Source organism: Xyrauchen texanus, chromosome 36 (assembly GCF_025860055.1).
Source record: "Xyrauchen texanus isolate HMW12.3.18 chromosome 36, RBS_HiC_50CHRs, whole genome shotgun sequence".
In the NCBI taxonomy this organism is placed as follows: Eukaryota; Metazoa; Chordata; class Actinopteri; order Cypriniformes; family Catostomidae; genus Xyrauchen; species Xyrauchen texanus.
In genome coordinates, this window is record NC_068311.1 from 30,012,675 (window position 1) to 30,084,763 (window position 72,089).

At 38.3% G+C, this 72,089-nt stretch overlaps 2 protein-coding genes across 3 annotated transcripts; both read right to left on the reverse strand.

The window, feature by feature from the left end:
* Window positions 1–4,665: 4,665 nt before the first annotated feature.
* Window positions 4,666–14,180, reverse strand: LOC127629953 (signal peptidase complex subunit 2-like). Its single transcript, XM_052107287.1, has 6 exons — window positions 14,042–14,180; window positions 13,609–13,768; window positions 12,690–12,773; window positions 12,420–12,572; window positions 11,751–11,893; window positions 4,666–6,056 (listed from the first exon to the last, which is right to left on the reverse strand). Exons 2-6 carry the CDS (start codon window positions 13,645–13,647, stop codon window positions 5,870–5,872), a joined length of 606 nt encoding a protein of 201 aa, XP_051963247.1. The 5' UTR covers window positions 13,648–13,768; window positions 14,042–14,180; the 3' UTR covers window positions 4,666–5,869.
* A 2,295-nt stretch (window positions 14,181–16,475) lies between these two features.
* Window positions 16,476–33,455, reverse strand: LOC127630280 (E3 ubiquitin-protein ligase RNF169-like). Of its 2 annotated transcripts, XM_052107780.1 has the most exons (7): window positions 33,082–33,455; window positions 32,238–32,311; window positions 29,889–29,909; window positions 28,152–28,223; window positions 27,895–28,001; window positions 26,406–26,508; window positions 16,476–24,752 (listed from the first exon to the last, which is right to left on the reverse strand). In XM_052107780.1, the coding sequence occupies exons 1-7, from the start codon at window positions 33,446–33,448 to the stop codon at window positions 23,568–23,570; spliced, it is 1,929 nt and encodes a 642-aa protein (XP_051963740.1). In that variant the 5' UTR covers window positions 33,449–33,455; the 3' UTR covers window positions 16,476–23,567. The 2 variants fall into 2 exon arrangements, with proteins under 2 accessions (XP_051963740.1, XP_051963738.1); XM_052107778.1 differs by lacking the exons at window positions 28,152–28,223; window positions 29,889–29,909.
* Between the last annotated feature and the right edge of the window lie 38,634 nt (window positions 33,456–72,089).

Genomic DNA, 72,089 nt, shown 5'->3' on the forward strand with positions numbered 1-72,089 from the left:
TTGAAGCTGCAGCTACAGACCTGGATGAGCTAACAGATACTGTTACATCATACATCAGTTTCTGTGAGGGCATGTGCATACCTACTACGACATTTTTATCATTCAACAATGATAAACTATGGTTCACAGGAAAACTAAGACAGATTCGTCATGCCAAAGAGGATGCTTACAGGGGTGTGGAAAAAGTCTTGTATAATCAGGCCAGGAACACACTGAATAAGGAAATCAGAGTGGCTAAAAGAAGTTACTCTGAGAAGCTGAAAAACAAGTTTTCAGCTAATGAACCTGCATTAGTGTGGAGTGGCCTGAAACAACTTACTAATTACAGGACTCCTACCCCCAACCCTGTGGTGGACCAACAACTGGCTGACGACCTGAATATGTTCTACTGCAGATTCGATAGGCCCAATTTCACACCCTGCACACTCTGACCTTCACTTCACACAAACATTAACACCTCCTGCAACCCCCCCACCCCCACACACACACACACACAGCGTGCCTTCGTTCCTGTGCTAACCAAGTGGCCCCCATCTTCACACAGATCTTCAATAGATCACTGGAGCGGTGTGAAATCCCATGCTGCTTCAAACGCTCAATTATTATCCCTGTCCCTAAGAAACCAAAAATCCAAGAACTTAATGACTACGGATCTGTCGCCCTGACATCTGTGGTCATGAAGTCATTTGAGAGACTGGTGTTGGCCCACCTGAAGGACATCCCTAGACCCTTTCTGGATCCCCTTCAATTTGCTTATCGAGCAAACAGGTCTGTGGATGATGCAGTCAACATGGGATTGCATCACGTCCTGCAACATCTGGACAGACCGGGGACATACGCAAGGATACTTTTTGTGGACTTCAGCTTGGCTTTCAACACCATCATCCCAGCTATTCTCCGGACTAAGTTAACCCAACTCCCTGTTCCCATGTCTACCTGTCAGTGGATCACCGGCTTTCTGACAGACCGGCAGCAGCTTGTGAGGCAGGGAAAATTCACTTCCACCACCTGTACCATCAGCACTGGTTAAGTCTATACATATTATCCAACATATCCACTTCTGCAATTACATACATTGCACTGTACATAATATACTGTATTTTTGTTCTTTATATAACAGATTTCCACTACGTATGTGGGCATGTATGAAGGTGAGTGTATGTATGTATAATTATTTATTTTATTATTCTTTTTGTTTTTAATGACCTATGTCTTGCTGCTGTATTGTTTGTGTTGTTGTACACTAGAAGCTCCTGTCACCAAGACAAATTCCTTTTATGTGTAAGCATACTTGGCAATAAAGCTGATTCTGATTTAAAAACAACAGAAGCTGACCCAAAATGCTTTACAGATCAAACAAACAAAATGACAGTGATTTAAAAACAGACTGATTTAACCTTTGTGTTATGTTCATTTTGTGCAAACACATTTTGTGTTCCCAATCAAAAATTACCAGCCCACTAAGATTGTTTATAAATCTCTCATATTGCATATAATATCATATTGCATTATATTTTTTGTAATCAACATCTTTTTAGTGATTATGACAGGTTTAGTACTGTATTTTAGAAAAAGTTTTTTTAAACAAAGGATGTAGAATTGCATGCTTAAAACTACTTGTAACAACTCTACTATAATCTAGCTGTTAATTATAGCTCACACTGGAACTGATAGTCATGAAAACTTCTTTAAGAAGGCGTGCAGAAAGAATATCCAGTTTGGAACTGGAACACTGTTCTGATGTAACTGGTTTAAAGTGTGTTAGGGAGCTGGATGGGGAAGGAATAAGTGGTTGATCAAATTGTGAAAGTACAGTCGCACCTTTAATCTGCTCAATTTTGTGAATAAAAAAAAAAGTTAAAAAACGTTTCACAGTTCTCTTGGGTGGGGTCCAGAAAAGCATTTTTATTTGGGTTTAAAACAGATTCAATTGTTTTGAACAAAAACAATTTGTGTTATCCGAGATGATGCAAGTAGGGAAAAGTAGGGAAAGGACACATAGACACAGACTCAAACATTATTGAATAATGTTCAGAAATGCCAATATCTCCATTCATCCATCCATCTTCAACCGCTTATCCGAAGTCAGCTCGCGGGGGCAGCAGCTCCAGCAGGTGCCCCAAACTTTCCTATCCCGAGCCACATTAACCAGCTCTGACTGAGGGACCCCGAGGTGTTCCCAGGCCAGTGTGGAGATGTAATCTCTCCACCTAATCCTGGGTCTTCCCCGAGGCCTCCTCCCAGCTGGACGTGCCTGAAACACCTCCCTAGGGAGGCGGCCAGGGGGCATCCTTACCAGATGCCCAAACCACCTCAACTGACTCCTTTCAACGCAAAGGAGCAGCGGCTCTACTCCGAGCTCCTCACGGATGACTGAGCTCCTCACCCTAACTCTAAGGGAGAAGCCCGCCACCCTTCTGAGGAAGCCCATTTCGGCCACTCGTACTCGCGACCTAGTTCTTTCGGTCATGTCCCAGCCTTCATGACCATAGGAACAAAAATTGACCGGAAGATCGAGAGCTTTGCCTTTCGGCTCAGCTCTCTTTTCGTGACAACGGTGCGATAGAGCGAGTGCAATACCGCCACCGCTGCCCCGATTCTCCGGCCAACCTCCTGCTCCACTGTTCCCTCACTCGTGAACAAGACCCCGAGGTACTTGAACTCCTTCACTTGGGGCAATACCTCCTTCCCTACCTGGAGTAATACCAATATCTAAGACCTCTTAATTGGATACAGAAAACCATAAGACAACACAAGATCTAATGTATGACCCATATTGTGAGTAGGACCAGTGACATGCCGTACAAAATGTAAAGGGAGATAAATTCATTTCCAAGGTTTTGATGGACAGCATACATGAATATTGAAATCCCCAAGAATCAGGAGTCAGTCACCACGAGACACCAGACCAGAGAGAAAGTCTGAAAATGTTTAAATCTGGGAGGTCTGTACACAAGTGCACATAAAACAGGACCCAATATGTCAATCTTTAATATTTGGACCTCAAAACTGGAATACATGTCCATAGGAAGTGTTCTGCATTTAAGTGTTTTTAAAAACAGTGGGAATGCCACCTCCGTGGGGAAATTAAAGTCACAGCCGGACAGTAATAAAAGACTTTCGATATTGAACTTGCATTTATGAGGCCCATCTTAATAGTGGCGACATATGTGTTTTGTGGTGAAATAAAAGATGTATGTTTCACCTAGCTGAGATGATCAAAATTGACACACCGCTTCACATCATTTGCACCTATTTGGATTCATATTGGAATGTAGGCATTATGATTATGTGTGCGGTCAAAAACACATTTATCTGATCACCATAACTCTGTTAAGCCAATATTCTGGTTTCCACATATTGGACTCTGATGGTCCAATCAATGCAAGTGAATAGTGGCCAGAACTTTGAAACTCAAAAAGAAAATAAAGTTAGCATAAAAGTAATCCATATGACTCTGTGGTTAAATCCATATCTTCAAAAGCAATATGATAGGTGTGGGTGAGAAACAGATCAATATTTAATTCCCTTTAACCTATAATGTCCACATTCACATTCTTTTGTTCTTGGCCATTCACATTAAAGTATATTGACACCTACTAGGCAGGGAGAAGAATTTATAGTAAAAATTGTTAAAAGCAAATTGAAATCCAAATGGTAAACCTAATGAAGACTGCCCATCAGAAAAACAAACTTGGCCTTTTTTTTTTACTATAAATTCTCCTCCCTGCCCAGTAGATGGCGAGGATGCCCGAAGAATGTGAATAGCCAAAAACAAAAGAAAATGTGAAAGTGGAGATTGATAGCAAAAAAATACTTAAATCTTGATCGGTTTCTCACCCACACCTATCATATCGCTTCTGAAGACATGGATTTAACCACTGGAGTCTTATGGATAACCTTTATGCTGCTTTGTGATTTTTGAGCTTCAAAGTTCTGGCAGCAATTCACTTGACAGAACTGACATATTCTTCTAAAAATGTTAATTTGTGTTTAGCAGAAGAATGTTACATATCTAGGATGGCATGAGGGTGAGCAAGTGAGAATTTGTTTTTTTAATTTAGCTAACTATTCCTTTAAGATGGTTTTGTAAATGCCGTTTTTGAGAAACATCATTTGCAGAATCGCATTCATTTAGGTGAATACAGTAAATGATTGATGTTCTTTGTTTATTAAAAACAGTCATAAAACGAAATTTTCTTTAATGAATGAGCTCGAAAACATTTGATCGTTGTGGAATGTGATCGTTATGATAATGTGTGCACCAATAAACATGTTAATCTGATTGCCATAATCCCATTAAACCTATATTCTGGGATCAAGAAATTTGAAGACAGCAAGTATATGCCTGTGAATCAGATTTTGGGTCAAGTACACTTTCTTCGTAATATCGACTGTAAAAGAATATTACTTTCTCTGTGCATGCCAAAACAAAATTAAAACAGTGTGAAGCAAACGAAGAATCAAGCAATTGAAGAAACATTTTTAGGATGAGAATTTTTTCTGAATGTGCACTGTAATATATAGACATTTAAAAAAAAAAAAAAAAAAAAAAACAGAATTCTGAATAATACATGCATATTCTAGCTGACTTATTATTTCTAAAATCAGAATTTTGTATTAATTGAGTTGAAATTGGGTCAGCCAGTTCACAGTTATAATTGGAATGTGACCAAGTTCTGATTAAAAAAAAGATCAGACATGTGAACACAAATGTAAAAATGCCATGTCATTTTATTTTATAACTTTTTTTAATTATTGTTTGTTTGAGAAGAACAGGCACATACATTATGGATAACTAAGGTTGAAAATCATTAGCCTAAACAAAAACGGCAAAGACTACTTTGTGGAATTCAGTAGGCCTATTTCACATTATGGAGTATGGATCTGCATCCAAATGTTTTTAACCTTTTCAAAATAAATAAAAAATGAAACCAAAAACCTGCATGGAATTATTTGATGACAAAAACGAAAAAGAAAATCCAGATCCACGACTGTGAAAAAACAGGTCAAAACTAATCCACATTCTACCTCCAAACATAGGAACAAAATGATTCTCCCTGTTCAAAATTAAATGGCAAAACACAAAAGTATCAAAAGCAGCCAAGAGGGCAACAAAACAGACGCATACAGTCCCTTTTTTGGTGTCTTTTAAAGCCATAACAACATAAAAAGCACAAATTGATAAGATCAAAAAGTCACATTTAATAAGGCTCTTGGGACAAATGTGTGTGTATATATTATACTCCAAAACTAATTTTAATTTATGAAAATATGTATGTAAATATTCACTCAACATTTAAAAGCCTACTGGGAACTGTTTGTGATCACAAAACAACAGTATTACAGTTTAAATGAGTGCTTACATGTACTTAAAATATACTGACACTGAGGAACACTGATTCTAAGCATATCAGGCAAAATGTCTGGCTTCTCTCGTTTCAAAGGAATAGTTCACCCCAAAATTAAACTTGTCATCATTGACCCACCTTCATGTTGTTCCAAAACTGCATCGCTCTGCCGTGGATAACAAAAGCCAGCATGAGGGTGAGTAAATTATAGAGAAACATATATTTTCATTTCTGGGTGAACTTTCTATAAGAATGTCAAACTGAGACATTTGTATAAATTGAACTTTCATTTAAAAGAAAGAACACAAAGATGATCCATGAAACAAAAACAAACCAGATTATACACAAAGCAATAAAAAAAAAAAAAACACTATGCTGACGGTATGTAATGTTACAGTTGATAGTTAAACTCTGATAGCACACAAGCCTGAATAACATCTGTGTTTTGTCCCACTAGAGCCAATGTTACCATGAGTGCTGGACCGCAGAGGGCTGGTGCCATCAGTTTAGACTAAACGCTACTTTGTCTTCTTCTCTGTGGCCAATGTGTCATGAAGCTTTGAGGCACTTTTTTCAAATTGGTCCATCACCAACGTTCCATTCTCATCAAAGAATGTCCCAACAGACTTTGTAAACTCAGTCTCCCTCGTCTGCTTGGTTTTCCCATCTGTGAAGGACATTCTTAATGTATACTGGTCATCAAACCTAATAGAAACAAGACATTTAGTTATAATAGGTGTAATACCCTTCAAACTGATTTTTTGTTGTTGTTTCTTAAAGAAAATCGTATGGAATCAATTCCATGCCACATATATTTGCAAAAATATAAAGTTTTGCAAAAGAAAAAAAAAGTATTGGGCAAAAAAACATTTTTTTAAACAAAAATTAAGTATCACAAAAGTAAAAAAGTATCAAGAGAAAAACAAGAAAGTTTTACAAACAAAAATAAAGAATTGCAAAATATAAATAAAATAGCAAAAACAAGATAATTAAATTGCAAAAATCAATTACTGTTGTAAAAGAAACTAAAGAACTTTTATCCTTTTTATCTCTGCAACAGATTTTTAGGCAGCAATGATTTTGCCACACATCTTTTTCTTTGCAATGTCTAATTATTTTGTAACACTCCTTTTATTCTGCATTTCAGTCACGTGTGAGCTCATGATACCATTTTGCCTTTGCACTTCACTTTTCTGTGCGTTTCACTTTATGGCACTGTTTTGACGTGGGGGTGGAGTCAGGGGATTGGGGCGTGTACAACGGGCTCAGTGATGCCTCCCTGGAAGTTACGTCATTAGCTTAAGACACAGATCAAACATCATGGCCGAGCAGAGGCATGCGGGTGGATCTCAGGTATGTGAAGTTGATTGTTTCCTTTTATTTAATTAGCATTAAATGTGTTTTTAACAGCGTTTGCTTCAGATAAAGTAGTTAGAGATCAGTTAAAGCGGTGGATTTATTAGCCATACTCGCTAACGTGTCTGAAATAGCCAGCATCTGCAGTTTTTTTTCTTTCTCAATTGATTGATTCTTATGTTTACTTTATAGATTATAATTGTCTATACCATAGTATGTTGTCTTCTAAAAAAAAATGTAAACTCCATATTTAAAAATATATAAATAAATAGATGTTACATTATCACTGTTAACCTCTTCCCAATCCTGTAAAATTAGCCTAAAACGCCTAATCAAGGCATACCCAAAGTAAATTTAAAGCTGTTCTTGAACCGTTTGGAGTACATGCATGGTTTTGGTCACATTTGAAAGGGGACACTCTGAAGTTTTTTCTCCAGCAGTCAGAATTACTGTAAGTGCTACTGATTTTGAGTAATAGAAGTTTGAACACAATGAAATAGAATTTTCTTTTTCCTACCTGAAATTTTTTTTGCATACAGATGCCTGCAGATGACTATAACTTGTAGCTATTAGCTTGAGAACACAATGGGATCACAGCATGAATCCTTACCTAGTCCAGGTTCAAATGTTATAACAATATCATAAAAAAATGAATATTTTACACATGTTTTTCTAAGGGTACACCCAGGCGTTTTATAAAAGTGCCTTTTGGATACTCCAAAAGGTCACTTTGGAAACCTAGGACAAAAAGGCTGCAACTTTTGAACGCTTCAACATACAGTCATAATTGTGGGCTCTAATGAAAGATGACACTTAGAGCTATCATATTCCATATCCAGATCCACTATTAGTTTTGTTGACACAGAGTAACTGATGCATAAACACATTAGAGTGCCTTTTCCTTCTTGAAACTAAATGTTGTGCATATAAAAGAGTCAAAACTAGTGCTATGGTGGACAATTTGTTTATATAAAAATACACAACAAACTATTTACATTAATTTTTACATAAAGTATTTACAAACCATTATAAAATTGTACATGTTTCTAGCAACATGCCAGTCATTGTAGCAGTCACATTTGTGTACAAAGCACATAGGCACAACACAGGAGAGTACTTCACTGGTGTCTTTGCATGACACTGCCTGCACTTCAGACCCACCAGCGGTGCAAGATTTGGTGATGTGCAACAGCCTGTGATGTGCTCTTCGTGGAGCAGGAGATACGGGTCTGGCTGTGGATTGAGACCCCAACTCTGCCATGCTCCTCAGCAAGGGTCTCTCTGAAAGCCCTCCTCTCTTGATGAGGTGCTGTCCTGCTGCTCCACTTTATGTGGCCGCTTGCTGAGTGGGGATAATAAATAAATGTAATTTACAAAGCTAGACACAACTTCTCCATCTTTTCTGTATTCTATATATATATATATATATATATATATATATATATATATATATATATATATTTATTAGTTTTTCTTTTCGAGTGTGTAAAAATTTATTATTGTATGTATATTTACTGTAAATACTGTATACTTTGCCAATGTACTATGGAACAAAGAGATGGGCCTACACCTCCCCATGAATTCAGCACTGTAACAAATAGATGGCCCTACACCTCCCCCACCTCCCCAGCATTGTAACAAATAGACTCTCAAACACAACATATATTCTTATTTTCAACTTATACTTATTGATTTATTTACTATATATATATATATATATATATATATATATATATATATATATATATATATATATATATATATTTTACAGTAAATATACAAAACATCTATATAGCATGTCAATAGATCTGAAACAAACAATGAACTAAAAACACGCACAAACGGTTCAAACACTCACTGAGGAAACACAGGACAAAGGGTAATTACAAAATGTGTATTCATTATTCAAACTAAAGCTTATTTATGCGAATATACAGTAATATATGTTATAAACACAAGAAAACACTTACTTGTCCAGAGCCGTGTCTCATCTCTCCATCTGCCTCTGAATCATCTGTATTGTTTTCAGAAATTTCATCTCCAAACTCAGAATTTTGACAATGAATGCCTTCTTATATCACATCCTGGGGTGAACCATATTTAAATCGCCAAATGTGTAAACAGTTCCAAAGCAGCTCTGCATGCATTTACGCATCGGAGGCCATTAGCAGGGGTAAACTCGAGGAAACTTTAGCGACAGGAATAACAGAGCCGTCATCTAATAGTTCCACTAAAGCCGCATATCACTGTTTTCAGAATTTCATTGGCTATACGATGCGTCAGTCATTTCCACTCTTCAATGTAATTGGTTTGATCAGTAAACAAAGGAAAGTGGGTATGCCCTTACACTCGACACAGATGGTGGTTGGGTATTGAAGGCTGTGGACAGGACATGGAAGCTCCTATTGGGTCAAATGAGGTGTCAATCGAAAGGCCAGAGTGCGTGCTTCCATTTTGATACCGGATATAGGAAATGTTTACATCTGAACTGAAGTTATTACCGTAATATGTGAAAGATTAGGCACAGCTGCCAGGTGCTTTGAAATGATGCAACAAGAGTCTGTGGATATTTATTGATGTAATAATGTGATTTGGACTAAACATTTTACTTGATTTGATCATTTGGACATTTGACAATGAAACAACACCGCTTTTTGTCGGGAAGTTATGGCTCAGTGTACAACTATGAGGCATCATAGGTGAGTTGCCTAAATTTTGTTATTGGTTGTTTATATGTTGGTGGTCTGACAAAGATATAGATTGTACCTGCTTTTGTGATTGTATCTTAAAATGGTTTATATCAATAGAAAATCAAGAAATGTAGCTTTCCAAAGATATGTGGCATGTGTACCAATGTAACACACAGCTGTTTTGTTTATCGCATACTTTTATTTTGTACATTTAAGGGCCCGTCCGCGGGCCTAGATTTCCATGGTGTTAAAGGAGACAAATAGATTACAAATAAAAAGCTAAACGCACAGAAAAGTGAAGCGCAAAGGCAAAACTTTATCATGAGCTCACACGTGATTGAAATTCAGATTAAAAGGAGTGTTGCAAAATAATTAGTAGTCATTGCAAAGAAAAAGATGTGGCAAAATCATTGCTGCCTAAAAATCTGTTGCAGAGATAAAAAAGGATAAAAGTTCTTTAGTTTCTTTTACAACAATCATAGATTTTTGCAATTAATTATATCTATATTTATTTATATTTTGCAATTCTTTATTTTTGTTTGCAAAACTTTCTTTTTTTCTCTCGATACTTTATTTTACTTTTGTGATACTTTATATTTTTGCAAATATATGTGGTGTGGAATTGATTCCATAAAATCGCCATTGGTTATGTCTGGGAGCAAAAGTGTATTAGCTAGATCTGGGAGGTAATTGATGACAATTTAGATGGCAGGCTTTGTGTCCAACATTTCAATTTCAAACCTCTGAACTAAAGGCTAAGGCATACTTCCTTTTCCATGCACTGTTACATCTCATGCCCAGTCGGGTATTCTAGCCTTCTAAAGTATACTTTTTTTTTTACCATGAGCCCATAGGGACACTTGACCAAAGCGCACTGCTTTGTGATAATGTGGCATACAGGAACACAAGGCTTCAAAAACTGGGCTGAGCACAGACTGTTGTGATTAGGGCTGCATTATTTGGACAAAAAGGTCATAGAGCGTTAAAATGTTGCTATTTAAACTGCAATATCATAAACAAAAAAACTAGTAATTTATTCCTTTTGACCAGAATTTGGTTATGTTTTGAGCCAAATAAAAGACTGTCTACACTTTAAAGGCTTTTCAAAAAAGAACTAAACTTGGACCTTTTCACTTCAGCCACAAAATAAATAAAAAAATAAACAATTTAAACAGTGAAACAGAAAAAATATGTCTTCCTCATATTCACATTGTACCGGTCCATTATGTATGGGTTTGTCCAATTTGTGATCTGGTGTCAGCCTACTTATCATATTTTGGAACCCAGAATATTATTGTCATTTTTATTTATTATTAATAGATTTAATATAAAATAGTAATATATCTGTACAAAATCTTGACTTGCATGAGACATTGCTATGCGGTCCAGTTAAATTATGGAACTCTAGTCTAAACCATTGAGCTTTTATTTTGGCAGACAACTGCAGGAAAGCCTTGTTGCACAGTTCAAATCCACAATAGATGTATATCCTAATCGTAAATGTGAAATCAAAGTTAATCTGGGGTGTTTTAAAGAGAGAGTTCACCCAAAAATGAAACTTCTCTCATTATTTACTCAACCTCATGTCATACCAGAAATGTAGGAATTTTTCTTCTGCAAACACAAACTAAGATTTTTAGAAGAATATCGGAGTTCTGTACATTCTTACATTTCAATGGTGACCAGACCTTTGATGTTCCAAAAATCAAATAAAGGCACCATTAAAAGTAACCCATAAGACTCCAGTGGAAAAATCCAAATAAAAAAAAAATATTGAGCTGTTTGTCACCCACACTTATCTAGCTTCTGAAGGTAAAGAATCTGATTTTTTATAAGCTTCAAAAGGTCTGGTCACCATTCACTTTCATTGTGAGGACCAACAGAGCAGATATTTTACCAAAAAAAATCTTAGTTTGAGTTCAGCAGAAGAAAGTCACATCTGTGATGGCATAAATGTGAGTAAATTATGGGAATTTTTATATTTGGGTGAACTATCCCTTTAAATACAACATGATCTGCAAACGTTAGCAAACAGAACTGCACACATCCGTTAATCTGCACAAGACAAGAGTTCAAAAACGCTCTGAAAACACTAATAATACACCAACACAATACAGACAGGACAGAGCAGCATGCATAAACTTTGCAGCAAGCAGTGTGCATACATCATTTATAAATTTAATTAAATCTCAGCCCTTTCAAAAATTAAATATAAAATTCTCAGCCCATTGATGATATAGGCCTTGATATTTATGTAATTGCTCTAAAATGGCTTGTTAATTTGTTTTTAATCAGAGGAACCATGATTTCATGCAAACAGCCACTGTAAAAAGGAAAAGGTGAGAAAACTCACCTTTTTAGACTAGAGGAGAGCTGCCAAATGTGATCTGGGTCCATACCAGCTTGGTCTTTCTGCATGGCCATCAGGAACATGTTCCTCTCTTTGTAAGAGGTGTACATGGTCAAAACACCCATCATTATGAAATATGTGATGATCTGTTAAGGTAAAGAAATATGGGGAAAATTCTCTCAAAGGATGAAGCTACAGAATCTGCCTAAAGCCGCAGTCACACTAGAATTTGTGTATAAAATTACTTCATTCCCTGCAATTAAGGATATAATGTCATGCTCTAGGACTTCAGTTTTTAATTAATACATCTTACTAAACCACGAATAACTAATAATATTATTTGCAAAATCTAAAAATATATTGCCATATTAATTTTTTTAATGAGCCAAGAGGCAAATCTATCTTCTATTGGTCACTCGTCTACTCATCATTAAAATCTGCAGACCAAACTTGAAATTTGGTACAGGGCGAAACACACAATTTCTTAGCATGGACTTCTGTTTACGGTCTCCCCTGTTTGGATGCGTATGAATGGAAGTGAATGGGGTGCAGAGTTAGGGTGTACCCTAAATGGATTACAAAGCAAGACACAATTTACATTTTGTTTACAAAACCACCAGAGCAAATAATCCCTTTTGAAGTTGGTTTGCTGAAAAAAGGATATGAAATGACACAGCATGCCAGGACTGGCTTTGATTCTGGGAATGGGTGTAGGTAATCCCAAATTAAAGCTAGAATGGCAAAAATGCAGGAGATTGTGCAAATGAACAGACGTCCATCAACTAGGCTGAAGTTCTCAACGTAGCCGTATTTTTCAATCAAAACCTATGGTGGAAAAAGAAAGCTGATGAATTAAAAAATACATGCATTCACCAGTTATGCATAAAAAAATTAAAAAAGCACAAGTGAATAATTAAAATATAAGGAGGCAAAAGGACATACCTTCTTAGCTGCATCATCTAGAGAGTTCTTCACTGCTGCACCATCCCATTTGTCAATCTTCACAGGCTTTTCATCAATCCTCCACTAAAATAATTAAAGTAAATGAGTTTACTTACATACAGAAAACATCTAAATTGTGACTCTTACATGTCTGGACACCATAACATAAAGACATATTACTTAATTTTTAAATTGATTTAATGACAGTGTAGACTGGGAGATTTAATAGATTTAATGAAATGTTCATGAAAATGTCAAAATATAAAAATGTGTGTGTGTGATAACACTTGGATACGTTTTCGTGATATAAAACTATAAACTATCATATGATATTAAGCTAAACTGACAAATATGCAGGAAGGATGGAACTATCACGTGTTTAGATGCAAGATCTTGGACGGTTTCCGTTAATTGCACCATGTATGTTTAGTTGCACTATGTATGTTTAGTTAAATACATGTTTCAATTTATAGGTCTATTTAGCTATGAATGACATAAATGGAAAAGTATGAAAATCCTATATAATTACTCAAGTTCACTTTAAACCATATGCTGCCATTCGTATCACGCTGAAGAATGTAATTATGTTCATGACATATATTGATGAATCCTTTGCAATGTTGTATTATAATAATTTATGTATAACCCATTTTAAAAAGCGTAGTTTCAATATACATGCTCGTATACTAATATATAAATGCGAAATGTATAATGTGCATCCATTTATTCAAGTTTCCGTTTTGGGGCTGACATGACTCGTTTAGCACTGTAGCCGCATCAGCCTCCACGTCTGACCACTTTGTGCGTGAGAAGAAAACGTAAAATAATCAGACATTGGCGACATAAAACCGCATCTTCACGTAGTTTCGAAATAAAAAACGCATCTTCAAAAATACAAGATACAATGAAGATTTCTTACTTTTTCCAGTAGACCACTCTTCCCGTTCCTCGCCGCCATCTTTTCTTTCTGCTCGTTTGCTGTGAGCTGGGTGACTGTGATTGGCTAGAATCACATTAAAGGCGTCCAACTTAATTGGTCTGAATGAAATGTGTACGTCAAATGGGGCGGTCTTCAGTTGCTGTGATCGAACAGAAAGCAGCAAAATAGTCAAATAGGTGTCCCAAACACACGAAACACTATGCACTCAGATATGTAGTGTACACATTTTCTAATTGTTGTATCGTCCCAAATGGAACACGTAGGCGTTTAACAGTTGACGGAAGTGACGTTTCAAACCTAAGCGTTGTGTTGCTGCTAGCGTTAGCGCGATATTCACCCTCAGTTCAACACTGATATCTCAATAATATACATATTCACACAGCATGGTATGATGGTAAAGCGTTTAACTCACTTTTCTAAGGTGCTGTCTTCACAGAAGTTTCACGAGTTGTCATATTCTCCATTATTTACAATTGTTTTGCCACCGCTGCCAGTAACTCCGCCCTTTCCGTTATATACGGGAAGCCACGTGCGCTGAGTAACCGAAGTGTCCAACATTCCACACTTCGTTTTGACGTTTGAAAAAGTGCATCATCCGGGTACGCGTAGTACACTTTTTTTGTTGCATTTTCAGTGTACTCGCACTAGTTATTAAAAAAAAAAACTTAAAATAGTGAGAAGTGTGTGTTTTGGAAGCACCTGTATTTCCTTTGAGCAACAAATAAAAAAAAAATATATTGAGAAATGCATTGCCGTTTTACATATCATAACTGTAACATTATATATTATATTTCACTCAGTAGACACGTGCTTATTAAATCGATTAATACATTAATTTATTTAATGTATATCTATTTATTCATTCATTTATAGTTTTTAATTTCTTATTTAATTCACTCATTCAATTTCAGTTGTTTTTAATTGTCAGAAGAATGACATAAACTAAAATTATATGAATATAAATGATGTGTAAATGTACATTAAGATAAAAACACACCAGGTATAATATCATTTTCGAGTATCTACACAGTGAAAATAACTTATCAAGAAAAGCACAGGCTCACACTATTAACAATTTATAATATTTAGAAGATTTGTTTGGAAACACATCGTTTGGACTGATTTTGATTTAAAAAACGATAGCTATAGGTTTTTAATTAGTGAATTTGAAAAAAAACTTTGAAAAGCTGCTTTTCCCTTTACATTGGAACATTGCTTGTTTTTTCACCCCAATGAATTAGATTAATTCTGCATGTATACCGTCAGACCTTTACAGTCACATGAAAGAAATATCTTGCCATGCCCTTTATCAGTCATGGCCTCCTAATAATCCCATCCATGAATTGGCTATATCCCTCTCCTCTCCACCAATAGCAGGTGAGTGTACTGGCACACTGTGGCTGCCGTTGTATCATCCAGGTGGATGCTGCACACTGGTGGTGGTGGCAGAGAGTTCCCATTTCACTGTATATATAAAGTGCTATATAAATGTAACATTCATTCATGTAGGGCCTACTACTTGAAAGAACAAAGCATCTGGATGGCCCAGATGAACAATAATAAGAAAGGTACATCAGAGTCTCTTGTTTGGAAACTTCATTGAACAATGTGCCAAACACTAGTTTTATGTGCAACAGTGAAGACTTTGAGATGTTTGCATTTTAGACAGACTTTCAAAGAAAAAGTCACTAAAAATGATTTTGTTGTGAAATAAATATAGCAGAAAATATTATGTACTTTCTACATTGAATAAGTTAAAGCATGTAAATTCTACATATGTACTTGAATTCAAAACATGTAAAAAATGAATGCTCTAGCTTAAGAGTAAATATTGTTCATGATTGTTTATCTTTGCAATGCTTCATCATGTATCCATTTTAAGTAGAAAACCTTGACATATTTGCTAATTTGAGTAAATTTCACAGGTATATAAAATGTTCATTTTACTGAACTTTTCGAAGCTGGTGTTTCCAACATGCTTGAATAATTAATGAGCTTGCATTTCAGTTTTTATTGTTGATTTTGCTATTATGTTTGGTAACTTCACGTTTTGTGCAGTCTGAAGTTAATTCTCTAATCAAAATGACCTGTTCATGATAAAAAAAAAAAACTTTTTGATTGTTTCCATCGTTGTATTTTGTGCACCATGTTGAAGCCAGTATCTGGTTTCTTTTGCTTGTAAGACATTTGATGTTGTCCAATTGACTACATAGCACACATTAAGCTTGATTCTATCAAATGTTCATTTAAAATGTACTATATGTACATTCGATTTGTAAACAAGTTACTGTATTACCTGAAGTGTTTGTTAAATTTACTCACTCACATTATATGACAAAGTTAAGTATATTTTACTTAATGTCCATGAGAAGTGTCCTTCGGACCAGTTACATCTTTGGGAAGTACTACAGAGAGCATGGGATGAAACATCATCTGATAAACTGATTGCTAGAATGGCTAGGTTTCATTGCTGCAAGGAGGTTTCCTGGATGAATAAAGTTAAAATACAGTATTTAACCTATTTAAATAGAAATTGTCATTTTTTTTACATTGTAAATGACTTTAGAATAATTCTTGATCAATCAAGGCATATTTGGTGAATGAAATTATAATTTTCTTAATAATATTTCTTTCAAAAACAATAATTTCAGTGATTCCAAAATTTTGAACAGTGCAATTTATAAATTAGTGGTTGCAGCTTCACTTCTTGCTATGAACAAGTTGATACAGTTGGTATAAACCCCATCAATCTCCCAGCATGTTGTCCATCAAAACTTTAATAGTAAAGTCAGTCATTAGTTGGACTACCAGACAAGTTATTAAAAAATGCAAAGTGTTTTTGGTATTGAGTTTTTATTTAGTTTTATTCATTGGATAAAGTTTTTTTTTAATCTTAATTTTCTTCAGTGAATTCCTTCAAGTTAAACATGACAAAAAAAATGCAAAGAAGGATTGGCAAATGTATGAAATGTCAAGTTATACATATGAAAAATAGGGCTGATAATGAATAGCCTTGAATAGACTTTGTCATAGAGAGCAAGGCATACTGAAACAACAAACATATTTCCATCCTGAGCATCTAATGAGATGTGTCAAAGACAAAGTAAATGCTTTAAATGCTCTTAAATCAAAAAAGGCAAAAATCTAAACCTTAAAAGTAAAGGCAACATTATTTAATTCATTTTAAGTCAGTTGTAGATCACAATGTATGCAGAATTTGTATTTTCTAAATAATGCAACATTCTCTTTCAAACCCAGCGAATACATTTCAACAATGGAAGACAATCCAGGTGCTTTGAAAGCCAGTCAAAAATGACAATCTTAATAACCTCTTTGTATCAGTATCAAGGCAAATAATTTTTCTAAAATAGTACAGTGACAAATACACATTTATTTGATCTTTTCTTGTCTACACAAAAATTGTATAGAAATGAAATTAACCTGTAAATAATAATTATAAATATATGGCCCCATTTTGCAGAAATCAGCCATGTTGGCACATTACAAAGAATTAATTGTCTGAAATAAAATTAGATCAATGTGAAAAGCTAGATTAAATGTATGTGCATAAACATAGTCTGGGTGAATGTCACTTTTTCAGCAAAAGTAGTATGATTAAAGCTTTCTTCATAGAAACAAGTCACAAGATCTCTTCAGTAAACCAAGCTTAAAGTTCTCAATTCAAAAAGTAGCCCTTCCGAGTAGTGTCTCATAGTAGGTGAACATCAAGCTAAAATTGATTCAAAAAGAATATAAAAGAAAAAAAAAAATCTCAGAAAATTAACAATTTTGTTTTGATTGTTGCTGAATCAAGCTCGATTTTTCATTCTGATGTTGCATGCAAAGCTGTTACAGAAGTGTCTAAATGCATTTATTTGCATATATGCTCTCAACCTCATGGAGGACAAAACCGGCAAAAATAATAAATATGCAAATAAATCTGAATATTAATGCATGAACAAATATATAATTAAATGTGTGAGGAGATATACAAATAAATAAATGCACCAATCAATGAAAAAAATAATACAATATAACAAATAAATGGTTGGGTAAATGTAAATTGTTAAAGGAAATGCAAAATTAAAAGTTGATTTTTCTTTAATCATTAATGAGTTCCGTATTTTATTTTTTTGTCCTTTGCGCAACATGCTAATGAGAGGATGTTCAGGCATCAGTTAAATTATTGATACCAACTGCAACAGATTTTGGCAGGAGTTTGCAGTTTCACCATGGTGAAAAGAAGGTTGATAGCACAGTTGCTCTGCAAAGCAGTGAATAGTCTGGAGAATCATAAAAGACCCTTTGCTAAACTTTATTGATTGTGAAAATTGTGTTATGTCCTTATTAATGTCATAAAGCGAAGCACTTTTACAATGATCAGCCAATCATGACATCAATTCTGCCTACTGATGTTTGATTGACATTCTCTCATTAACATGTTTTACGATGGAAAATATCAAATGGAACTACATACAGAAATAATTTAATGATGAAAGAAATATAGAATTAAAAATCAACTTTCAATTTTACATTTCCTTTGACATTATTGCATTTCCCAAATCATTTTATAGTGTTTTATTTTACATTAATGTGTGCATATATTCATTATTTATACATATCCTCTTGCACATTTAATTATTTCGTCACCTTCCTAAAATAATGTCCCAAGTCTTTTTTTTTTCAGGTTTTTCAGAAAATTTACCAGAGGTGGCCAGCATCATGAGGAGATGATTTAGGCAAAAAAAATGTTTTGTCAAAAAATAACATGGGACATTATTTTAGGAAGGTGACGATTTATATATTTATTTATGCACAAATATATTTACATGTATTTGTGTATTTTTTTTATTTATACATTTTTTTCTGGTTTCATCCTCCATACAACCTATCTTGAATCACAATTCAGTAATATTTAGAAACAGTTATAACATCTAAATTATTTAGATAAGTGATCCTGATTGTAGGAAAAAAAAGGGTTCAAATAAAGTTTCAATTAAAAATAACACATAAAACTGATTGCATTTATAAATCACAACTAACATTGACTTTTACGCAGTCTTTTAGTGTTTGAACTGAACAAACTATTTTACAGTTATTTACTTAATATCCCAAAATGTATTTGCAAATAGTTAAACTCAAAACATACTCGATGCAAGTACATGAAAGTAAACACTAGCTCACAAGCTGCATTTGTCGTGCCTTTGGACTCTGAAATGTGTAAGAATACAATCTGTAACAACGCAAGTAAGCACTGCAATCTCAGAACTGATGTAATGGCCATTATAATGTGCATTAGTGCAAGCTGTTTTCCTCTGTGGTCAATTTTCTCTGTCATGCATGGCAACATTTGAATGGCTCAGCAACTAAAAGATCCCTCAGCATGTTAAGTGGGGATAGAAGTATTTTAACATCGGAAAATGTATAGACATCAACTTGTAGATATACAATGGGAGTGTTTGGAAGGTATTGGCCAAGCATTCACATCTGCATTTGTGTACTTACAAAGTACTTGTGTACTTTGTGTATATTTCTGGTCTTAGGCTACAATTTCATAGTTTTCTACCCAAATTAATTATTTATAATAAAATAAATGTAACTGTTTTAGATTTGACAGAAATTCACTACATATTGAAAGTTGGGGTAAAAGGGTTTGCTACATTTTTGTACACAACAAATTTTGTTCTGGCACATTTTCTATGATATTCTTTGAAAAATGCAAGCAGAATTCTTGTGGAGTAATTGTGAGGAGCACCAAGAGACTGCAAGGAGTACTACAGACTGAGATAAATCCCAAAGAGCCTTTGAATGTTCATTATTCTGTATATTTTATGTTCCCTGACCAACATAGACCTAGTTTCCCCTATTATTTGATATTGGACATAGATGACAATTAAACAAAGCTGGATAGAAATAAAAAAAACTGCAGGTTCAAATCCAAATCACTAAAAAGAGATGGATGCTGAGAGCCCAATCCTGTATGACTTTCAGTGTTGGGTGTAATCTGATTACAAAGTAAATTAGTTACTGTAATCCAATTACTTTTGAGAAAGGTTGTGTAATGCATTACATTCAAAATTATAGTAATTAACTCAAGTCAGTAACTGTAATCTAATAACTTTTAGATACCGTACTTGCCTTCCGCATTTATGAAATAGTATTATTTATGTACAATTTAAAACATAAAAAACATAATATGCCATTGTAAGGGAGAAACATGTAGTTCTACTGAGTAGGAATGGGCGATATAACCAAATTTCTAGATCACGATAGCGGTATATATCGCGATATAGTTTATTTTTCTTTTCTGGAAAAATCAACAAAAATGGGTTTATGTATTCAATATGCCTTTTTTCTACATATGCGAAAGAAGCAAACAATTTGATATTCCAGACGTTTTTGGTAGATAACAATATATATGACAATATAGCCTACACATGTTGATGGAAAGTGATTCAAAAATGTCTGAAAAAAATTATAAAAGTTCCTTTTTCAATAAAAACTATGTCCAAAGTATCTTAATTGTAGACCTGTCATGTCCATTGACATGAAAAACTTTATCAATCAATAAATAATTATTAAAAATAATAATTTATCTTTTTTCAACTAAGCAAAAATGAGGCTTCTCTCTAATTATACACTATATTTATTTGTTTTTAATTTTGCCTTCCATTACATAAGTTTTTTGGCAAATATATCCCACAAGATATATATACATTTTCACAGTTGACAAAGTTGTTTTAATAATTCCTGAAGTAATTATTTCCTTCTCTCTTCACATTTGTTTTGAATGTTTGCGGTAGTAAAGATACCACTAGGAACGCTTGCCAATGTCAGCAATATTAAGTAACGGCTTTGATTAAATGCCATGACCAATAAAATATGAGCTTTGGATCACGTCGCCTCTTGTGAGCAAAGGCATTAAACCTGGCTGCCATTTCTTACTGTTGCGGACACCAGCAAGCGTTCCTACTGTCATCTTTAATACAGCAAACATGAAGAGAGAAGCAAATAATTACTTAAGGAATTATTAAATAACTTTGTCAACGATGTAAATCTTGTAGGATATATAGTTGCCAAAAAAGTTATCTAATGGGAGGCAAAAATCAAAACAAATACATATAGTGTATGTGTTTTAAGGTTTAAGGCCTTTGCACACCAGAGGCAATGTGATAATGTGAAACGAATCGCCAACAAATGCCCCTTTCACATAAAAAATAGGTGGCGCTTATCAACAAGCAATTTTAACCATGTAAAGCACCATACAGCTGGTCTGCCCTTCACCCATCCTGAATGAGGAGAACAACCTCTTGGCAAGTTTGCAAAACAACCATGTATACACTGTCTGATTGGTGATTCGGAAAGAATCAAGTGTTAAAAATGAATATTAATGTTTAAAACATGTTATCATCTTGAACAATACTCATTATATGACACCGCCACACATACTGTATATATTTGTGCTATGTACATTTGTTTAAAATTACTGCATAATATAATCACATAATGACTGTTCAAACAAATGTTGTCAATTGGAACAATACTGACTATAACCCACTGCCATGTGTATCTATGCTTGTTATGCATTTGCTCAGAACTCTGCATGATACATTTTAAACGTCACGACATCTAAACACAAAACCTATCTACAGTCTAATCCATTATAAGATACTTTAATACCACTAATGGCAGCACAGCTGTTAATGACTTAAAGATAGCGCAACAATAACGATTACATAATTGTGGATACCACCATGTTTTTGGTATACAAAGGCACATAGAGAGTGCACTGCAAATTACAGCAATAGTATTAATAGTTTTTATTAAGATCTGTAAAGCATTTTTTATTTTAAAATGTGATATAAAGGCAAAGATGCTGCAATATCTATTACATTACAGATGTAAGTGAACTTGCCTAAGATTAAAGCAAAGGCAAAAAATTGTGGCAGCACACAGTAAAAAATAAATAAAATGCTTTGTTGGCAAGTGAATGTTCACTTCAGGTGTGAATGGCTTCATAGCAATCCATTGTTTCTATTAACAATGTTAATAGTGGCGAGAAATTGCGGTGAAATCTGTTTGCCCACTGTTTTCCTATGCAAACATGTCTTTGACATTTGCACCATGTCTCGTACATTTTAAACACCATGTCAAGTTTCAGCAAAAAGGCAATGCTTTTTTCCCTTCTGCTCTAGAGTACTGAGGGGCTGCTTTGCCTTGTTAAAACTGTATGTTTGCCGTTTCAATACGGTTACGTATGTTGCCTATACGTTTACATAAAATACAGTCAATTGCAACTGTACTTGCTAGCACCCTTTATAGGAGGTCAGAAATTAGATAGTAAGTGATTTCTGGTTCGGGCTTAATATCTGGCAGTATCGTTCGGGCCGTGTAGGGTTGGTCCTCACAGTCTCGGGCACGGGTCGGGTTTCATTTTAAGGCATGTGCAGACCTCTAGTGTGCAAAGGCGTTTTTAGGAGGGTCAGTTTCAAACCACGGAGAACGCAGCATTTAATTAACAAGCTCTTCCTACTTTTTCTCAGAATGAAAAGTAATTAGAACCTGAGGTTGTCTCGCTCTCTCTTTCTCCCGGCATGCACACTGGGTGCTCAGGTAAGAAAGAGCGCTCTAATCAAATAACATGAGAAAACCACAACTTTTAAGGCAAAAAATGTATTCCTCATCCCGCGTTTGGCTTATTCAAGAGTCTTCCCTTGATCTGGGTGTTTATCTTTCTCCATGGTCGTTCGACTCTCTTACTATCAGTCTCAGGCTACGTCCAAATTAATCCGGATACATTTGAAAAACAACGTTTCCATTTTCAAAACGCTCTCCGTCCACACTGCCGTTTACCATTGTTTTCCAAAAGTTGCTCATCCACTCCAAATTATATGAAAACTCTTAAATCAGCTTACTGCACTTGCAAAAATAATGAAAAATATCGGCGTTCCATGTGTGGTCTAAAACGCAATTGTCCTAATGTTCCCTCACCACACAGCAATAATTAATTAACTTCCCAATGCCTTTAAAGGAATGCAATATGAAGGTTGTTCAAAGTAAAATTGATCTTTAACAATGCTATCAAAGTGAATAGCAGGCACATCGCCGCTACAACATGGGCCACCATCTTGATTGTTTTGGGTTGAATGGATCACATGACTGCGTCACATGAAAAACAAATACGCCATAGTTTTCAGATATTTCTGTTTTTCCTGTCCACAATACAATGCGAAGATGGTGTTTAAAATGTATCTACTTGGGAAACAATTTCGAAAAGCTCTGTCTCAGTGTGGATGGAAGGCCAAAACAGAGAACAATATGCGCTTTCAAATGAAAACGTATTAGTGTGGACATAGTCTCACGTGCAGACAGGTGGAGCATCGGGCACACAGATATTTACAAACCGTGATATTGACGGTATAGAAAAATCTCTACTGGTTGATAAATTATACCGTTGCTACGATATATATCGCCCAGACCTAGCGCTGAGTGCATGAATTGCATGCAACAATGAACAAGGAAGAAATATATTATTTTGAATTTGTTGAGCAAAAAAATTAAAAATTGTGAAGTGTTTCAGAAAGTAAAAGTAATTATTAATGTGATTACCTTTCAATGACGTAATCAGAAAGGTAATGATTATCATTTCTATAGAAGTAGTTATTTATAGTGGATTACTTTTTTCTTTTATAATTTACCCAACACTGAATTGTGCCCTTGAACAAAGGCATTTATCCACATTTTACTCAAGGTGGACTGTTTCAACAATGCAATGCAAGTTGCTTTGGATAAAAAGCTGCAAGATTACAAGTAAAATAAGTAAATACTTATCTTGCATTACTTATCCAGAAGTTAGAAAGCCTCTTTTGTGACTAATCAAAGAAAACTTTAGTGACTGTGACTAATAGCTACAATAAAACACTACTATAAACGTTATTTTAATAACTACAGTTGAAGCGCTCATTTCGTTTGGGGATTCTACCTGATCTGCGAGTATTTTGTCCTACTGTCCCATCTTTCAAAGCCCAGGACCGGAGAACATATTTGTTACAAATTGTCTTGTGCCTGTCCACTTTTTGACGTTCACTGTCAAATTGTCTTTGTAGCTTAAGTGCCAGTTCTCGGTCCTCCTTTTCCTGATTAATTTGTTGGACCAACAAATCATCAAACCTGTTGCAGGCATTGCAACCATCTATCCTGGATATTTTTGACTGTACAGTATCTTCCAAGTGTTTCGTTTTGTGGCTTCTCTTTTTGCCCCTTCTTGAGGTAGGTCTGTTAAGTGCACAGCTCTGGGTAGTGGGCTCATTTATAAGGTTCACAGGATCTATAGTACCCGGATTACAATGTCCAATGTGTTTGTCAAACATCTGTTCACTCACTCCTGATGGTCCGAATTCACAAAGTGTTTTACATCTGCTGTGCCCCTCTGAGGTTGAAGTATCGGCAATAGTTTGTGTTATCGATCTTGTGAGAGCACTAGCTGGTGGTGTACCTTCCTCTTTGTTACGCAGATCAAATATAAGCCGTCGCTTTTTCCAGAGTACAGGCTTTTCTTTCTGTCTTTTAGACTCTTCTGTGCTTGCACGGCACATGCATTGATGATCTTGCAAGTCGTCCTTGACTACAACACATTTGCAGGTTTGACTGTCCCTCTCTTCCACGGGACTCAGTTTAAGGCTGAGATCTTCTGCGATAGGACTTGTGATGGTACCTTTAGAGGTCACTTTGGTGCACTGACGATCCACCTCAATCTGCTTCCACTTCTGCAAGATGGTGGGGCTGGCCTCGTAGCTCGTGGACTTGTGCAGACTGCGTGTCAAGTTCCTAGGAGTTGACTTTACAATCGTGGGTTCCAAAAGTCCCCCATCAGGCAGCCTTTTGGGTGGAGTGCATGGCGAGCAGACGATAGGCTTAAAATGGTTAAGTTCTTCTGATATGCTATCATTGCTTTCGGGGCTAATGGACCTCTCTGGTTTTGTTTGAAGCCCGAGTGAAGTACAAGAGGTGTGGACACCCCGCCAGTGGTGCCTCTTATCTAGGCTGAGTACCGGTGCTGAGAAAGACCTACTGTTCTCAGAGGAGAGAAGAATTCCAGCGTTGAAACTATGAGTGATGTTAGCCTAGAGAAGAGAAGATATTCAAGTTTCTATTTCCATCTATATGTGTGCTGTTGCCAAGTGGATAAAGTTTTAGGGCACTGACACACTTGAGAAAACATTATAGACTGATTTATACTTCTGCGTCAACCTACGATGTAGCCTCTACTAGGGATGCACCGATCCGATACCTGGATTGGTATTGGCTATGATACTGAAGCTTTTAGACGGATCAGGTATCGGTAAAAAACACAATTAAAGTAAAGTAGTTCATATGACTCGTGCATTTTATTCAAAGCCAGCTACTCACAAACAACATCTCCGATGTAGATGCTCAATACTTCGGTTCACTTATAATATGCATTTAGAATAGCACTGGAGGTGCATATTACCAGAATTTGAATAAGAAGCTAATTAAACTATTGTGAACTTGCCTAAAAACAGACACATACTGGACTTCCTGGAGAGTTCAGAATGTCAAAATAAAAGCATGAGGGTTTAAAAGTTAAAGGTGCACGATTGAGATATATTACTGTTATAATATATTATTATTTATTTACAAATTATAATAATATTTAAGTTGAATGGGTTCAATTAAAGTGAATGAAAAATTAGCTGATATCTTACAACTAAATAAAAAAAAATAGATCTGAATCCTTTAAAGTCCAGATACAAGTTGTAAAAATGTTGCAAAAAAAATGCTTCTTTTCTACTGATGACTTATACTAGAATTAGTGTTAATTTTGCTGCTACATTATCCAGTATACTAGTTAATAATGAAGTGTTGCTTAATAAGCTATACATTTATATTGAAATAATGTGTGGTGGTGGTGTAGTGGTCTAAGCACATAACTGGTAATCAGAAGGACGCTGGTTCGAGCCCCACAGCCACCACCGTTGTGTCCTTGAGCAAGGCACTTAACTCCAGGTTGCTCCAGGGGGATTGTCCCTGTAATAAGGGCTCTGTAAGTCGCTTTGGATAAAAGCGTCTGTCAAATGCATAAATGTAAATGTGTAGTTAGAGGTTTGTTTCTATACATATTACCGGCCGATACAGATTTTTCTGATATCGGAAACGGAAGAGAAAAAGTGGTAACGGTGCATCCCTAGCCTCTACACAGTGGTAATGGTAGTTTGCATTCTTAGTACTGCACAGGTTTGTCTGCATTGTTCTAGAGCTAATATATTAAGAAAAGATGCCTTTATTTCTAAAATAATTTTCCATTTGATAAATAAACAAATACATTTGATTCCACAAATTACATTGCTTTTATTTAATTCCTGCAGCATGAAAAACAAGTTCAAAGTATTTGAACAAGTTGGGATTTATGTATGTATCTCCACGCTGAGAGAAAATAAATCAGGCATATACAGTATGCTTGCTCAAGTCAATAATAAATAACTATTTTGTAAATAATTACAAATACTTGTCTTGGATGCTCTGTGCTGAAAAACATAAAATTAACTACTTGACCAACACAAAATGGGTGTCGTTTTAAAAGCATTGTAGCTAAATTTTACAATGCATATAGGCAATATGAACAAATGTTAACAATAGCTTTTTTAACCCCAAGTTGCTCTAAGGGGATTGTTCCTGTAATAACTGCACAAAGTCAGTTTGGATACATTTTTGTGATGAATGACAGAATCACCCAGAAACTAACTCAAATGCCATACCTTTTCAGAAACACTGTGATGCGCGTGACCTCTATTTTTTCCTCTGCCATCCTCAGAGTCAGTACAACTCCTGCTCCTCTGAACTGCACTGCTATGAAGGCAACTGTAATGCAGCACAACAATGGATGTTTATTTTGCCAGAAAACTATTTGAGGGAAGCATCAAAATTTAAGTTACACTAGGAAAGCATTCCTCCAAATTGCTGAGACATTCTAATACAATAAATAGTGGGGATGCTCAGATATCAACCGACAGCTGAATGTCAACAAAACACATCATAAGTATTTTTATTGTATACAGTCTTATTATTTTGTGTATACTGTATATTATTAATTGTGTTGTGTAACAAGATGTGTAAACTGTTTTGTGTATAAATCAGATGTGTATTGTAATTGTCATACTGCTATGTTGTTTGGAACTGCTCCCAAGACTTTCACCCACTGTTGCAATTGTGTATATGGTTGAGTTACAATAAAGTCAGCAGATATTGATCGACCAATTAATGAGCAAATTAAAACCATCTGCAAATCGCTTTAAGCATGAAATCATCATCACACTTTGTAAAACCTCTGTGAATACAAATCCACAAAACAGAAATAATAATAGCCACAGAATGTAAAAGGTTTTGCACTCAAAAATAATGTAATATTAAATTTGTATTCTTTCTCAAGATGGGACACTGGTGAGAGCGGCACTTACCTATATATGATGAGGTAAAACCCTTCGAACGCTTTGAACATTAAGACATTGGTATGGTATTCATTAAGGATGCACGATTTATCAAGTTAAGTTTGAAATTGCAATAAGGCCTTGCACAATTACAAAAGTTTGAAAGGCTGTGTTTATAAATATACTGCAATCAGCTCTTCAATTAGTGCTTCAGACAGCATTGTGTAAGCGAGCAGCACCATCTAGCAGTCTAGACAGCATTTTTCATCATTCATTACACCGTTATAGAATTTATAAAGGAGTTTTGTTCCTTTGGTAACTTTTTATTTGTAATGTGGTTGACATTTCTGTGGAACTGCCCAACATAGTACGTTTACATAATATGAATCTGTGATGCTCTATTATATACACTACAAACATGTAAAATGAGTTATTTTGTTTGAACTGCAAAAACAGAAGTGCAAAAAAGTTTTAGAAGAATTAAAAAAATTTTTTACAGCAAGCTATGATATTTAGCTATTTTAAAAATGGTTTAAATCTTTTTATCTTCTATTTATCTTTCATTGTGGCTCTCTTTAAAATTGTGGCCTGTCATGAGTTCAACAGATCCAATCCATGATCAATGGAAATTACTAATTGTACATCTTTACAAGTTTTTAAAACACAATTCCTGAGCAAAACAGTGATCTGATGACGGTAGACAGATATATCAGTCAGGTTAATCGGCCACCCTGCTCTCTAGATATCGGTAAACACTTATAATAAGTGGTTCAAATCAGATAATAGAATTATCAAACTAATAAAAAAAAAAGTGTAATACCCTCTATTGAAAGCAGGGGAGCACTTTGTTTTTCGTACAAATGCTGAAACATGTCTGGTCCTCTTTCCAACAGGCTCTTCATTCTCAGCATCTGAGAATCCACAGAACTGAAAAAACAGCAACAGGAAAGGAACAATCACCTGTAACTCACCACTTACCAATATTTAAATACTGTAATATAAAAATGATACGAATTAACTATATGTTTTAACCCAAGTATGTAACAAAACAAAACAAAAAAACAGTTTAAAACATACAGGATATTGGTAAAGCTTTAGAATTCCACACTCTTCTGTTGAGAGAATGTTTTTTCTTTCTCTCCTCTGTTTCTTTATAACAAATGTGTGACAAAATTTAAAACCAAGTTTATAAAAAATAGGGCTGTCGATTTAACCTGTTAATTTAGTGCAATAAATAAAAAAAATACATAATTTGTAAATTTCATGGAATTCCTAAATTCCGATTTCAAAAGTATATATTTTTTTACCATCAGAGCTATTCTTGATGTACATGCAAATTTGTGTTATGAGTCGTGTCAGCAGGGGGCAGTCAGTGCATCTCAACAAACCTCACAAGTAGCGCAATTGTAATTTGTATTGTAAGCAACCAATATTATACCATAATACTTACAGCATCTTGTAATGTGTCTACTACCATTTCACTATCATTCAATCATCAAACAAAGTGCCATTAGGGGCCATGAATAATAAAGTGCTAAATACATAAGTGCAGAATTTTTTTAGTATAAAGAAGAGAGGGTATAAAGAAGAGTAAAAAAGTTGAGTTAAGATGACCTATACTGTTTGCATCCTTTTCATCACAGGAAGAGGAGAGGGGGAGAGAGACAAAGAGCGGCAGCCCCTGTAGAGCCGAGGAGTAGAGGACAGGAGAGGAAGAGAGAGACAGACAGGAAAGCTACATTAATGGGTGTGTGTACGTGTTTGTGTGTTAATTATGGAAGAATTTGATTCATATAACTGGATTGGTAAAGGTGAGGCACTATGTGCTTGCATATGCCAGCTAGTTGCTCGCTATAGGTGTTACCAGCAAATAGTATCCAAAAATTCAAAAGCTTGATTGTGTGGGTGGGGGGCCCTACAAGACATTGTGCCCAGGGGCCTCTGAATTCTTAATCCGGGCCTGGCTAGTGTGACTCACTAATCCTAGTCTCTTCTATAGTTAACCTAAAAATTTTGCAGGGATTGCTCTGTAAATTAAATTGAGAATATAACTAATGCATATATGCTATTTTAAATACTGTAGTATATGCCAGAGACATGACGTGTTAGTCTGTGAAAATACCGTGTCAGGCAGGCTATACAAATATTGATCTTGACATTGTTAGTTTCTTGTCTTTTTTTTTTACATGTCTTACACTGTACATTTAGATTAAAATATTTTATGTTGTAGGCTACAAGAAAATAGCCTTTATTAATTAATTATTATTGTAGTGTCTCAGAAAATCTTGTTCATTGTCACATAGCTCTTGTATACACTGAAGCGGCAGTTTAAGATAAACCCAGACCAGCGAACGTCAAATAACTTTTGTCTGGTTAATACTTTTAAAGAAAAATTTCCTTGGCCATAAATCCATAATGTCAAATCAAATGAAAGACACAAGGTGAATAATAACACACATTTAAAACATAGAAGAACAACAAATAAAGAACAAGAAAACGGGAACAACACTCAGACCGAAACTCGGCATTAACATTTCACTTATAATTAGCAGCACAATTAACTTCAGCACAGGCTACAAAATAAATTATGTTACTGAAATATTGTAAAGTGGTCATTTATGAACTACACAAATGAACGTTTAAAAAATAAGATGCAAAATCGAATAGCTCCGCAACGGAGGGCGAAAAATGCGTAAAGAAGTCTAATATCTTTCACCATAGACCATGTTTAAATTTCGATGTTTCTGGCCAGAAATACCAACATATTCACTTTATCTGGTTTTAATAAGCTGCGGATTGGAGTAACTACACTACCCGCTGTGCTGAAGACCCGCTCTGATGGAGTATTGGTAGCACATATGCACAGATATTTCCGTGCTAATCTTGCCATGAACGGAAACCTTTGTCGCTCGCTTTCCACCAAGTCAGCGGGTCCTCTTCCCCATCAATGGCCATTTCCTGCAGGTACATGGTCATTTCTGCCTCGACCTTTTGCTCATCAGTGAGTAAAATAACTGAAATTATAGTTTTTAAGTGGAAAATAGTATTTATGTAAAGAGATATATTAAAATAAAAAGTGCACAACTCTTCTTAAGTGAAAGCTAAAAAAAATGCTTCACGTGTCGTGCAACCTACTGATAAAGCGCCGACGAGTCATTAGTTGGGTTAGTAAAATAACGAAATGATAATTTTTCATATCATTTTTGAAAATTATATGAAATTATATAATCCACACCCCCCACCCCGACGATATCATCGTCCATTGCGATGTTTTACTGTCAACATCGTCAATTGGCAATTTAGGGGACATCGCCCAACCCTAACGTGTGTGTGTGTGTGTGTGTGTGTGTGTGTGATATATATATATATATATATATATATACCCCACCTTGTAGCTAAATTAATTTATTTAAATGTATTTATAAATGATAGTATCTGATACTAATGGTGTAATTGTTTGTGGGGGTGATTTAAATATTTGTATAAATCCTAAATTAGATTCTACAATACATACGAGGCAGATGTAAAGAAGATAAATTATTTGATACAAGATATTGGAATTATAGATGTTTTTTTAGGGACTTATACAAGGTTATACTTTTTATTCTTATCTGCATGCAGTCTGATCTAGAATTGATTTTTTTTTTTATAGACATAGAATAAAGGATTGTGAAATAGGCACTATAGATATTTCAAATTATGCTCCTATATTAATGCTTATAAATATAAATTTATATTTATAAGCATTTATAAATATACATTTAGGTGAACAACAAAAAAACTCAATGGAAATGTAATTCTAGTTTGACTTGATTCACTATTGTTTTTGTCCAGCAACACAATGCTCAATGCCACAGTCAGGACAATCAATGTGTGGATAGAGGACCACCGGATCAAGACCCTCTCATGGCCAGCCCAATCTCCAGACCTGAACCCCATTGAAAACCTCTGGCAAGAGGAAGATGGATGGCTACAAGCCATCATACAAAGCCGAGCTGCTTGAATTTTTGCACCAGGAGTGGCATAAATTCACTCAACAGCAATGTGAAAAACTGGTAGAGAGCATGCCAAGACACATGAAAGCTGTGATTGAAAATCAGGGTTATTCCACCAAATATTCACCGGTGAGTGGTGGTGGCGTAGTGGGCTAAAGAACATAACTAGTAATCAGAAGGTCGCTGGTTATATCCCCACGGCCACCACCATTGTGTCATTGAGCAAGACACTTAATTCCAGGTTGCTCTGGGGGATTGTCCCTGTAATAAGTACACTGTAAGTCGCGTTGGACAAAAGTGTCTGCCAAATGCATAAATGTAAATTTCTGAACTCTCCTAAGTTAAAAAATTAGTACTGTGTTGTTTAAATATTTAAATGAAACTGTTTTCTTTGAAATATTTGAGGTCTGGAAACACTGCATCTTTTTTGTTATTTTAACCAGTTGTCATTTTCTGCAAATAAATGCTCTAAATGTCCATATTTTTATTTGGAATATTGGAGAAATGTTGTCAGTAGTTTATAGAATAAAACAAAAAATTTCATTTTACTATACATATAAATAGTAAATCCAGAGAAACGGACAATTTTGCATTGTATATATATATATATATATGTATGTATATATATATATATATATATATATATATGTATGTATATATATATATATATATATATATATATATATATATATTACATTATATAGCCAGATGATTATACATCATTTGTATTATACAGTTGAAGTCAGAAGTTTACATAGACCTTAGCTAAATATATTTAAATATGTATATGGAAATATATTTTTTCTATATAGTATTTTCAAACATTTATTTGGCTTTAACACACTGACAATATAAACATCAATTATTTAATCTGACAAATACTATCTCTCTTATACAGAATAAACTAGTCTTTATAAACAGTGCCTGACAATACTGTATATAAGCAGCTGTTATATTTTATGAAGGGGGTCCCTTGAAATCATATTTGGGGGTCCTTGGTATCAAAAGTTTTGAAACCCCTTGTTCTAAAGAACTTTAAAGAATGCCATGGTTCAAAATGTTCTTACACCGGTACATTTCCTATTTAAAACATAGTACTGCAAAGTTACTATTTGTAAATGCAGGGAAATTTTTATATCAAAAGAAGTGTAATGCAAATGTAACTTACCTTCATTTTTTGTTTATCATACTCTTGGCGCATTTCTCCAGACTTGTGAATGGGTACGGGTGCACGAAAAATTTCTAATAAATAAAAAATAAAAAAATCAGCAATTAAAAAAAAAAAAAAAAAAAAGTGTAAATAGTGACTCTTGACCACAATAACCACGTTTGATGCCCTCTAAAATCAATGTTCGTCCACTAGCCCCTCCCACTGCACACAAATGCCTGGACAAGTTCAAATCTGTTTATCCGCAACTGATCATCAAGAAGTTCAAAAACAGCATGAAAACTACTACTGCCCATTTAAGACAAATAAAAGCAATATGTTTATTGCAAAAACAAGAGTTTAGTCTCGCTACTAGACTGAACGAACACACTAAGAAAAACTCATTCGGATTTACGTTATCAAGTCGAATAATGTTCTGGGGAAAACAGTCCGCTAAAATCAGCAAGGAGTCGTTAACACTTTACGTACAAAAACGTCAAAACTGAGCGCAATGGAATAGAAGACAGGGGGATCAAACGTACTTCGAAAAGTTTAACTGTTTTTCAACTTGACACTCCGTCTTCAAAACGCAACGCTCGTGGCTCGAGATAACTTAAAAAAAGGGCTCAGACGGAACGCAAGAACGCATCATATGTGAACGCCCCTTTATAAACAAGTCTGTTTTTCTAGATTCACATTACAAATTTAAATGTACTTGCTACATACAAGGTTACCAAGTTATCCTTAAAAAGTGTCCATTGATATCAGTAAAGCTGGAAAACGGTCTATATGTCATGCTACGATTTCACTGAGCGTTAAAAAAATATTTCAAACTAAAGATTATATAATGTCAACATATACTGACCACCGTCCCCGGTCTCTCCATCTCTCTGCTCCATCCTCCGCTTACATCTCTCCGGGTGACTGAGACGAACCAGCTCCCAGAGTTCGGTGTTGACCAAGCTCTTCTCCCGGGACTGTTTACGGGCCCAGCTGGACACTCGCAGCCGGCACAGCGGACAGCATAAACTGATTAACTTCACCGTACGCTGGAAGCAATGCAGGCACACCGAGTGTCCACATGGCATCGTTACCGGCTCCAACAGTATCTCAGAGCACACGGGACACCGAGCTTCCTCCAGAGTCAGAGGAGTGGCGGGAGCGCCAGGCCTGGTTTTGCCTCTCTGCCCCAGTCCAGTGGATTTGGCAGAGCCCACCGCCGCCATCTTCATTGGTATGTGTCTGCGTCTAATGTTTGAAAACAGGCCCTGCCCAGTCATTGCGTGGAGTTCTAGAAGGTAATCTTCCGGCTTCCAACATCTCGCGAGAGTCTTATTCGCGTTTACTAAGGTTATTGTTAGGGTTAGATTTATGGTAGGGTTAAGAGTATGTTTAGGGCTAGGGGTATGTGTAAGGTTTTTGTTGGACGCTAAATAAACAAAATAAACGCAGTATAAACGACGCATTCGACTCGCATTCGACTTTTCGCAATCGGAGGGTTACCTTCTAGACATGACCGAACTCCGGAAAAACAACCCAACGTAACAGTGCAATGTTTTAAACTGAATATATAAATTATTCGTGTTATTTGTGTAACAACGAACAGGAAACAGTAGTCTAATTTTATTGCACTCAAGTAAATTTCCCCCAAAAAGTATTAAAGGACACTTATTTCACACAAAAATATTTTTGAATGTAATTGCATTATATAGCACAGTATTATTGCATATATATGCAATATATATATATATATATATATATATATATATATATATATATATATATATATATATATATATATATATCTCATTACAGTTTTGAGAATGAGATTTGTTGCAATATTGTATGAAAACTGGTGCTTAAAAGAATGTTCCTGGTTCAATACAAGTTAAGCTCAATCAACAGCATTTTTGGCATACTATTAATTATCCAAAATATGTATTTCGACTCGACCCTCCTTTCTTTTATATATATATATATATATATATATATATATATATATATATATATATATATATATAAAGCACAAATCTGGTGGGGCTGGGTAAACCCGATCGCTTCACGCCAGTTGTTCGCGTGAAGCGATCGTCTGTGTTCCGCAACTGCTTTACACCGTGTCCTAACTACACGCGACGCGATAAAATTCCAGCGACAGCAAGTGTGTCTGTCCACACTAGACGCGACGCGACTGTGAGACGCCACACGTCAATCAAAAATCACAGCCATTCAGAGTCTCTCTGTGAAAGCGCACTGCTGGCCCGCACTCGCATTGGAAATGGTGTGCACAGCTCGGACTACTGTCATTGTCATTACGACTCCCCACCCTGCCTGTATTTCAGTAGATTGTCTGGAATGACACCCCTGGATACAGGGACACAAATCGTCATGCCTATTCACTCTACTTTACATTGAAAATAAAGCGGAATTTGTTTTACACAGGTTGATGCTTCATTAGTAGCCTACTATAGCTAAATGCTTCCTTCATTCGCTGTAGATGAAAGTCTAAACTTAACTTACCATGTGTATTCAATGCTTCAGCTATACTTCTCCAGATGGAATCCTTTTTCCTGATGTCTTTGTGGAATTTGTGGGATTTATCGTAGAGAATTGAATGCCTTTGAACTTCGACAATCAGTTCCTCGTCGTCCATGTTTGATGATTAAATATTCATGACACGCAGAACTTCCATCCAATGAGATCTCTGTGTGGGCGGATCTGTCAGCCGCGACGTCGCAGAAATAGGAATCGTTTCTAAATTAGAAACTTCGCGTGTCGCCGTCGCGTCTGGTTAGGACAAAAACTCTGATTAACATGGAAAAGATACCTTTTATCGCGTGTCGCGGCGTTGTGTCGCAGCGTTGCGTCACGTGTAGTTAGGACACGGTGTTAGGGTCCTTGAATAACGTAATGTGCGAGTAAGTGCAGCCGGTGGACTTTCTGGTGCCCCCCTAAGGAGTTGGTGTCCTACAGACTGCGTAGTATGCGTGTAGGGAGCGGCGGTACTGGCCAAGGCCAATCCGCAAACATTACTGTTTCAAAAGTATAGCAATATGCGTGTTAACATTATAGTGTGATAATATCGTGAACTAACCTTTTTTGTGTGTGTGTGTGTGTGTGTGTGTGTGTGTGTATTTATAGCAATTTAAAAAAACTGTTGCTTTAACAATGCATGTCAACAAACACTAAAACTTACGATGATGGTAAAACTGATGTTTTAAACAACTTTACAGCTCAATAAATAAACACGTTTTAACAGAAGAATTAATGTAAGTGCTTTTATTAAATTATAACCTTCACATTTCTGTATTTAAACGCTCCAAAATTGGCCCCATTCACTTTCATTGTAAGTGTCACTGTAACCTAATATTTGTGCTTTTTTTTTTTTTTTTAAAGAAAGGGAGGGACGAGTTGAAATATTTTTTTGTGGTAATCAACATTATGCCACAAATGCTGGCAATTTAGATTTTCTCGTATTGAACCCAGAATAACCCCTGTAATGCCACAGTGCAAAAAAACATGTAATGGTTTAAATTTAGGGAAAGTGTATGTGGTCAATGCTGTAACTGGTCAACATTCCTTTTCTTAATCTGCTTTTTGCTGTTCATTTAAATGGTCATGCCTGTAGCACATTTTTATATTATTTAAAAAAATAAATAAATAAATAAATAAAAACTTTAACCAGTCTAAGGTGGTTGGCTGCTTTTAGCTGGTTTAAGATGGTCTCAAAGCCTGGTCAAGCTGATGCTCAGCTAGTTTAGCTTTTGAAGGCCAACCTTACCAACCAATTGAAGGCGTCCCAGACCAGTAGATGGCAGTAATGTACCGCGCTTACCGCCTTTATTCTGAAGAGTAAGATCATCAGCGCTGTTAACATGGCAGCGTCCATGACAAATAATAACAGTATTATTTTAAAAAATTATATTTTTCTGAATGTCAGTTACCCGAAGCCAGCGTTAATTTAAATGTTTAAGCTGTTGTGTACTGTAAGGCTATGCATTTTGCGACAAATTCATTTTTAAAAGGATGTGCAAATGTAGTCAATTAATATGAGATTGAATACCTGGTTGAAAAATGCTGTTTAAAACGGATTCAGACTCTAATATGACACACACACACACCCCCTTATGTTATACTGAATCATGTTATGGACAAATTAAGTATATAGAGCTAACCATGACCATGTTTTCCATATAGTCCAACAGGGAGACAGTCTCTGGTAGTAACTGCTGCTTCAAACCCATCTGCAAATTCAGTGGCTTTTGGTAAGACTGCTGTCAAGGGGATATGTTTAGGCAGAATTTCATACTGCAATGCCTTGAAGATAAAGCAACATCTGAATTCGGTCAGTAATAGCCCAAACACTTTATTACTGCGTGAACATGAACTTGTGTACACTATTGTTATCAGACAGGCCCCATACCCTCCTGAGTTGGAACAAAGGCTGAAAGCCCTGGGTGCTGACTTCTTCCATACAAACCGAGGAGGTCTAATAACTTTCCATTGAGTACTCTGTACTCAACCTGGGCTGCTTTAAGAAGAGTGTGAGATGGTACATGTGTGAACTTGAAAGGACTGTGATAAAGATGTGCAGTAAATTTGGGATCAAAGCCTCCACCTCTCCAGATACAGGCATTTGGGTTGGCAATAACAAAATGTATGCAATTGGTAAGTAACTTTTAAGGTTTAGTTTTCTTTATATACATACACTTTGCAGTCAACGGTTTGCTCATTCTTTATTATAGAGCACAAGAGTGTCCACTATTGATGGGTCTTTCATGAAGGATTTGTTCATTTTGAACTAATCTTTAATATGACTTTTTATTTTGGCCGAGCAGGCTAAAAATCTGTGTTCGTGTTTTGTTCATTCTGTCTGTTCTCAGTAGGCGCAACGTGAAGTTGCATTAAGTTATAAATTGCGGTCTGACATATTTCAGAATGCAAGGACGCATTAAATTGAGTTTGCATTGCAAGATATGTCTGCGTTCACGTACTAGTGTAGATTGTGTTCCAGCCTTAACTCCCACAACGTGTTGTATTCTCAACTTTGACACAAAGGGTGCGTGCTATAGCAAAAATAGTGTGAGCTGTCCACTTCTACCGTGAGTTTTCTCTTTCAAATCAACTCTTTCAAAATATTGCTGAGCAGGTAAGTTAAAGTCAATACATTTATAGCAACTTACCTGAGTAATAGCATATCCAGTTTTATGGCACAGATATTTCAAGGTCCCCTTGAGTACTGAGATTTGTTACCACCAAAGCAAGTACACACATTAAGCATGTTCAACTGGACCGCACGTTGGAAATGTGGTGGCCAAGAGCTCGCATCTGCTTTCACGTACTTGTGTATTTTTCTGCCTTAAAGGGACAGTTCACCCAACATTTAAAATTTTCTCATCATTTACTCGCCATCCCAGATGTGTATGACTTTCTTTCTTCTGCTAATCACAAACAAATTTTTTTTGGAGAAAAACTCAGCTCTATAGGTCCATACAATGCAAGTGAATGGAAACTGTTGAAAACTCTCAAGAAGACCAGGAGACTCGGGTAAAGCTTCAGCAGGATTCTTAATTGTAGAAGTTAGGAGAAGGTGCTGTCTCCCACTATAGTCATCAAGTCATACATTGTATTTTATTGTCAAGGTGACAGTCCTTATCCATATTGGCCTTACACACAGGGGTGAAACAGAGGTGATAAAATGTACCCCGAAATGTTAGCTCAAATAGACCTAGTCAAGATAAGTGTCACCAAATGGCTTGAGGCCATGTGAATTCCAGCATCCCTAATCTAGATGAGTAGTATCACCAAAGGGCTTGAGGCCCACCTGGTCCCGAGAACTATTAATTAAACATTCACGTACAGTTTGAATCTTATCAAGAATAAACTAAGAAACGGGAAACATTTATCTGTGCTCATCCTCTGTGCTAGATTGTATATAACTGTAGTTTTTTTATGTGATTGTGGCAGCGGGGGCGTGGTCAAGCGCCCGTCCGGAAGAGGAAAGCGGTAAGGGCGCTTACACCTGAGCTAAATTATGCAACACCTGTCTCTAGTTCCAGTGAGCACGAGGAGAGCGGCATAAAAGCAGAGACAGAGCCTCCAGTGGGGAGCCCCGAAAAGCCATCCCAATGTGCTTATGTTGTGTTGTGTGTAAATGTATGAGAAAGACGGCAATTAAAGCCTTACCTTTTGTTTCAACCTCGTTTCCTGTCCTCCTTCCCGTGAGGGTTGTTACACTGGTGCCGAAACCCGGGAATTAAAAGTGCCAAGCATGGAGAAAGGTCGCCCCATAGAGCCCTCCCAGCTGGCAGAGGTCCTCCGGTCCCTCGCGACGCTCCACCAAAGCCACCAGCAGTCCCTGCTTGAGCTCCGGCAGGACCAAGATCGCCGGTTTTTTGAAATCATGCAGGCTCAGGCAGAGGACCGGCACGCCATCCGGAGCCTCCTCAGCCAGGAGACCGCGTCGGCCACAACCGCGACCCCGGACACCCGTGCCACGCTGCCCCCACCCACGTTACAGAAGATGGGGGTAGCAGATGATCCAGAGGCCTTCCTCAATTTGTTCGAGCGCACGGCAGAAATCTGGGGCTGGCCGCTCGAACAGTAGGCAGCCCGCCTAATTCCTCTCCTGTCCGGGGAAGCTCAACTTGCGGCACATTGGGATGGCTTTTCGGGGCTCCACACTGGAGGCTCTGTCTCTGCTTTTATGCCGCTCTCCTCATGCTCACTGGAACTAGAGACAGGTGTTAAGCATAATTTAGCTCAGGTGTAAGCGCCCTTACCGCTTTCCTCTCCCGGACGGGCGCTTGACCACGCCCCCGCTGCCACAGTGATGTAATATGAAAGATCATTGATCACCTGATCTTATAGTCTCAGTATTTAGACTCAATATAGAACAAAATGTCTCAGTATTTGGTATATCCTCCTTTTGCTTTAATGACAACATGCACCCAAGCTGGCATGAAATCCACAAGTTTGTATAAAACCTGATGATCCATGTTATCCCAGTCAAACTAGTTTCCTGACAGCTCGTAATAATTTTGTACGAGATGGCAATATCCTAAGATATCATACGAATTGCCTTGTAGAAAAAGTTAAGACTTTGATCAATCAATCAAAGAAACTGAATTTCAAATTGATACATTTTAGCTAGCCTCCTATCCATCACTTAAAGATAGAAACATCTGTGAATGTACGTGGATACTCATATCTTATTTATTTATGGAAGACTGATGTATGTCAATAACCTGTAATGCTGTTGCGTTCCAAACCCAGATGCTGTGGTACACAATAGTTCATTTTTATTAAAATCATGGTTATGCACAACTGATATTTTAACTGATATTTTTTCATTTGTGAATTGAAGGAAAAGTAGCCAACAAGTGGCTAGCAAACATGGCAACTCCACCAATGCTGTTTTAAAAGCATTGGTGGCACCTCATTAAGTTTGATGATATAATAAATAGTAAAACTTTGAAGATGCTAAAATGTAAGATTGTTTTTATTTGTTTCCATCTTGTGATTGCCATTTTATTCCCTTGCTTCCATGTGATGTATTTCATAGTTTTGCCATCTTTACTATCATTCTAAAATGTGTGAAATAGTAAAATGAGTTGGTGTGTCCAAACGTAATACTACTGGCAGTGTACCATGGTGCTGAATGATTACCATATGCATATACCATGGAATTTACAGTATTCCAAAGGCGATGTATAGCTATTGTAAATGTAAAAACAACAACAAAACCCATATTACCATGACATCATAGCCAAAGAACAATAATAATACCATAGTAGTTTAGTGTGTGTGTGTGTGTGTGTGTGTGTTACATTCTCTGCATGTTATCTTTTGAGATTTATGACTCATATGTTGATGAACTCCAAATGAGGTCACCAGGAGGCATTCTCATTAAAACACATGAGCACCTTGCCTGAAGAAAATATTTTTTTTCAGTCTCTCCAATTTCATATCCTCGTTTCCATTTTTCTCTCAAATCTGCTCTATCTGAAAACAGTACCAGATTGTATAAGTGTAAATATATGTTTTGGAACAGTTTTCCCTAAAAAAAAAAAAAACATTTTCGTAAACATGATTTATTTTCTGTTAGGCTTGTGGTAATGACAGGCCTTTGGAGGACCAGCTGTGATTTATAGGTGTGTTTATTTCCTCTGATCATTGCAGTGGTGCTGAGTGAAAAGGCAGCATAAGGACAGCCACTGATTTCATGTCCTAGGGAGGATATGTGTCCTTGGGGCCAAAATCTTGTGAACATATTTGTCACTGATAAAATTTAACATTTAGAAGACAAGAAACTCTTCTATGATTTTATTGCTGATGTGAAGTTAAAAATATTTTTAATGATGTTATCATTTCCTGGTAAAAGAATGTTGTTGTGTTTATTGTTGTGTTCTTCATATATTCTTCATAACGACATACAATTCATAGTCTGTCAAGCCCCAAAAGGAAAAATCAAACAGCTTAAGAGTAGCCCATGATACTTGTGAGCTAGATTTCGAGTATTGTAAAGCGATAGAATAACTTTGTGTGATGAACGACTGAAATTTAAAACATCTTACTAGTCATTCGTGCAAGATGACTTAAAGGGATGACTTTTATTCCCATAGAGGCCAATCAACAAACATGATTTAAAATCGATACAATGCAGGCATCACATTTTAATTAGCTTCTAGTCCAACACTTAAGGAAAGTTCATGTCTGTATGTCAGTCACCTGAAATATCCTTCCCTCATCTTGTTTCAAACCCAGATGTTTTCTTCTGTGGTACAGAAAAGTTATTTTCCTATTAAAAATGCTTTAAAGGGTAACTAAACCCCTGCTCAGAGTCTGACTCCACCCACTAGCAATATTTGAAAAATGCTCGAAAAGTGGGCAGACCCTAGAGGGGACGAAACGAGGGCAGGGCTGTGCGGGGGGGGGGCCCGTAGTGACAGACCTGAGACCCGTAGTGACAGATTAACGTGACGCAAGTAGCTTTGCCACGGAGCGGTCTTTTGAAGTCGAGGACCTTTCTCCCCCACCTTCACCTGAAGTGGAGGAGGGTGAATTGTCTGTGGACACAGGGCCGGAGCCATATCAATTCGAGCCGCTGGCTCAAACTGCGGTTTTAACTCCTTGTTGAGCATCCGAGTGCGCATTCACCTTCACTCGCGTGCAGGAAAAACAAACGAAACGCTGTTCAGTGATGTTTATCCTTTTAGCAGGATTTTTATTTAGCAAGCTTCACTTGAACATAGCATCAGTTAGCTGTTCTCTCAACTTAGAAGAATGTGACGTAAAGCGTAACGTCATCATGTACAAAACCGTATACCTCCAAATAAAACTATACAGGTAGTCAATACCGTAATACAATGTATAAGGGTGCAATACGTTTAACACTCCCGAATCGCGAACGCGCGTTTGTCTACCCCAGAGGATTAACTTTAGCCTAACCATAAATTCTGATTAAAATATAGATGATCACTCACCTCAAGACGCCGCTGAGTTGGTGAAGTCCATGCAGGAGGAGCATCGTTTGGCACTGCATCGCTTTTCAGCGCGAGCTGTTTGGAGAAGCCCATTTCCACCTCCATTGCGTTGGAGAAGCAATCCCGCGTAAAATGCAGTTTGCACACTCCTCCAGCTCTAGGCGGGAACTCGCGGTCTTCCAGAACATGGACGTGCAACCCCTGGCGTCTAATTTCCAAGTCTATATGGAAAGCAATACAGTCCAGCAGTGCTGTTGCAACCAGCAACATTACACCTACATACCATCCTGACCACTGTACTAAATACAGATAATCTATGCTAACTTGAAGCTATCCTAACTGGCGCTAATACTATGCTACTAACTAACTATGCTTCTAACAATACTACACTAACAAATATGCTAATTAACTACCTAGGCTACACGAAATAATCTAAATAACTATATAAATGCTATGCTAAATAGATGCTAAAATACTCTATCCTGATCGTTTTCAGTACTCGCAATTCCAATTCCTGACTTGCTACAGTGGTTTTGACGAAACGAGATGGTTTTTATACTGCCATGGGCCTGGTAGCTCGTACCAAGGGCGTGGCGAGTTGGAACCTGCTTACGTCAGCTGTCACTGCTTACGTCAGGAAGTACCGCAAACAGCCAATAGGAAAATTCAACTGCAGTAGCCACCGTTCAACCTGAAGAGGGCAGCACTCAGACGTTTTTACACCATATATTGTAGAATTAAAACACTTTATACACAAATGTCAAAAAAATTACTTGAATCAATGACCAGTACTAATAAAGCCCCATTCTTACAGATCATTAACTAAAAAAAGTTGGTTTAGGGTTTAGTTACCCTTTAAGGTTTGAGTAAGAGGTTAGACTTTATGGCTAGGTTTAGGAAAATGAAAATTCTAGTTGCCCAGTTTCATCAATGTTACATTAACAACACAAAAAGTAGCAATTCATGTAGTCCCAAATCAGATGGTTTAAGTTAACATTCATTTTACAAATTTAAATGGATAGAACGCAATGACATCAAGTTGTGACAAAATGTTCTAGAATTGTGTTGCTAAGTAAATTGAAAAAGCAACAAAAATCTTAAGTTTTAATTTAAGTTCCTTAAAAATGGTCCATTTGTTTTCTGGTGGGGAAAAAAGAAGACCATAATGGGTTTGGAACAATATGATAGTGACTTATAGCTGAATTTTCATTTTTGTGTAAACTACTCCTTTAAATTAGCTGTATTTACCAAATTTTACCTGTAGATGGTAGTGCTTTAGAGCATAAAATCTTATGCTCTAATGGGACCCGACTTGATGAAAGATTAGTAATGGTCCTCATAGTCCTGTAAGTATTGTAATGTGGAAGTAGAGAACAGAGTCCTTTTTATGTATTGCATTTGATTTAACCTTTTGTGTCCAGGTTGTTTGATTCACATATTTATTTAATAACTGGACAACATGATGACATCTCAGAATGGGCGGTTAAAAGGTGATCAGGAGCACAGGGATAATGTCATACTGACTAAATTATCTTGCTTATTACATGGCGTCTTACCATAAAAATACCATTAATAAATAAATAAACTGACATGCTATATCGGTTTGAGTTGAAATTATGTGAGAACAAATATATATATATATATATATATATATATATATATATATATATATATATATATATATATCCAGCCATCAACAGTCCTCCACCAAATTTCACAGTGGGTGCAAGATATTGTGGCTTGAAGGCCTCTCCAATTCTCCATCTAACCAGTAGATGACCAGGTGGAGGATCAGTGATGATCTGGGGTGCTTCAGCAAGGCTTGAATCAGGCAGATTCGTCTTTGTGAAGGACACATTCAAGCCCCGTACAAGGTTATCCTGGAAGAAAACTTGCTTCCTTCTGCTCTGACAATGTTCCCCAACTCTGACGGTTGTTTCTTCCAGCAGGACAATGCTTTATGCCACACGGCCAAGTCAATCAAGGTGTGGATAGAGGAAGACAGATGGCCACAAACCATCTAACTAAGCCGAGCTGCTTGAATTTTTGCAGCAGGATGCAATGTGAAAGACTGGTAGAGAGCATGCATAGATGCATGAAAGCTGTGATTGAAAATCAGGGTTATTCCACCAAATAATGATTTCTGAACACTTCTGAAGTTAATAAATTAGTATTGTATTGTTTAAAAAGTTATATGAAAAAAAAAAGTTATATTTCTTTGCATTATTTGAGGTCTGAAAACACTGCATCTTTTTTGGTTATTTTAACCAGTTGTCATTTTCTGCAAATAAATGACCATTTTTTTATTTGGAATTTGGGAGAAATGTTGTCAGTAGTTCATAGAATAAAACAAAAATGTTCATTTTACACAAACATATAACTATAAATAGTAAATCTAGAGAAACTGCAGTGGTCTTTTTTGTTTTTTCCAAGAAATGGTCATGTGTCAAAGAAATAATGATTCTATGAAAATGGGCAGAGTGGGAGGAGGGAGAGCAGTTCTCATCACAACTACTTTTCCCTTCCTGTCTGGTAGAGCTCCTTTGTTCCATTTGTTGATTGAGATTTTTGAACATTATTCATGCATAATTACATTTTCAGATGAAAGCCTGTTTAGTTATGTAGTTCAAGTATGTGATGTCAGATCGGAGCTAAAATGTATTGTCACCCCAGTATCCAGCCACCTCCTATACCATCCATTGGTTCGGTACATCACAACAAGAAGGACTGGGGGGAAAAATTACCATGAAAGCATGCCATCATTACAATGCAACAGAACTGGCCAACTGGCATGCATATCTGAAGGCCAATAACTTTCATTGCCATTAAAAAAAAGAAAGAAGACAACCTTATATGAAAGGGGTTTGAGAGAAATCAGGAGAACAGTAACCTTCTCGGTACTTACTGTAAATGCAATCCTAATGCAGCCTGTACTCTGCTCTCTAATGGCCCTCTTGAGGGTTTCAACACAGCAGTCAGCAGTAATGCAGCAACAAACAAGCAAACTGCTATCCTTTGCAATGTTCTGTGGTCACATTGTGCCTTCTGTTCAACAGCTCTGACTGACACCCAGTTTTACAGCAGCTGTGTAATAAGGCAAAGTACTGCAATTGGATCTGAAAATGGCAATGCTGGTAGCTTGTCCTCATCTCCTAGAGAGAGTGAAAGGAAGAATGAAAAAGGGAAGAAGACAAAAAAACTTCTGAAGAGAAAAGAAAGAAAATCTTTCAAAAGCCTGTAAATTAAGTGAAAATTGTTTCTGCGCCACTAGCATTAACATACGGAATAACATAATTAATGACCAAACAGCTGTCCTGAATACAAATTATTTTCTTGCACCAAACTGAGACAGTCTCAACCAAGAGCCTGAGTTTGGTGCAAGAAAATCGTTTGTATTATATTTCTGTGGTGAGCAGGACGGATCCGAGTGGCGTCTGGGCAAAGCAAGGCTGGGAAGATAAGTGGCAAATGACTTTCACCTGCGTGCCACACTGGTCTCGCGTTCCAGCGAGGGGCAGCGGGAGTACTTAAGGAGAGGAGAAAGTGGCAGATAGGAGGGAGATGCATGAAGCTGTTTGTGTATGTGTGTTGAGCTGAAAAGCCAACAACATTTATGTGTAGTGAAGCTGAAAAGCCTTTTGTGTACTGCTGATATGTGGCCTTATTGTGTGTGACTGAAAACTGCAACAATACATTTATATGTGAGTGCAAAGGGGGTTAATGGAAAGGAGGCGGTGAGAACTGGCTTGACAATATAAATAATAGTTTAATATAAAACTTAACCAAAAACACAAACACACACAGGTGTCGGACAGCTGCCCATAACTCTCTCTGTCACAATGCAGTCTCTAGTCAGCGGAGTCCCTACCGTCCGCCAAAATGTGGAGGGGCTTTCCTTCCACCTGGGGTCGGAGGACTGGCTCCGGTCTGCCCGGGGTGGAGTGGCTGTTGTCTGCCAAAGGGTGGAAGAGTGATCAAGGACCAAGCGATGGTGTGTCTGGGAACCAGCGAGTAAGTTTTTCCTCTCCCTCCTTCTCTCTCTCTCTCTCTCTCTCTCTGTCTCTCTCTCACTGTCGCTTCGTGTTGGCCTTTCCCTCTCCTCTTTTTGTTGTTATGTTTTTCCTCCCCTTGTCTCCCTCCCAGGTCGCAGAAGGCAAGTAAGGCCTGCTGGCAGGCAGGCAAGAAGGGCTGCACAAGGGTGGGGGGTGTACATCATGAGTGTAACAAGGAGGAGGGTGGGGCCGGGGCGTGACTACGCATCCCGAGGAGAGGGATAAGTGCAACGAGATGCAGCAGTTCGGGAGAGAGAGCTACAGGCAGCTGCCCTGCATGCGTTTATGTTTTTGTGTTTGAGTTTTTTAAAACATTACTTTGATGCTTCATCTGGTTCCTGCCTCCTCCTTTCCATTGAACTCTGTTACAACTCTGTTTGTCCTTGTATAAATATTTCTGTTGACTTTCACTTTTACTTTTCTACATTTTGAATAGAAAATGAATACTTTTATTCTGCTTAATTTCTTCATACCCTTTTGTTACTTGTTTTGCAAATGAACAACGAATTTTTTTTATAAATAATGTAGCAAATTACAAAGAGCAAATGTAAATTATATGCGGCTCAGTGATGGTGATGTCCAGAATCGTTTGAGACAAATCTTCAATCAATTTGATTCTTTTGAATTGGTCAAATAGAGTCCATTTCAGAAATCGATTCACAAATTTCAATCTAAATCACAAGAGGAACCCTGGACAATGCATGTTCTGTATACACTGGGGAATCTAGAGAAAAGAGATTGTGCATGTAAATTGTGTCTTGGCTATAAATTAATATGATAGTTTGTGCTTTTGTTTTTAGTTTTTGCTTTATGTTCATGTGAGTAATGTTTATAAGCATGTTCATAAATCAATAAAATACAGTTACTAAGGTACCATATTTATTAATCAATAATGACCAGATGCAATTTAGGTATAAACATAATCGAAAACAATTATTAACATTATCACAATGAAACAATATATTTTCATTTTCTGAAGATTTTTTTAATGGAGCTTTCTCAAGTAAAAATGTTGTTGTATTGTTGCCAGGGTGTTGCTATGCAGTTCCTTAAGTGCTTTTAAGTGCATTGCTATGTAGTTGCTAGGGTGTACTGGGTGGTTTACTTGTACTTTTGATACTTAAAGGAATAGTTCACTCATTATTTATGCTCCCTCATGCCATCCCAGATGTGTACGTGTGTCTTTCTTCAGCAGAACACAAACAAAGATTTTTAGAAGAATATCTCAGCTCTGTAGGTCCTTAAAATGCAAGTGAATGGGTGCCAAATCAAGTTTATGCAGTGGTTTGAGCTAGGAGCTTGGCCTGAGGCATCTCCTCCCTTCACTTGGGTGCAAACCGATTCAAACAGATCAACGTTCCAAGATGGCGCCGCAGTGGACATATCTAAACCAGACTGAATGAGGCATCTATGTATGAATATATATTCTCCTTTGTTGTAAACAACACTGCGCTTCGATATATTTTTCATATTTCCACGTCAGTTCTCGTGTGAAGTTGCCAAGGCCCTACACGCGAGAGGCTGTGTGACCCTGACCCTTGTGAATTATTAGAAAAAGTATAAATATTGATTTATTCTTTACACCCATAGCTTTTTGCTTCAGAAGATATTAATTACTCCACTGGAGTCGTACTGATTATTTTTATGATGGCTATATGTGCCTTATGGAGCTTCAAAAACTTTGCACCATTCGCTTGCATTTTAAGTACCTTCAGAGCTGAAATATTCTTCCAGAAATCTTTGTGATCTGCTGAAGATAGACAATTATACACATCTGGCATGAGGGTGAGTAAATGATGAGAGAATTTTCATTTTTGGGTGAAATATTCCTTAAAGAATATTTAATATCAGTTACTTTTATAACTTTACATGAGTATATTTCCCATTGGCTACTTTAACTTTTACTTGAGTCAATTACCATAAAGGTATATTTACGTATCCTTAAGTATGACGATTGGTACTTTAACAGTGCATATAGTAGTTGACATATATAGTATTAAGCTGGCAATGGAGAAATTATTGTAACATCAAAAATCACCTTTAATTGAAAATGAATACTGATTTCCATTAGATGTTAGAACTGGGATATTTCTACTTATTTTCTCCTTCAAACCATAATTGTATTCAATTGCACAATGCTTGGAAACAAAATGGCAATGCAAATGTAAGCTTTGTAAATGTTCAACTGTCAAAGAAGTTACCTAGCTACCAAATTGTGGAGGATAAACAATGTTATGCAATTCAAGCATTTGTTTTGCAGGTGTACAATGCATGAATGTTCGTGTGATTTCATACACCTTCATCTCGGCAAAACTGAAGTTTCCAAGTTGGAAGTCTGGCTTGAAGTGGCATTTAATTGCACTTTTCCAAGTAGTAATTTGGAAATGGCAACTTTCTGAGTTCTGAGCATAAGCTCTCTTGTAATGAACTTCCTGACTAGTGGAGGTAGCTGGGAGCCATTTCAGTGGGGCATATGTGAAATCTGTCTTCAAGTCAGCCATGATGAGAAGCAGGTGGATGTGATAAAGATATTGCTGCCGGTGCTGCAGGCATAAGCCATAGTGTGGAAACACTCTGTTATCCATGTGCTACTCTGCAGCAGGGCTTGAGATGATGCCCAGAAGGGGAGAAGGTAGAGTCAGAAGAGCTTAATGAATAAGCTGGAAAGTGGCATACATCATTGATCCTCAGAACTAGAGTACAATGGAAGCATCAAAATAGACCACAGCTAGCCCACTTACAGTCATACTCTTCACTGTGTGGCAGGAAAACAGAGCATGTTGTAATTTAACCAAACAGGATGACTTCCTGGATCAATATCCTTTCTTGGTCCTGGAACTTCATTATGATTCTACCTTAACCATAAACATAAACTACCCATCAATTAGAGGGAAAATTTGGGAGAAAATGTAACTCGCAACAAAATATTTAAGAAACCATGGAATGTCAATTTGCTAAAATGTCACCACAGCCAAGGAATTCTCATGATATCAGGGTGGCTTCAACTAAAGTATGGTCAGTTATGAAATTAAAGGCCTTCCAAAATTAACCCTAAAACACAATTTTATGTGCAGAGACAACAGGGCCTACATCCTAGTCCCTACTGCAAAAAAAAAAAACACAAAAAAAAAACAGCTTTACCAGCATGCATTTCCTAAGCTGGTCTAAGCTAGTTTATGTTGGTTAGTGCTGGTTTGGTGCTTGTCTAGCTGCTGGACCAGCATAGCCATGCTTTTCACCAGCTAAACATTGCTGGTGGGCACACACCAACATTCCATGCAGGGGACCCAGCACCCAAAACACAACGTAAGCTGGTTACCAGCAATGCTGATTTTTCAGCAGGGTTGGTAAAATCATATACTTTGATTTTAGGTGGTTAGCAGCAATTAATTAAAATTGAAGCTATTTACAAACAGGGTTGACTTCCCTGTGCCACTTACAACACAGAGAAACAGAGTAATAAAAAGAGGATGTATTTTTCAACCTCTCTGGTTACGCAGTGATGCATGCAGCATGATGTTTGATCAGGGGTGCTACTATAATTTTGGGCTTTTGAGCTCATCTGTCACTGGATAATTTGAGAGGAAGCCTGTAGGGCAGGTGGATATCAGGGAGTAAAAGCAAAAGTTAAAAGTGAGCAGTGTTTTGAAAATGGGCTTTGCAAGGTTTCATACATTGACAACATTCACACTGCAACACAATAAAGTTGTCAGCCATGTTTTAGAGTGCAAAATATGGTTATGTTCACACACAGTTTGGTTATTAACATGATTAACAACTGCATTCTATAACCAAACTAACTTTCTTAATTTTCAGGACTCACAACCACATTTTCAGGTTACACAGGGCCAAAGTTCATCACTCTCAAATACTCTACACATGGGCATGTACTTGTACTCACAAAAACACTCACACACACACACACACACACACACGCATATACACACACTCCTGGAGAGCCATTAGCCTCACTGGAGGAGTTGTTATCGATCTTGCACCTCAAGTCTGAGACTCCTTGGTGTCTAAGTACAACGTTATTGCAGTGAATTATTGATGTTGTAAGCCATTAATTCTGTTATGTTTCACGATGAATCAAACATGCTGTCTTTACTGGCAATTAAACTCTCATTTGCATTACAGTTTACTCAAGGAAGTAAATGTAGAAAAATAAATAAAAATGCTGAAGCCAATTTGGAACGTGTTTACTGAGTGAGTACACTTATGAAGAACAAACAAGCCTTTGATTCATTTGAAATAAAAATTAAGCGTGTCATTTCTTAACTAAGATTTTGTCCTGTACCAGCTTAATGTGCAGAGACAATAGTTTAACTATTTATAGGCTGACTTGCTGAAAAGTGTAAACAATGTTGTGCTTTAAATTTGGATTTTTGTGTGAGCAGGCAGATGTCAATAACATTAGTTTAGTACAGGACAAAATGTATCCAAAATATCAGAGAGAGTAGAGTCAGGGCAGGAAGAGCACCCTTACAAAAAATCAAGAGCTGCCACAAACATGCTGCTAACTTGCCGCTAATTCACCACTCATTATTTTCACATGAAAATGTTTGCCAGAATTTTGCAGCTCTTCACCAGTAGAGGTGAACTTACAGCAAACCGTTGGCGACAAAATTTGCATATGAAACTTAACGAGTGCCGAATTTGAATCAAGTTTGCCACATATTTGTGACAACTCTAGACTCTTTGTAAGGGCAGTAGGAGTATTTGGGGAACACTGTTTGGTGAAAGCATAGGTGAAATTTTAAGGACATTGATCTATCTGTTTAAAATATGCAAATAATTTCCACACCAGGATGGCCCATTCTGTGGCTATGTCTGATAACAGTCAATCGCATTTCTGGAATAGGAAGGTGCCAGATTTTAATTCCGGCCATATCACAAAGGGATAAATGTATCACCTGGTTAGATACAGCTTTGTTTTGAGTTTCTGATGTGACAAAAAAATAGACAACAGAGCGACTTTGTTCAAGCTACTTCTTTTTTAGCTGCACTCTAGTTTGCAAAGGACCCCAAGCATTAACAGACACTGACCACGTTTACACGCACGTAAGTAAATGGTTTATTCCAGGGTTTTTGCAGAAAGCGCCATTCTAAAACATCATGTAAATGAGAATGCTGATTTCCTTATGCCGTTTAAGGGATCAAGAGAAAGTGGTTTAACACACTTAGGCTTCACCCAGAGAACACAGCTTAATGTGGCGATTTAAATACATAAGCAGTGTTCTAACAGGTTTTTGAAGAGTGTGCATAGAACAGACCGGAGAACAAACATCATAGGATGCAGCCTAACAACAAGTCAACACAGCAGAAATAATTCAAAATTTCTGGGACAACAGTGGGAAAACCACATTCATAATAAACTATACTTTTACATTTACACACACCACTGTAAAATATTGACGGTCCCTCATATTCGCTTATGTCCACGCTTACAGGGAATCCCATAGTTTTACTTAAGAAGAAAACCCCACTATTGCAGCGCAATTCTGCTGCATATCAAGATAAAAAGTTAATGAAACAAACACAGCAACAATTCTGGAATATCTAGAAATAAAAGCGAAGCAAAACCGAATAAAATAGCGAAGTCTTCTTCAGACACCATGTTTGTTATTTACACAAACTTCGCAGGGAAATTACTTTACTGTAGAGAAACCTGCTTACTGACCAAGCCGCTTGTATATGGGAGAAAAGAGTACTCTGCTTATACAGTGCAATAACACGCTTTCTTGCAATAACCCACTTTCTGGTGTCCACGTAAACATAGTCACTGTCTGAACCTTCCGGCTCCAATAGCAATGCAGCCATCCGCAAGGGACCCCAGCATTAGCAGGCACCGCCTGAGCCTCACAATTCCTTCAGCTTTGCAGCCCAACCTGGAAAAGAAACCTGTGACAAATTAATCACCTGACCTGTGGCACGTCCATATTCCAAAGTATCCTCCAGTACCTTTTTCTATGACTGTTGGAGTGTGACCCTGCACACTTCCCACTGCACCCAGTCTGCATAACCAGTGGAAGACATCTGATGACCAGATGTGGAACATAAACATAACATTGTAACTGTACCTTACGATGTTCTGCCTTGCTTAGATAATGAGTATGTAAGGTCAGAACATAACAAATAATAGCCCATTATCATTTACCAAAAACCAGAATTGGTATTCCCGGAAGATGTTGGCTAACATATAATAATTTTATTGCTATATTCAACTCAACAGCATTGCATTTATCCATTCTGTGTTTATTCCATTTATTGTTTCCATGTATTGATTCAAAAAATCACCATGTGAAGATCACTGCACTGTTTCCTTTTCCTGTTTACTTGTCCATTTCTTCTCCTTTCACATGTCCCTTTCCTTTTTTGTCCTTTCCTTGTTCCTTTTCCTGTTTATCCCCCCCATTCCTTTCCATTCTTATTGCATAAAACTTGCATTTGATTAGTCCCAATATGACCCAATTTACTGATTAGTATTTATAGATTTTTTAAAATGTCATTGTCTTTCAACGACTGTGTGCAGGAAGACTTTCCACAACATTCCACATTTATCTGCAGTCTGTAGAGGTGCCTCCCCAGTCAGACACACCCACTCAAATGAAGCACAGTATTTCTGCTTGGCTTTACTCAATGTCTTCAGGTGAACTCAGGGCCATAGTAAAAACTTCTCCCGTCATGGAGTGATGTTATTTGGAGTTTCAGTACAAAAGCAGCCAACCATTGGATTGGGGGTTCTGGTCAGGCTGAATCCTGTAATTGGACTGGAGCATATAGGCCCGTCACTGATGGTCAGGGTCGAACAGCCTGTCTATCAAAGTGTTCGGTCTGTGATGTTAGTATTCAAGCACAGTATTTGTGGGTGAACGGAAAGTAAAAGAGGGGGGCAAGAGTTGGACTGGAATAGCAAAATGACAGGCACCTCTGCATGCACTGTGAAATGAGGGTTCAAACAAGGCTGAATGAGATTGAATGAGAATGAGGCTGAATATTACAAGTTCTGATGAGAAATATCTATCCCAAGTTGCTGCTTTTGTCAGATGAAAAGAAATGCAATGTTCTCTAACCTACCAAATGTACCAGCCTTGGTATACAATGCTACCATCTCCCTTATTAATTAGAGAAAGACCAATATTCGGATCATTTAGTTATAATTGTAAGTTTAATTTCACTGGGGGATTTCTTACCTTTTGAGGTTTCTTGCTATTGACTCATAGACCATCCAGTCGCATTACCTAATTGATATATAGCCAAACCTTCACCTTGGTACTGTTTTGGCATTGAGATGCAATATTAAGCCAGTTTTATACTTGCTCAGATATTTGTAATTATCTTTTAATATTTAATAATTGGGAAATCAATTCTTGTCATCTTCAAGATGTCAAAACTTAAATGTAAACTGTTTAAGATCAAGTTATAATTATAACAATTTATTTGAACAATTACAATTGTTAATAGTGCATTGTCTTGTAAATGTAAGTTCACTCTCCTGAGTTTCATACTTTTCCGGCTCCAATTGTCGAGTGAGTGACAGAAGGGGAACGTCTCAGTTATTGATGTAACCTCCCGAGACGTTGTGTCCCTCTTGCCACAGGCTGTACTACACCACTGTAATGGCCGGAACCTTGTCTCGGCTCCTCAGTGCAAAACCTGAAAGAAACCGTATTCCAGCTCCCTTTTCTACCTGAATGTCGAGGGGAGTGGCATGCAAATTCTACTCGCCAATTCTCATTGGCCTTTTCTCAAAGATCTGAAGGTGTCTGGGGTTCTCAAGATCAACCCCTAGTGTCACTACATCAACACAATGTCGAGTGAGTGACAGAAGTGGATGGGTATTTTTAATGCTTTCGCTATTTTCTTATAGCCACTTCCCATTTTGTGAAGCTCAACAACCTTTTGCCGCACATCATAATTTATTCTTTGGTTTTACCCATTGTGATGGATGACTAATGGAATTTGGCTTGTGTGTTGCCTCATATTTATTTTCCAGTGATTTATATTCCAGGAAGTCATGGCTGAGCAATTTCATGTTCCTAGTCACCCAGGTGTACTACATTTTTTTAAATATGAATGGGAATGTACTTCAGATATATATTACTCATAATCATTTCTAGGGGTGCCACTAATTGTGGCAAACATATTTTTGAGAAAATATTTAATTAAGAGATTTTTCCTCCCCTTTCAATTAGTTTACTTGAATTAAAGGTTTGATTTTTGTGAATAATTTGAATGAAAGATCAAAAGCATAAATAATAAAGACTGCTGCTGTAAAGCTCGAAAAGTTTCATCAGATGGTTTTACAAGTTGTGTACTGCACAACATGGCTGTAACGAATGAAGAAGGGAAGTCAAGAAGGCTAGATCCAGGTGCGGCTAGTGGTTTTAATGAAATTATAAATAAATACAAATAACAGGTAGACACAGGAACAAATCAAACATCCACGATGGGAAACTGAAATTAACAAGAGCAAACATCAACACGGGTGAGGCACAGGGTCAAAACACATACAGGAACAGACACGCCATCTACATTTAACAACAGACCACGAATGGTGAAACAACAGGGTTTAAATACACAAGGATAATGAATAAACGACACACAGGTGAGAACAATGAATGACTGCTGGCAGTGATGAGGGCAGGGAATTATGGGAAGTGTAGTTTAGGACAGGTGACAAGTGGGAAACACAGGGCAGACAACAGGGGATCGTGACAATGGCATTGGCACTGAGAACCAGGGCCTTATTTTAAGAGTGCTACCGTAAAGATGCAGGTAGGAGACGATGACGAAGATGATATAGGTAAACCAAGTGCAGAATTTAATTAATCCAAAGTGACAAAAACAACTGCAAGAACTAAACAACAGGGCAAGAAAAAAATTACATGACTTGACTAAGACAATTACTTGACTATGAATAGACTAAAACCATAAACAGACAAAGAAGCGACGTTACATCCACATTACAGTACAAAGGACAGTGTTTTCTTTTTGGAAACTAGGGATGGGCATTTTTAAGAAATATTGTATATGAGTACTTATCCTCATAAAAAGAAGTAACTATAGTTGTTTATGTAAATTAAGTAAAAAATAACGAGAATGACATGTTGTGAAATTTACATTATTTTAAAAACGTTTTAATAACGTTAAAACCGCTACTACAACAGTTTCAAAAACACTGACTTTATCCAAACTTTTTTTTTTCCCCCTGTTAAAAGCATTAAAAAATGTAAATGAACATAAAGACACATAAATAAACACTGTGTGTAAACAAACATTTTAGGATCATATTAGAGCTCACCCAGTGCTTACAAAGTACTGTAAAGTAGACTACCCATATTTGAACGTAAAGAAAGCATAACACCAGGTGTCTATATAATGGTTAACATTTATACAAACATTTAAATAAACAATGTGTAAACAAATGTCAAAAAGCTTTGCACTCGCCCAGAGCTTCCAAAAGTACTGTTATAATAGATATGTAAAGAACGAATGGTTAACATTTATGTTTTTCATATATTTTAATCACATGCTTTGGTGAAAGTTGGCTCTGTAGTCTATAACAACAAGACCAGCTTTAAAAAAAAAATGCTTTAAGACTTTAAGCACAAATCTAAGGACACACATACAGGTGAGTAATGCTAGTCGACGAGTGGGTTGAAGTAAAATAAAAAAAGTTGGGTTAAAATTTGTAATAATGTTAAATCATTTTGGTTGTCTTTTTTTTGCTTTTGTTATGTTTTCTTTATCTTATGCCAATTCAAAGACAAAGTCAGTATTCTTCCATGAAGGCTGACATATTTAAAATTCTGTCTGAGCAAGCATTTGTAGCACAACCATAGAGGTATGGTCTTCAAATCACAAAAGCTATCTGGGAGTCACTGTCCACTGGATAAAGTCAGACACACTTATGATATATTCAGGGGCTTTAGCTTTGCAAAGGATCAAGGAAAGTCACTTATGACATTCTGGCAGGGATGCTTGAAGGTGTCCACAGAGAGTTTAGCATTCAAAGCAAAGTCGTTTTAACCGCTATAGATAACAAGTAGAATTTTGTAAAAGCCTTTAGTGTGTTTGGAGCAAAACAAGAGGTGACTGAAAATGATGAAGAAAACAACGAAGAGGGAGATGTTGAGTTCACTGATGTTGCAGCATTTCTAAATGAGACAGAATATGAGAACGACTACCACTTGCCAGCCCACCATCGCTGTGCCTTCCATTCACTCCACTTCCTTTAAGATTTCAAGGGCAGCATTTGACAAATGTCACAGTCTTTGGAAGTCGCAGAGCAGAAGAACCCAAGCTTCTGACTTCATTAAAGACATTATTGGATGCATGCTGGTTGTGCCAAATGTAACCCGATGGATCTCTACATATAATGCATTGGTTCGTGCATTGAAGAGAAACCTCAAGAGCTCAATGAAGTTTGTGAGAAATTGGACATTCTACGGCTTAAGTCATTGTTGGGCTCTGGACAGATCGTGCGGGTGATGTGTGTGAGTGTGTGTGCTGGCGTGTTGCCATGAGGACTTTGTTTATGGTGGCGTTTTTGACAATTGTCACGTGCCGGCTCATTGTTTTCACCTGTGTGTCACTCGGTGACATGTACATCTTTCCTCTTGGTGCGGCTGTTTGTTGCTGTTTTATCTAAGGACTGCATAGTCTATTCCAGTCTCCCTGTAAGTAGTAAAATAGGAAATTATTTTGATTAATTCTCGAGTGATTGTCCACTCTCTGTCTTTTCTGTTTGTTTTCCTCTAGCGTATGTCCGCTACCTTTCCTAGTTTAATCCTGTTCTTCCTCTCTGCTGCCAGCCCAGTGTCTGCCTCCTCTATCTCCTCTCAGAACACATGGACCTGGCGGTGTCTATCTCTTTCTAGTTCAGCTGGCTGTTGGAGGGGCATGTCTACCAGTTTGGACTCATCACTTATCCTGTTAGCCGCTGGCAAATCTGGAACTAACCCTCCATGTGTGGTTCCAGTTTATCATCCTGTTCCCTGTTGTACTTTGTCACTGTTATAAATAAACTCACTGACCTGCACTTGAGTCTTGAAAATTATTTTATGACAGATGATCAGCCATCATGGACTCAGCAGGTGCTAATACCATTCAGTCTACATTCGCCCAGCAGGCAGAATTATTGGAACATTATTCGGAGCTACTGGCTGGATCCCACGAAGCCTAAAGTCTGTAGTTGCACAGCTTGACTGGGCTGGTAATGCTGTTATGGAATGGTGGACTTTTTGAAATGGGGAAGGCCATAAATAAACTCGCTTACCTGCACTTGAGTCTTGTGAGCATTTTCATGACAGAGATCAGAGATGGATTCATCAAAGAATATGTCATAGTAAATTAGAATTGGCAAGGATTTATTGAATCATGTTAGTAAATATTTTTACTGATGTATATCTTTTTAGGTTTACTTAAACTTAAAAGCAGTATTAAATCTTAAAATATGTTTTTTATAAATATAAATATATAATTATGTTAAATTGATTTTAACAAAACTGAATTACTAAGTCTTAAGTAAATTTACTTTTATCGAAATTAATTATTAATAATTAATAACTCTTAATAATATAACTGTCAACATAAGTTATGCATCCTGTGATTTTCATCATGTATTTTTGTCACTCATGCATATTGTCCTATTTTGTTCTGTGTCATTTTACAGGTGATGGCAGCACTGTCCAAGGCCCTAGATATTTTCTAGTCAGAGAAGGTGGCATACTTGGGAGTCTTTGTCCCAACAATTAGCATTCTTGTTGAGAGAAGTTGCAATCAATGAAACAAGGAAACCTCCAATATTGTGGGCCATTAGTTGATGCCATCTTCAGTGGTGTGAAGATAAGATTCAGTTACCTTTCCGGTAAAAGATATCTCATGGCAGTGACTTCACATCCTATTTTTTGCCTTACTTGCATTCCAAATGAGCAAAAAGATGACATTATCTTGAGTCTAAAACAGGAGCTTCACAAACTTTCAGCACACAGTTCCTCACCAAATGTTGCTGAACCAGTTGTTAAAAGGGAGGCAAAAAAATGTAAGCGATTAAATCACAGCCTACTTCACCAGGTGGCAGGAGATTGTTTTGGATGAATTGGCCAGTTTCCTTCAGTATACTGCAGCCTTACCTGACTGTGTTATGAAGAGAGTCTTCATTAAGTGCAATACTGGTGTCCCATCCAGTGCCGCATGTGAGCGACTGTTCAGTGTTGGAAAATAAATGTTCCTGCCAAAACGCCACCATTTCTCAGACAGTAATTTTTAGAAACTTCTGTGCTGGCTTAAAAGTAGAGGACAACTGCTAGTGGATTTTGCCAATACCGATAACTAATATGGTGGAAAAGGTTGATAACTTATTAATGAGCTGATAGTTTTTAGTCTAATTATAGAATGTAAAAAAAAAGTATTACCTTACTATTGATGGGCACAGACATAGTTGCAACAAGAGTCCAAAATAAATAAAATCTCAGATGCAGTTTATTGTGCAACCAAAATCCCAATAATAACCAGAAAAAAAGAAGAAGATGAATTACAAGCCTGAAATACACACACTTGTTTCGGGACTCTTATTTTGAAATTACAGAGATTTGCCTCTGTTACAGTGCTCCATATTTAAGTATTTAACAAATTAAAATCTTTAAAGCCCATTTCTACCTACGTTAACCAGATTAAAGATTTAGCATAAATATATGTTGGATGCACAATGTATGTGCTGACGTCTCTTCATGTACTTGCTTCAATTTATAACACCTGATTCATCTAATCAAAATAACCACATTTCCATTGAATTAAAGATAAAAATATGGATAATTAAGGTCAGTTGGTGAATGTTTTTATTTCACCTCTAGAGGCCACTGTTATACTGTAGAAACAAGTTGTTATATCTGTAGACTCCTCCAGCACTGGCCACAGAGGAACATGGAGGAATAATAATAATACAAGAAAAAACAATTTATAATGATTATGTGGACAAAAAAAAAACACACACAGAAATGAAGAGGTGCGACTATAAAACATCCAGAGTGCAAACATGCACACACTTTCACATGCAAATGAACTGGTGAGACTATAACAAAGCAATTTCTTTTTATTAAATAAAAAAAAAAAAATCAATAAATCAACCACAATGCAGAACACACACACACACACACACACAAATTAAAGGGTAAGACCATGATACACCCACAATGCAGAACATTCACACACACAAATGTATGGGTGAGACTTACATTGCCAGAAGACAGAACGTTTGATTACGTATGTAACCTCCGTTCCCCGAGGGAGGGAACGGCACGTTGTGTCGGAGAAGCGACACTAGGGGTCTCTCTTGAGCGCCGATATCCACCTCTGATCTATGAAAAAAGGCCAATGAGAGTTGGCAGCCAGTATTTGCATGTCCCGCCCCCGGACATACGGGTATTTAAGCGGCGCAAATACGGGAGTTCATTCAGGATTTTTCTGAGGAGCCGAAATGGTCCGGCCACAACAGTGGCTCGGTTCAGTGACATGGCGGAGGAAAGACACAACGTGTCGTTCCTCCCTCGGGGAACGGAGGTTACATACGTAACCAAACGTTCTCCTTCTGTCGCTCTCTCCACGCTGTGTCGGAGAAGCGACACTAGGGGACCCATTCCAATCTTGCCATGTGCTGAACCGTGTACGTGAACTGCCGATACAGAGCCGGGCAGGGATTCATCCAGTGCCACGCATCGCCTGTACCCGGCTGCACGCACTCTTCACCAATGCCCCATACTGAACATCGGGATCCTTCTAGTTACCCTGAGAGGGGAACAAGGCGATGTTTGCCAACATGGGAACGGGCCAGCCTGGCTGGGCCTCTTTTCTCTCTATGTTTCTCGCGATAGAGCATTCACGGCCAGGGCCCTTACAAGCATATAGGGAAGGGGGTCTTACCCAGACCCTGCGGAGACCACACCTGCCCTTTTTCTTGGGGAGGAAAAGTGGTAGACACGTCACACGGCCGTCTTAGGGCTCGTGTGGAAAGTATGGTGCGGTGGTAGATCCAGCCTCGAAAGGGGGGAGCTGCTACAGCACGGCGACCGGGGCAGCTGTAACTGCCTAAGGGAGACACGGGGGTCCGCTCGTAAGGGGACAGAACCATGGAAATACACACAGGGGGAGTCCGAGCAGGAGGCCTTACCTGTGGAGCACCTATACCAGTACAGGGTAGCCATCAGGGTACCCGCAGTGGCTTGGGTCGGCGAGTTCCTCCGCTGAACCGCGGACCCGGAGGAATGGGGAGGAATCGACCAGGGTCCCGACTCGGAGTGGGGCGCCCTGGGAAAAAAGGCGCACTACTTAACCTTGACGTCAGGAAAAGGGCGCTGGGTGTAAGCGATCCACCCGGCCGGTCGGTCTACATGTTACCGAGTTCTACGGGCTGGGACCTGCAAAACACGAGACGCAACTGACTCAATGCGGAGGTTGTAAAACCTCACAAAGGTGTTGGGTGTTGCCCAACCCGCGGCTCTACAGATGTCTGCTAGGGAGGTGCCCTTGGCCAGTGCCCACGAGGACGCAACACCCCTTGTTGAGTGAGCTCGGACCCGCAAGGGTAGGGGCACGGCCTGGGTGTGATAAGCCAGTGTGATGGCGTCGACAACCCAGTGGGCGAGCCTCTGTTTGGAGACGGCATTCCCTTTCTGCCGTCCCCCAAAGCAGACAAAGAGCTGCTCAGAGCGTCTGGTGCTCTGTGTGCGGTCCAGGTAAATGCGCAGGGCGCGCACTGGACATAGCAACGAAAGGGCTGGGTCTGCCTCCTCCCGGGGCAGTGCTTGCAGGTTCACTACCTTGAAAACTCGCAGGTCCAGGATTGGTCGTAAGCCGCCGCCTTTCTTGGGTACAATGAAGTAAGGGCTGTACAAACCCTTCCTCATTTCGGTTGGAGGGACAGGCTCTACCACGCCCTTGGCTAAGAGGGTCGCGATTTCCGTGCGCAGGGAACTGGCATGCTCGCCGTGTACTGCGGAAGCGGACGCTCCTGAAGAGGGGCGGAGCCGGGCAAACTGAATTGGCGTAATCGAAGTCGAATGGTCCGGTGCAGCCAGCGTGATGCATTGGGAAGCTAAAACCACGCTTCCCAGCTCTGCGCTTAGGGGCACCAAAGGGACGAGTATTTTGGACGTACCGGCGGGCCTCGCGAGCGGGTGGAACAGGTAATGCAGCGCCGGACGGCTTCGTTGCGGCCTGAGGCTGGGGTGCTGAGAATAGACTCAAAGCACTTACCTTGCTCCGCGCACCCGGCAGGGGCGGGTTCGTGACTGAGGAGGAGGTCTGCTGGCGCCCTCTGGACTCGCTCTGAACCGGCTGGCCGGGGGCAGTCGTAGGCAGGCGGAAGGCGGATCGCCGCGTCCGTGTACCGGACTGTCGTAATCTGAAAGCAGATTGCCGTGAGAACGGCATTTGCGGCCAGGTGACCCAGAGGCAAAGGAAATAGCTCTTTTATTGAGAATGTGGGTACCACAGCCCCCATCAGGGGGTGTGGCAAATGAAAAAACAAAGGATTCTCCTCCCGGCCCTCCACCGGGGGACGGAGCGGTCTTACCACCTCCGGAGCTAACGTCTTGGGCTCTGGGTCGGCTGTCTCAGGAACGCTTGGGAGCCTTCCGGGTCCTAGAGGGGGTTCGTGAGACAGGGGGCGTGCGCCACCTGCGGGGTGCTCGACGCTGGGGCTGAGAGCTGGACCCGGGTTGAGGCAGAGCAGGAGCTGGTTTCTTCGCAGGGGGACGCCCTCGGTGGGCAGACGGGGCAGGGCCCGTAGCGGCAGGTGTGCGGCGGGGCATGATGTGAGAGATGGCCTCCGTCTGCTTCTTCACCGCGGAGAACTGTTGGGCGAAGTCCTCGACGGTGTCGCCGAAAAGGCCAATCTGGGAGACAGGTGCGTCTAGGAAGCGGTTCTTGTCGGCCTCACGCATCTCGACCGCGAACGGCGCGCTGCCCCCAGGAACCAGTCATCCAACCGTGAAGGCTGTGGGGAGGATGGAGGGTTCCAATCCAACCCCACGCTCATGGCGGCCCGGGAAAGCATGTCAGACATCTGAGCGTCGGCCTCAGCCTGGGCCTGCTGGCCCTAAGGCGGCAGTCCAGGGGAGTCCTCAGCATCAGACATCACACTCTCCGATGCAGCGGCGAGCTCATCTGCTTCGGGCTCGGGAGGATAGACAGCCAGGCCGTGAGGCGAGCCGCTATCGCCGCGTAAGCGACGGGACCAGCGAGCGTGTAGGGGAACAGGAGGTTCGTGGGGGCTACCCGGCGAAACTGCACCCGCTGCCGCCCCAAATCGCCCCTACGCCAACCGCATCGCCCTCAATCCCGTGGGAAGAAGGAGCAATGCGGGTGCAGCTGGGGTGGCTTGCTCTCTGTTGAAAGCAAGCCGCGACCGCAACGTGGTCATGGTCATGTTCTCGCGAGTGAGAACATGAGCCATCCACAAACGCCGCCTCGGTGTGATCGCGGCCCAAACACACGAGACAGCTCTGTGGCCGCCTGAAGCGGAGAGCACTCTACCGCATCCAGGAACAACACAGGGGCGGAAGGGCATCTTGAAAAAGACGCGTCCTGAAAAGGACGTTCAACGCCGCTGTGTTTTGCTCTTTTAGAGAAATTCACTCTTTTAAGGGAAATTACTCTTTTAATACACAGTATGTGTGTGTGTCTGCGCTGTCGAAGCGCTCAGGGGCAACAATGCACACCGTGCAGTGCGAAGGAGCAAGCCGCTGTTGTGCGCCGTCAAGATCCAACAGCATGCAGATCGTCAGAGGAAACAGGAACTTTAGTGGTGTGTAACTCGCAGCAAACTGCAGACAGACCATCGGCTCCGAAGAAATTTTCTGAATGAACTCCCGTATTTGCGCTGCTTAAATACCCGTATGTCCGGGGGCGGGACATGCAAATACTGGCTGCCAACTCTCATTGGCCTTTTTTCATAGATCAGAGGTGGATATCGGCGCTCAAGAGAGACCCCTAGTGTCGCTTCTCCGACACAACGTGGAGAGAGCGACAGAAGGGGAACGCTGAACACATGCACGCCTGCACACACATCAAAAAACAAAGTAGATAGTAATTTGACAAAGTAGTCTGACCCCAGTGTTTATGCTTATGTGTGGGACCCAAAACACTGTCTGTTATGGAAACTAGTACATTTACTTTACGTTACTAAGTTTTGATATTCACTGTAACATTTATTATTAGTGACAATGTGGTAACAAAATGCTTATTCTATGACTTCTCTTTGTGTCACCATGGTAATGTCACATTATTGCACAACATACAATGTAAAAAAAAAGCTAAACTTTGGCAAATAATAGTTTAAAAATGTGTCTAAATATACAACCTACTGCATAATTTGTGATAATATAATCTAAATCTAAAATGAGAAAATAACTAAATTAAATTATAACAGGCAATCGGACCACACAGTCTGCAGCAAGGCTATTATTGTAATTAAATGATTTTCAAGTCATGTAATTGTTCTTTATTCACCAGATGTTTTTTATGTTTACCAATTTACCCCAATGGATGACACATTCTCATATTTTTTACATGTTTAATTTATAGAAGTGTAGGTTTTTGGGGGCCTGGGTAGCTCAGAAAGTAAAGACACTGACTACCACACCTGGAGTCGCATGTTCAAATCCAGGGTGTGCTGAGTGAATCCAATCAGGCTTTCTAAGCAACCAATTGGCTGGTTGCATGGGTGGGTAAAGTCACATTGGGTTAACCTCCTCATGGTCGCCATAATGTGGTTCTCAATCTCAGTGAGGCGCGTGGTGAGTTGTGCGTGGATGCCGCAGAGAGTAATATGACGCCTCCACATGCGCTGGGTCTCAAGCCACGTGATAAGATGTGTGGATTGATGGTCTCAGATGCTGAGGCAACTGAGATTAGTCCTCCGCCACCCGGATTGAGGAGTCAACAGCTATGGTACCTTTATTGAACAGCCTAGGAGAGTTCAAATGTGACCACAGTTATTTTTATTTCCCCTCTTTCTCCAATATTTGGTTAGTAGGATCAATTATTAGATATGTATTTATTTCAGGCATACAATTAAGCTGCTTCAATATTGATCTAGCACTTGGTCTACCATCACACAAAATGGAGGTTTGATTAAATGGACAATACTGGAGTGAGGGGATTGAAAGTAAATACATTCAGATTGAATGGACTTGAAATAGGTTGCAGTCATTGTTTGAACAGCGTGACACACAGTGACACACAAAAGCAGTCTCCCTCCTTCAGGCAGCACGTTTTCATTTCCGATCTCTTAAATGGTGAATGGAAAAGGCTAGACAGACTTGACTGGTCTTTAGTGTCAATTCATCTTTCCCAGCCTTATTTTTCATATTAGCCAGGCAGATGGTATTTACTCTCCTTTATACCCTTTGACACCAGTAAAGACTCTGATAAGGCTTATTTTGAAGCTTATCATATTCCACCAACCCCTACACTCAACCTGTGGACATTTTCACAGTTTAATAATTTTGTACAAACACACATTCTTATTACCTTTAAAGTCAACATGAAACAGCATTCACAACCCATTGTACTTCTGTAATGAGGCATACAGTGGGGTGCAAACATCTGACTCTAATATAAAATGCTTTTATTTTGCACTCTTTTATAATTGAATACAACCAAAAATAATTCAACATTTTATTATCAGCATTAATTATAAATATAACTTTGCTTATTTGAAGTTCAGGTTAGCTCATAATTCATTAACTTATGTTATTTGTAAAAGTGTTGTTGATTGGAAGTTCGTGTTAACTTTTGCATGAACTAATGTTAACATAAACAGCCTTATTTTAAAATTCAGTGTTTCCCTTTTTTCTTCTTCTTTGGAATAATGTGCAATGATGAATCGTATGGTATCAGACCAGAAATGTTAATTTAATCTAAAATACTTGTATATCCATAATGCAATTGTCCTCTGTGTATCAACTATAGTTGTAGCATTCATTAATGCAAGCACTATATGCAATAATGCATGAATTGGCATGTAGATGCATGTTAATATTAACTGTATTTATATATCTACACGGTGTGAATCTATTTTCAGACTACAGACATGTGTCTGATTGAAATGTATCCAGCATTTTATCACCCATTACTTTAGTTGTTATGGATACTAGTAGAAAAAAAGTGAACTATAAACTGAAATAAAGCTCATGTCCGCCTTTTGTTGTCAGCAGTGAAGTAATGCATTCATCTCATCAGTCTAATTAAGCTAAGTGCCAGTCCTTTGAATATGGCTGTCTAGTGACATTGTTATGAAGGCCAGTGCTTTCTGGTGGGGATTGATTGAGTGATTCCAGTAAAGGGGTTTGTGTAAGTCAGGTAGAGGAGGATGAGAGGATATGGTGCACCTGAGAGACCTGCATTTCAGTGACATGGTGACCTCTCGCTATGAAATGATGCCAAGACTGCAACTGTGATCAAAAGTCATAAAGGGAAGAAGCAGCACAAAAGATTTTCTTCATGGCAGTATAACACTAACAAAACAGTATCATGGTAACAACATGTTTTAGACATTTAACATGGTAATTGTCATGGAAATTCTCCACCTGGAATTCACATGAGTGAGCGGTGTTCCAAACACACAGGACACAATGCAGACTATTCTCAGCTTTATTCGTTCTCACAGCCGGGTAATTACATTCAGTGTCTTCCAACCCCCTTACGCTTGTGTCAGGCTTATATACTGGATGTGCTTATGTAAGCTGGAATATATAGTTCCTTATTCTTTGAGCAAACAATTTCTTAGAATAGGTCATTTTACAATACCACCCCTCCCCTGAGATCTGACCAGAGCAGAATTTTCATTAAAAACAGGATGAGTATATCAACCTCAACTTACCATCAACAAAATGTAGAGCTGCTCTTATACTGCAGATTCTAGAGCAAGTTAACATTAATCATAAAAATGTTTGAATGCACATAACTATCATAATTTCTTTCACAGTAATACTGTGTTTTTTTTTTTTGGACATGTATCATGTTAAAACCATGATTTTTGGACATGTACCCTGGTAATACGAAGGAATTCTACAGAATGATACTGATTACTTATGTTCTTGTCATCTGATTGGCTGATACTGATCAATTTCTCCTTTTATCAGGAGCTATAACCAGTTGCATATAAGCTTTCTGCTCACTGTCACCGTTAACTGAAATTCCCTGTTGGTAATACCATAGTTACCATAGCCTAGTTTTTGCTGACAAAAATTGTCAGATAATTGATAATCAAATAAACACAAAAATATCCATTTTAAAGACTACATTTAAAAAAACATTTTTTTTTATAGGCCTTTAAAACAAGAAGGCTTACACAAAATATTCTCTTTATTTGCATAGATAGCCCTATATAGAGCAAGGCTTAGTATCAAGCTAAGGTCATATAATTTGTATTCAATATTTCATATAGTTATTATAATTTTGTTTTAATATTTTGCATCATATACCATATAATACAGTAGAATCTAAATATTGTATATAGAATTTTTATGTTTATAAATATGATTCCTGTCTTCTCATTTTGTTGGATGTTGTTAATATTTTTCCTCTTCCACTTTAGCTTTAAAAGGTTAGTTCACCCAAAAATTTAATTCTCTCATCATTTACTCATGCCATACCAGATGGATTATAAGAGCGAGCCAGATGCCAGTGAAAGGAGAGAGAGCTGAGCTGCCAGCATGTGTGTGAACCAGAAACAAGATACTGAAAATTATAAAAAATAAAATTACCTTTTGAGTTAGATTTCATCATCTCCTGCCTCCTCCCTGCACCCTATCATGAACTTTGTTACACTGGTGCGAAACCCGGGAATTAAGGGAGGAAGAACGCAATTTATGCCTCACCTCTGAAGAACGTTTTCAAGACCCTCACCTGCATCCAGCAGACACAGCATCAGACAATCCTGGAGCTGCGTACAAAACAGAATCAGTGGAATACTGTGTTCCTCCAGGCCCAAGCGGACAACCACCAGGTGCTACGGAGCTTGCTGCACCAGTAAGGTGCTGCCGCCGTGACTCCGGACCACGTGACTGTCCCACCCCATGTTCTGCTAGTTAAGATAGTCCCACAAGACAATCTGGATGTGTTCCTGGAGCTCTTCGAGCGGACGGTGGGGGCCTGCAGATCATGAGAACCCATTGGGCGGTCCAGTTGATACTACTGTTGTTCGGGGAAGCCCAACTCATGGCACAGCAGTTACCAACGGAGATCCTCCTGGTGTACGCCGACTTGAGGAAGGCCATCCTGCAATGGGTCGGACACCTGAGCAGCAGCGCCAATGCTTCCGCTCACTGACCATTGGTGAGCACGCCGCCGGTTTGCCTTCACCCAGCAGCTCCGGGACGCTACCGGAGGTGGTTGCTAGCTGAGCAACGCAACGTCAGAGCTGTGATCGACCTAGTGGTACTAGAGCAGTTTATCACTCGGCTTCCGAAGTGGGTCCAGTGCCACTGCCCGGTATCATTGCAAAAGGTCATCTAGTTTGCAGAGGAACACATGGTGGTGTATTCGGGAGCCAGTGAGCCCCTAGAACCTTCTCTCTCTCTCTCTCTCTCTCTCTCTCTCTCTCTCTCTCTCTCTCTCTCTCTCTCTCTCTCTCGTCTAACCTCCATCCCCTTTCCGTCTTGTTCCTCCTCCCCAGAAGCTGGGAGTACCCTCTCTCAAACCGGTCCCTCAGCACTGGGGACTACTGTACCCGCCGGTTTCCTCTGCCCCCCTCAAAAATATAACTTTAGAACTACTAGTATTATGTCTTGGGTTTCTAACATGTTATTAGAGAAACAAGTATGCATGTGTGTGTGTGTGTGTGTGTGTGTGAACCAGAGAGTTTGTGTGAGCGTGTTCGATAAACTGTTGATAATGCTGTAGTGTGTTAGTAAGCTTTCTGAAGATAATGTCAATTTGGAGAAATTCATCCTATTTTCTCAGTGAAAAAATTGCCATCAAAGCAGGGGTAATCCTCCCTATTTCACTGTAGCTGGTGCACAAGAGTCTTTAACTATAGAAACCGAAATCTCCTCTGCCATTTTAAAAAGTATTTCCTCTCCAATGGGGAAAGAGGTAAGCACCTTGAGTTTATGTAATTAATCAGTCTGTTGTGTCTCTAAGCTGTGATGAGCCTTAATACTGAAGTTGTTAGTTTAAAGCCATTTAAAGCTATTTCTTATTTTTAGTAGTGGAGTAGTAATACGAGCCATCACGGAGTGCTGTTGAATGTAAACACTGAATGACCACGTCACAAACTGGCTCATATTACACACAAAATGGTCTTTTGCCTTCACGTGCTTGCTAAAATATGTAATGTCACAAAATTAAATGTAAAGAGACAGCTCTTAACACATCTGCACTGCTCTTATACTTTAGTTTAGAATTACATGATGAATGACATCACTCCACAAGCGGAGTGATACACACAGTGAAGCTTCCGAATGCTGATTGAATGAGACCATCAGTACTCATGGGACGCCTCTTGTCCAATCAGATTCGAGGACCGGAATTAACTGTTGTATGTATGTATGTATACACACACACACACACACACACACACACACGCACACACACTTTCACATAATTCTTCTGGACAGGTTTTGTTCAGTTCCATTGCTTCTCATGCACCTGATCAGCCTAACAAATATTTTTTAAGGTTTATTTGTGATCTTTTCTTATAGAGCAATGTATATTAGGGTATTTTCACACTTGGTTTGTTTGCTTGGGTCGAACCAGAGTTAATTTCCCCTGCTGGTCTCTGTTCATATCATATTATTTGGGTCCGAACCAGGGACAGACTGGCCATAGGGAGAATTTTTCCCGGTATGTCGGCCACGATAAGATGCCAAATGGACTGCGATAAGCTGAAACGGGCTGCCCGTTATGCAGAAAGGGCCGTGACATGCTGAAGAGGGCCTCAAAATTCCACAGCGATATGTATGCAGATGAGGACAGCGACAACTCCCAATCCCCACCCCCCCTCCCCACACTCAACAACTTGATGTAAAATCCAGGTCCTCCGCCCTTGTTCGTAAACATAACCTCTTTTTCACTGTGCATCTTGTCATTGCAGTCTCTAGGCACGATCATGCGGTCTCACAGTTGACAAATGCACAGAGTGCTAGATGGCACTATAGGATGTTTAATCAATCTTAAAGTCATGATCGCCAAGGAGACTGCTGTAAAGACGTACAGTGAAAAAAAGAGTTCTCACCCAAAACCAACTGGATTGCTTTAGAAGATATTTATTAAACAACTGGAGTCTTATGGATTACTTTTATGCTGACTTGATCTCCTTTTTGGAGCATCTGGTGTTCTGTTTACCATTCCGAATGCATTGTATAGACCTACATATTTTTCTAAAAATCTTTGTTTGTGTTCAGCAGAAGAAAGAAAGTGATACACATCTGGGATGGCATGAGGGTGTGTAAATGATGAGAGAATTTTCATTTTTGGGTGAACTATACCTTCAATGACAGCAATCGAGCTGGCATGAACAAAACCTGATGATCATGTTATTTAGCATTATTCTGTCATTTTGAATAAAAGTTAAGTTTCCAGTTTATTTTCTTTTGTAATTGAGATTTTGAATCAGACTTAGACTTTTGAACCCCACTATGTGTGTTTTTGTGTGTTTTCCCATTTCCCTTCACATTTAGTTTGAAAGTCACCTAATTGTGGTTTAAGGAGCTGATATGCTTTGACGAACCTCTCAAACAATTATAATAGGGTTTTCTTATTTATATCATGTGCTGAAAAAATTAAAAAAGGATCAAAGAGAACAAGGAAATATAATCTGTCATCCGGTCTATGCGACTGTTACAAAGTGATATCATTTCCTTGCTTGATTCACTAAAAGTTAAAGTGAAGTGCTGCGGTTGGATACCAGCAGCTCATGAAGAGCGAATGGCTAAATAAACACACTGCGTGATTATGGCAAATGATTACAACAAGCAGTAGATTGGCATGCCACATGCAGTTGCTAGGGACTTCATATGAAAAAAATGCATACTCCTTTTAACCCTCTGCATGCCAGTATTGGTCTTAGGTTGCCGACCCCTTGGCCAGATTATGAGTGCACATAAGCGACTTCGGATATAATCACGTGTGTTTAACCTCAATATGTTTTATTATACTTATAAATACATTAGTTTAGTTATTTTATACTATCATATCCCCACCATTTACCCTAAACCTAACCACTTTTCAACAATATAAAAAAAACTATATAAAAACATAGTACATGTAAAAAAAAACCTTGTTAGTGTCGCTACAGTTTTATCATATTAAAATAGTTTCCAGGACAAATAATTATTTTCCAGGACATTAAGATATTTGTATAATTTTCCATGACTGGAAAAATTGCACTGCAAAATTCCAGGGTTTCCAGGACACGTGAGAACCCTGTTTGTTGACAGTAACTTCTTTTGTGTTCCATGGGGAAAAAATTCATAAGAGTTTGTAGCAACATCGACATGAGGGTGGGTAGACTACTAAGGGCCTGTTTACACTTGGCCACTTCATGCATTTTCAGTGATCATATAACCAGGTGTAGAATGCCCGCCAAAACGCATTTGAGATTGATTGCAATCCGATCGCTCAGACCACTTCAGGAGGTGGACTGAAATACATTCCAGACAAAACTGGTCAAGTGTGAATGCATCTGGTCATTCAAGCCACATATCTAAGCTATTTTGTTCCTCCTAAACAGAAGTACGTTAGCATATGCATGCCATGAACAAACATGTATGACTCATTGGGATGGACAAGCCATGAAACAAAAACACGTATTGGAGTGATGAAAGCGTTCAACAAAAACTCTCTAGAACGTACAGAAACAAAAGTATATTTGAGGAAATAGCATGGAATTGAATGAGTACAGTTAAAGTAGAACCTGGCAACAGTGCCAGAGAAAAATAAAAAGTCTCAAGCTCATTTACCGCAAAGCAAAGGATAACAGCAAAAGCGGACTGGCCAGAGTGACGTCCTTTTTATGATGAATTGGACCAAGTGTTGGGAGATAAACCATCTTTTATACCCAGCAAGGGTGAGGTATTGGACATGACCAGCTTGGAAAAGAAAGACGGCTTTAAAGGTGATGGAGATTTGTATGCTTTTGTTGGACTTTTCACTAGCTAGCAGGATAATAAACCAAATAGTAAGTTACCTACAAAATGCAAAATATTTGTTGAATAACCTGTGTGTGTGTGTGTGTGTGTGTGTGTGTGTGTGTGTGTGTGTGTGTGTGTGTGGTGGATGAGAGTAACTCTTCCCCTTAAAAGGTTTACAGTCACTTTACCATATTTAAAACCATAAAACTTTTCTGGCAAACATGGATACAATTGAAGAAAATTCTACTCAGTCAAGCACTAAATCCACTCCCAACCCCATGCCAGAGGATGGTGATCAATGTGAGGAACAGGTTTCTGAGCGTGGCAAGAGAAATGGGGGTGCTGCATGTAAGTGCTTTGGGGAACATGCCAGAAATGTTCAAATGTGCTCTTAAAGGGATAGTTAACCCAAAAACCCTTGGTTGGTAGGGCCACACACTGTGATCAAAAAGAAGATGACAAAACTGGAAGCCACAGTTGAATGCTTTGCAAAGGCCATGTCAGATAATCTGTCAAAGAAGTGGCAATTTTCCATGCAAATGCAAATGCATATTACACGCTGTTTCTCATGCAACATCCATACTTGCACTATAGCCATGTGCCCCACAGTCACTCTCCTGGTCCCATGACTCACACTCCACAACCCACCTACCTGCTGCATACTTTCCCATTAGGCTGACACTATCCACTGGATGAAGACCAGGAGATGCATACATTCACAGCACTTTGATTATGTATTTTCCCCATGCCCACCAAAACTGGTGTCCTTTTTTTTTTTTTTTTAAATACAAGTTTAATGTTCGACAGAGTTAACAATGCATTTGTGGTAATGGAAACAGTAGTTTTATGTGGTCCATTTCAGCCAGTTGGAACCTTGGAATGTGGTGCACTTGTATTACATTGTGTCGTTGTCAGTAGAGTTTAACCTTTCACATGACAATTGTTGTGTATTGTGTTACTGTGTTCTGCATATAGAGTTATAAGACTCGTATCATTAAGCACAACAGATACACATGTTTTCCCCTTAGGTGTATTGCACTTTTCATTGATTGTACTGCATGGGATGTAAATTTATCAAGGCTGCTTTATTTTTTTAACTTGATAGAGCCGCATTTTTGTTTGAGTTAATTTTATTGAGCCATTGAAATTGAAATGTAAAAGTTTGTATACAATCCACTGCCTCCAGATTGTTTTTAA

Coding starts and splice junctions, on each gene's coding strand:
- LOC127629953 (XM_052107287.1), bottom strand. CDS start 13,647: ATGGCGGCGAGGAACGGGAAGAGTGGTCTACTGGAAAAA. Junction 12,774..13,608: donor AGAGTGGTCTACTGGAAAAA/GTAAGAAATCTT, acceptor TAATTATTTTAG/TGGAGGATTGATGAAAAGCC. Junction 11,894..12,419: donor AGCCAGTCCTGGCATGCTGT/GTCATTTCATAT, acceptor TTACCTTAACAG/ATCATCACATATTTCATAAT.
- LOC127630280 (XM_052107780.1), bottom strand. CDS start 33,448: ATGAAGATGGCGGCGGTGGGCTCTGCCAAATCCACTGGACTGGGGCAG. Junction 29,910..32,237: donor ATGATAAACAAAAAATGAAG/GTAAGTTACATT, acceptor ATACTCCATCAG/AGCGGGTCTTCAGCACAGCG. Junction 24,753..26,405: donor ATCACAGTGTTTCTGAAAAG/GTATGGCATTTG, acceptor TCTCTTCTCTAG/GCTAACATCACTCATAGTTT.